Below are 72089 nucleotides of genomic sequence, written 5' to 3'. Positions count from 1 at the left end.
TATATATTTCTATTGTACTCTTCGTAGTCAAAAGTGTATTATTATTGTTGTTATACAAAAAGGTCACGCGGTGGCCTGCCAGACGCACATCGAGTCGCAGGAGCGCTTCCGCGCATGCGCAGATGAAGCCCGGGGCGGAGCATGTTAATGAATTATCAGGTTTGTTATCGAATGTTCCTCAGCTGAGGCAACCGTGACTGCAACTAGCAGAATGCGCCGACATTGTTGCTAAAACTCCAGGACTGGACGCTTTGTCTTCATAACTTGGAACCAAGTTTTGAAGACTGCTTTACAAGCTGTGAGGAGCTGCACGGCCAGGACAATTCAGTACTGCTGCTGCTGTGAGAACGACTGGTGCAGTACCTGGCACTTCCGGGTTCCTGACTCTTCTGTGCAAGCTCACCTCCCACTGGTGCGGCTCCTGACTCTTCTGTGCAAGCTCACCTCTCACTGGTGCGGCTCCTGACTCTTCTGTGCAAGCTCACCTCCCACTGGTGCGGCTCCTGACTCTTCTGTGCAAGCTCACCTCCCACTGGTGCAGCTCCTTACACTTCCGGTGTAGAAGCTCATCTGTGATTGGTGCAGCTCCTGACACTGTGTGCAAGCTTACCCGTTACTAGGGTTACCCCCCACCTTGTTCCAAGAGAAAACAAGCATTTGCAGTGCAATGTGTCTCGTGTTTGCTCGAGGTAGAGCTATTAGCATTTTAAATTCCTACTCGGACTTTTCTTGCCACATAAATTGAGAATAAAAAGTAAAACAGTTGACTTAAGCGAGCTGATTCAAAGCACAGCTGTGAGGGAGAAGAGAGAGACAAAAGGAAAAAGAAGTTTGCTCTCAAAGTTATTGGCAAAAGTGCAATTATCCATGTAACAGGGTCGATGTCCAAGGCGGTAACAAAACTGCCCTAATGAGGGACAAGCGTAAAGCATTTACCATCGAAAACAAATGATTTTTGAAAGGCAAGCCCATGAACGAGTGATTGTGATGGGCATACAGTGGGTGTGATTAAAAGCCCAGATACATACCAGCACTTCGGAAATTCAGCGCTTGCACGCTCCTATGCTCAACCTAAACAGGGTAGGATACTAAATAGGACTTTAAACAAAATCGTATATATCTTTTTGTAACATTACTTGTCTGTTTCTTTTAAATATTAGTCGGGGAACATAAATGCAACTCTAGAATATTTTTAAAAGCGCTTTCTATTTATATCTGCTGTTTAAAGTGTGCATAAAAATCATACATGCCAACATTTCAGAAGAAAAATCAGGAGAATGCATTCCCCCATTGACTTCTACTGGGGCCTGAATGGGGTTACTGTTACGTATGGGGTCTGCAAGTCTGCTGCTGCAGGATAGGATATTAGATACAAAAATGTTCTTTGTTTCTCCTTACCTGTCAGAGGTACGGATAAAGCACTATGGTGCCCTGGCCAGCAGGAGCAGGTTACAGCCAGTGCATGCTGCGAGTTAGACAAGACCAGGCCCCGTCAGCTCAAGCCCACAGAGGAAACAGGTTTTTAACATGCAGGAATTGGGAGGCGGGAGACTAGCCTTGAAATCGGTAGACTCCCATCTGAATACTAGTGGTGGCGTTAGAAAACAGGTGACTGGTGCAGCTTCCCTGACACTTCCGGTGTGCAGGTTCATTGTGCATTTGACAAGCAGCTGAAGGACCCCAGCCTGTTGGTCTCTGTTGTATACATGTGCAATTAGGGCTTATTTTATTGTTCTGGTTTACTTAATAGGTCACAAAAAAAGCTTAATTTTAAAATGTCCTATAGGTGTTAAGGCACCTGCGCCAGAAATATTTGTGTAACTAGCAATTTCCAGGGTAAAACAACAATAAGATAACACTAGTTCTTAACACTCTTGCTGGAGAGACCTGTGTGTGGTTTAGTCACAGTTTTGACTCATCATTAAAAAAAAGCATAGAAGAATATTGTGCATGTTACAAAGCATAATGTGTAGCACAAGGTCACTGACATATATTTTATAAAGGTACCTCAGTGGGTTACACAGAGATACTTGTGTTACATGCAAGTATGTTACAATCTAGTAATATAGCAAAGTGAGTTATGAACCAGAATCAAGAACCTGCCGGCAAACTGAAAAGCATAAGTGTGAAAACCTTACTGTTTTTCTCTGTCTTTCATTATTTTATTAATATTTAAAAGCTTTGTTATGCACAGTAATAAATACTCTTTAGTAAAGACATGCCAACCACTGCATTCTGCATTCACCACACAGATTTAATTTATGACTTTGTGCTTCTCCAGACCAGGTGCTCTTAACGTGTGTAGGAGGCTGGCCTGGTTTGTAGTGGGTACCAATGGTACTTACGCCTTATACCAGGTCCAGTTATCCCTTATTAGTAGAGTGTAGTAGTGTTCTAGCAGCTTAGGCTGATAGAGGCAGCTATAGCAGAGCAGCCAAGGATGAACTATGAGACATGCAAAGCTCATGCAATACCACTTATATCAAATAGGTACTATACCATAAGAAAGACAATACTCATAGTTACTAAAAATAAAGGTACTTTATTTTAGTGACAATGTGCCAAAAATATCTCAGAGGATATACTCCCTTAGGAGGTAAGTAACATACACAAAATATACACAACTAACCAAATCAGGTAAGTAAAACAGTCAGAAAGTAGTGCAAACACTGTAAAACACAATAGAATGCAATAGGCCTAGGGGAAACACAAACCATATACTAGGTGGAATGCAAACCACAAATGCACCCCTAGGCAAGTGTAGTGTGTAGAGGGTCGCTGGGAGTGTAAGAAAACACCAAGGGTGTAAAGGAGACCCCACCCCAGGACCCAGGAAAGCAGGAGTAAAGTACTACTATTTTCCCCAAAACACACTAAAGATGTGATAAAGGATTTTGCAAGGACCACAACAGACTGCAAAGCAATGAAGACGGATTCCTACAGCTGAAGCCCTGTAAAGGAAGTCCAAGAGTCGCTAAAGTGTCCGGGTGGCAGGAGCCCACTAAACCCCGGATGAAGGTGCAAAATGACTGCCTCTGGTTGGAAGAAGATGCTGGTTTTGCAACAATGAAAGGAGGTAGGAGGTTCTACTTTGTGCAGAAGATGTCCCACTGTGTGCTGGAGGATGCAGAGTTGTTTCCTTGGCAAAATACCGCAAACAAGCCTCGCTACCTGTAAGAGTCGCTGTTGAAGAAAAAGGGTGCTGCCCGGGCCCAGGAAGGACCAGGATGTTGCCACTCAGGAGGGGAGGCAGAGGGGGCCCTCAGCAACTTAGGGAACCCACTGAAAGGAGCAAAGCACCCGCAGGAGTCCTTGAACATGGTTTCAAGAAGACTGAATACAGCGCTTGTCTCAACACTGCAAAAAGAGGTCCCACGACACTGGAGGTCAACTTAGGGAGCTGAGCTGAGCAGGATGGAGTGCTGGGGACCTAGGCTCGGCTGTGCATGCAGGATTTCTTGGAAATGTGCACAGAAGCCCTTGTAGCTGCAGATCACACAGTGCACAGGATTACTGTCTGGGGGGGGAGGCAAGGACTTACCTCCTCCAAATTCAGACAGTTGAACCACTGGACAGTCGGGGTCACTTGGGTCCACCACCTGTGTTTCAGGGGCCACGCTCGTCAGGATGAGAGGGGACCCAGTGTACCATTGAGGCTGTAGTTTGTTGCCTGCTGGAGCAGGGGGAAGATTCCGTCGACCCACAGGAGATTTCTTCATGGTTTCCAGTGCAGGGTGAAGGCAGGCAGCCCCCAGAGCATGCACCACCAGGAAACAGTCAAGAAAGCCGGCAGGATTAGGCGCTACAATGTCGCTGGTAGTCTTCTGGCTACTTTGTTGCAGTTTTGCAGGCGTCCTGAAGCAGTCAGCTGTCGATCCTTGGCAGAAGTTGAAGAGAGAAGTGCAGAGGAGTCCTGGTGGATTCTTGCAAGTTGTAATCTGAAGAGAAGCCCACAGGAGAGACTCTAAATAGCCCTGAGAGGATGATTGGCTACCTAGCCAGGTATGCACCTATCAGGAGGGGTATCTGACGTCACCTGTTGGCACTGGCCACTCAGAAGCTTCCAGAGTGTCCCCACACCTCTGAAAACAAGATGTGAGAGGTCTGAGACACACTGGAGGAGCTCTGGGCACCACCCCTGGGGTGGTGATGGACAGGGGAGTGGTCACTCCCCTTTCCTCTGTCCAGTTTCGTGCCAGAGCAGGGATTAGGGTTCCCTAAACTGGCGTAGACTGGCTTATGCAAGGAGGGCACCATCTGTGCCCTTTAAAGCATTTTCAGAGGCTGCGGGAGGCTACCCCTCCCCAGCCTGTAACACCTATTTCCAAAGGGAGAGGGTGCAACACCCTGCTCTCAGAGGAAATGCTTTGTTCTGCCTTCCTGGGACTGGGCTGCCCAGACCCCAGGAGGGAAGAACCCTGTCTGTGAGGTGGCAGCAGCTGTAGCTGCAGTGCAAGCCTCAGAGAGCTGGTTTGGCAGTACTGGGGGTCCATAGTGGAGCCCCCAGGATGCATGGAATTGGCTCCCCAATACCAGATTTGGAATGGGGGGACAACTCCATGATCTTAGACATGTTACATGGCCATATTCGGAGTTACCATTGTGAAGCTACATATAGGTATTCACCTATATGTAGTGCATGCGTGTAATGGTGTCCCTGCACTCACAAAGTCTGGGGAAATGGCCCTGAACTATGTGGGGGCACCTTTGCTAGTGCCAGGGTGCCCTCACACTTAGTAACTTTGCACCTAACCTTCAGCAACTGAAGGTTAGACATATAGGTGACTTATAAGTTACTTAAGTGCAGTGAGAATGGCTGTGAAATAACTTGTGCGTTATTTCACGCAGGCTGCAGTGGCAGTCCTGTGTAGGGGTTTGTCTGAGCTCCCTATGGGTGGCAAAAGAAATGCTGCAGCCCATATGGATCTCCTGGAACCCCAATTCCCTGGGTACCTAGGTACCATATACTAGGGACTTATAAGGGCGGTCCAATATGCCGAATTGGTAAATGTAGTCACTATCCTATAGTGACAAATTTAAAGGCAGAGAGAGCATGAGCACTGAGGTTCTAATTAGCAGAGCCTCAGTGACACAGTTAGGCACTACACAGGCATACACATTTAGGCCACAAACTATGAGCACTGGGGTCCTGGCTAGCAGGATCCCAGTAAGACAGGCAAAAACATACTGACATACATGTAAAATTGGGGGTAGCATGCCAAGAAAGATGGTACTTTCCTTCAATGTGACAGAGCAATATATTAACTAGAAAAAGAGGTTTATTTAATTGGGTATATGTTAACTAATCAGCAAAATAAATTTACTAGGCCCTTGTCTTTTAAAGTTAAATGGGAAAATTTCCTACGTGTATGTTTTTCTATCTTCTATAAAATAGTCGAAAGAAGATTCATTTCATGGTGAAGCTTCTCGTACTCTAACAGAACCATGGGTCAGATGTATCATCACAGCCCTTTGCGATTCGGAAATAGCGATTTTTAAGAAATCGCTATTCCCGACTCGCAAAGTGCAATGTATCACATTTGCGAATCGGTAATAGCGATTTCTTAAAAATCGCAAATGCTATTACCGAATCGCAAATTGCGATACCGGCCCCATTCGCAGCTATGGGCCTGTTGGCCCATATCTGCGAATTTTTTGCATTTCCAAAATTGCGATTTCTGAACCAGAAATCGCAATTTTGGAAATGCAAAACCCCAGGGTGCTGAGGGGCTAAGGCCCCCTCTGCTGCACCCCAAAAGTTTTTGGGGGGACATGTAAGGTGCACACATGCCAAAAGGGCATGTGTGCTTTACATGTACAATTTAAAAATGCATCTTAAATGCATTTTTAAATTTTGCACATGGTTACCACCAAGTTCAACTTGGTGGTAATTAGCGATTCCTAAATGCCAAAATCGCATTTAGTAATTGCTTCATACATGTGCTAAGAAAACGCAAATAAGGATTCCCTATTTGCGATTTCTAATTTAGAGAGTCGCAATTTGCGACTCTCTAAACAGGGTCGCAATTTTAAGGAATCGCTATTTTTGCGTATTTCATACATTCTGAAATGGCATTTTGCATTCGCAAACGGGCATTCGCACCGTTTGAGAATGCAAGAAACCTTGATACATCTGGCCCTATATGCTTTCAGAGGAAGCAATGTGAAATATGTTGTCATAATTGTACAATAATCAAGGCTATTTCTGTCTGCAACCACAACTGTATGCCTATTAATTTTAAATAGCTTGCTGTTCAACAGTGCAATGTTATTTCCATTGTTTGTAGGATAAAGGGGATCATTATCTATTAATAATGTAGGCAGTCTCTAAAATAGTTTGTTTTATATAACACACATTTCTGTGATGTTAATTGTTTTTGTCATATAACTTTATTAGTTCAGCCCTATGGTACCACTTCACATGAATTTGAGAGCATGGTTTTCTACTCCTATAAATTGTGCCTTTTCTGGGATGTGTGCCAGACCTTTTGCTTGCTTCTATGAAGGCAAACTTCATGAAAGTCATTTATTTGACTTATGTGTCCAAGACTGTCCTTGCTTTCGTATGAAGCGGTCCCCATATGGGATTATTATTTGACTTTATATTTACACTTTTCTCTAGTCATATGAACTATTTTGTTGCTGATCTAAACTAAAAAACTATTCACTATTTTTGCTTTCTGTAATTATCCTCAATTTTTAATAAATCTTCATGATTTGACTTTGAATATTGTTCTGCTTAGATTTGTTTTTATTGGCTGTGGGGCTCTCGTCCTTTGGGACTTACGTGGTCTCGATCCTGCATACTTGCAATTTGGAATTATTGGTGCAAAACGGTGACACCTGTAATGCCTACCAACTAGAGGTGGGTGAATCAACAAATTAGCATGACAAGCCAGAGCCGGGCCAATGCTCTGGCTTGGATCTTAGAGCCCGTGCGCCAGCCGAGCCCTCAAAATATTTCCTATGTAAATCATACAACAAACATCACATACAATATAGTAAAGTCTCATCAAAATTCAAAATAGTTTATTTCTTCACATGTGGCAGCTTTGATATTTATAGGGCACTTTATAGCAGTGCACTGAGAAGTACTAATTAAAAGTGATAGTTTTGTACAATTTATAGTCTGAACTCACATGTTTGAAAGTGATTTCATACTCTATAATGAGGAAAAAAGAGTTTCAGTGAAATAAAATATTTGCCTACGATCACACAATTTAGGTGAGGATGCCGCCTCAACTTAACCAGGATTTACTTTGTACAAAGCAGTCAATAAATGGATATCTATTTGTCTTCTGTTATGCTAAGGCTTAGTTTTTACTTATTAGTGTATTTTTCAAAATGTAGCGCAAACTCGACCCAAAGGTATTGGAGCTCTTTACATGAGCACCAGTTACATTACACAAGATCACATGCATTGTTAATAGGATTCTTGTTGCATAGAAACACAGTTTGTTGATCTGATGATGAGACTTATATCTGGTCTCTCAGCTCAGGCCCTAATGCCACATCCTGAGTAGAGGGAGGAAGGCAGAAAGTAGGCATATGAAAGCTTGGCTGATTGTGGGCTTGAGGTTTCAACAGGCCCTCGAGCTGAGCCAGAACCTGGCTACAGGCTCAATTTAATCAATCAGGATTTATAAAGTGCCGCTGATCACCTGATAGGGTATCCAGACACTTGCTGGTCCTGGATGCTTATTCGAACAGCCAGGTCTTGAGGGCCATTCAGGATTCCAGAAGTGAGATGGTGGTCCGGAGGTGCGTGGGTAGACTGTTCTAGGTTTTTGCTGCGATGTGAGAGAAGGAGCGTCCTCCACTTCTGCTTCGGTAGATGGGGGAGTATGGGAAAGTGAAAGGGAGGCAGAGCATAGTCTTCTTTGCGGATGGTGGACGTTCAGGTGGTGGTTAATCTACGCAGGTCCTTGGTTGTGTAGAGCCTTGTGTGCATGGGTCAGCAGCTTGAATTGGCATTGCTTCTGTACAGGGAGCCAGTGGAGTTGCCTGAGGTGGTGTGTGATGTGGGTTAGTTGGGGAAATTAAAGGATGAGTCTGGCTGTGGTGTTCTGTATGGTCTGATGTCTCTGTAGGAGGTGTGTGGTGATTCCTTTGTAGAGGGCTTTGCTGTTGTCCAGTCAGCTGGGGACGAGGGCCTGTGTCACTGTGCGTCTCGTGTGTAGGGGTAGCCACTTAAAGATCTTATGTAGCATGCACAAAATGTGGAAGCAGGCAGAGGAGACAGTGTTGATTTATGATTTTATGGTGAGCTTGTTGTCAATGAGGATTCTGAGGTTTCTGGCATGGTCGGAAGGAGTGGGTGCGGGGCCTTGGTCTGATGGCCACCAGCAGTCGTTCTACGTGTTGCTGCTATTGCCAAAGATTGGTATTTCCGTTTTGTCTGTGTTCAACTGCAGGCAGTTGGTTTTCATGCTTGTCATGCATCTGTGGAAGTTGGTTCTGGTGGTGGAGGAGTCCTCAGGGAGTGAGAGGATGAGTTGGGTGTTCTCTGTGTAGGAAATTATGTTGAGACCGTGGGATCTGACGATGGCCAGTGGAGTCACATATGAGTTGAAGAGGATGAGGCTAAGGGATGAGCCCTGGGGGACACCACAGGAGATCTCCTTGGGTTCAGAAGTGAAAGGTGGGAAGTGGATCATCTGGGTTCTTCTGGTGAGGAAAGAGGTGATCCATCTGAGTGCATCTCCTTGGATGCTGATGTGGTGGAGTCTTTTGATCAGCATGCAGTGGGATACTCTGTCGAAGGCTGCCAAGAGGTTGAGGATCAAAGCTGCTGTTTCTCCTTGGTCGAGGAGGGTTTGGATGCCATCGGTGGCTGCAATCAGTGCTGTTTCGGTACTGTGATTGCTGCGGAAACCGGATTGGGAGGCGTCAAGTAGCTGGTTCTGCTCCAGGTATGTCATGGGTGCTTGTTGATGATCATTTCCAGTGCCTTCACTGGGAATGAGAGAAGGGGGATTGGCTGGTAGTTTTGGGGTTTGCTGGGGTCATTGGAGGGTGTTTTGAGTAGTGGTCTGACTTCAGTGTGTTTCCAGGTGTCACAAAATGTTGCAGTGGTGATAGAGGTGTTGAGCAGGGTGGTGAATTCCTGGCTGATCCTTTGGTTTCCAAGGTTGAAGATGTGGTGCAGGCATGGGTCTGTGGGAACTCCGTGTGGACGTAGTTCATGGTGGAGGTGATGTCCTGGGTGGAGGATGTTCCACATGGTCAGTGTGTGGTTCGTGTCGGTTACGTTGGTGGCATATCTATTGAGGAAGTCCGTAGGTGTGGGTTGGGGTTCAAAGTTTCTGTATATGGTTGCGATCTTGTCGTGGAAGAAGTGGGCGAGGTTGTCGCACAGCTCCTGTAAGCGTGTGATGTTGTTTTTGCTGGCAGACGGGTTGGAGAATTCCTTAACAATGTTGAAAAGCCTCGCTCAAGCTTTCAGTAGCTCGCTATCCTCTACTACCAATATGAGTGATATTGGATTCCTCTTAGCACAAGGGGAGAGGAGGGGAGAAACATTTGTGACCCCATACTGCGCAACATATGATGAGACCACCTAGTCCGTAAGGAGAAATTCCCCTTCCGACAACCAATACATACATTACACATATCAGTCCCGAATTTCCGGGAGCTTTATACGGTCCAGTACAATTTAATTCCATTTTGTACCCACATGATACCCCATACTCTTTGTGTTGATATTTGATTCCTACACCTTTCAACCCCCATTGTCTTATGTACCATTTCCTGTATATAGACTTATACAATTGTATGATTAATTTTACCTGCATCATATCTGTGACGTAAAGAAATATGACATACTACATTGGGAAGAGTAAAGTTTAAAAAGACAAACTAGTAAGTGCTATATCAACGTTTTTTCATGTACTTACTCCTACAGACTCATATAGAAAGGTTCATCTGGCTTTCTTACATTGCATGCATATCTCTTACATACAGGGGTTGGAACAGGAGAGCACCTGCCTCCAAATCTCAGTTTGTCTCTTATGCACTTGTAAAGTGACAACAAGCAGAGTGTGTCTGGTTTCCTCCATGACATCATGGTGAGAGGATGGGGCATAAAAGCCAGAGCTTCTGACTTTGGAACTGGAGAACCAGGTTAGAATATTGGCTTTGGCTTAACATCCTGTGAATCTGGGCAAAGCACTTACTCTCCCCATACCTACAAAAAACATAAATGAATATGGAGTTGTGATCACATAAAGTGCTCCAATATGTTTAGGTTGAGTTTGTGCTATATAAAACTGCAAAAACTAAATACAAAATTCAAGGTATGGTGCTCCAGCTACAATGAGACTCAAACAATGGGATTTCTGATGGCCTGTTAGGTGCAGCTTTTGCATTGGGCCCCACCGAACTGAAAATAAGAGACTGTCCTCACCCCCTGCATCATTTTGCACTGAACGCAAAGCACACACAGAGTGGGTGCCACAGAAGGTGTCCCGGTGTCAGCAAGTTACACTGGGACCCAGTCAGCAAATTTCACTGGGGCTTGCCTGGTTCTTGAATCCATCTCATTATTAGCTGGTGGATCCAGGACCAGGCTGGATCCCCCTCATTATGTGCACCGTTGAAAGGTATGCAGATGTCCACACATCTGTTCCCATTGGAGCAGTGTCAAGACTGATTTGCATATAGCTGGGTCTAAACTGAGGTGGCATGGTGTGCAAAATAACAATGGTCTGGGATGTGGCCCAAGCAATTACCAGTGCCTGAGATAAAGTCAAGCATTCCACCCATCACTGTTTTGTATACTTACATATATAAATGCAAACATGTAGACGAAATGAATAACAGCAAACACAACCTGTAGTGTTAAAATGCATATAAGCAAATGTGTAAAGTGTATGTTTGAAATTTCAAAGAACCAAAAAACACTCAGTGCATAGAGCTTCAACAGTGACTGATATGGATTTCAGGACCAGGAAGTGGAAACATTTGCCTCAAAGCAACACAGCACCTTTCCAATCACACACCTCACGGAGTGTAGCACGCTATCTGTGTGCTATAATACCATTATGGCTACTGGAATTATGTGATTTTTCAGGGTTTTCTGTATAATTATGCATTTGCCCCATTAACCACATAATCCATCATTAACTGCATAATCTGAAGATTTAAAAATATATTTATATCATGATCAAAGGTTCGTAAAAACACTGCAACATGTGTTTGCGCACAGTGGAAGGTCCTTGCTGTATGTGGGTGTCAAACTAGTACTAATAATGTGAAACCTTTGCCCAGATAGTGTTACAAAGATAAAATAAAGAAGTAATGCCATCATAAAATCTGCCACATTATGCCGCATAATTTGGCTTTTCTCAACGTAAATTTTTATGGCAAGGCCAAAGGCTCGTATTATGCTTCTCTAGTCTTGCTTTATTAGATAGCAGCCGCCAAGAATGAAAAAAAAAACTAGAACTCCCATAAGGCCAAGGGAAACAAAAGGTCAATGGGAAAACAACAATTTGAACTTATTGCAACAGTCAGTATCAAGAAACCCTCTAATATACCTAACTTGACTCTTTTTTTGCTGCTCGCAGTCAAGATAAGTATATATTTTATATTGTGTTCATAATGTTACCTTTCACATGATTAATATTTGATTAGTAGTATGATACTTTGTCTATTTGGTTTGCTTACCTTTCACGCTGCATATTAATTTTTTTTCCCCATAGTGCAGCACGCACAGGACTAACCGTTTTTCAGGCTCCCTCCACCCGCTATTGTGGCTACGACCACCACTCTGTGGTGCAGTGCATTTTTAGCTGTACCTGTTCTTTCTCTGGAACCTGCCGGCTAAGTGCTTTCAACCGCCACATTTCTTTTCAGATACATGTTTTTTCTGGTCAACCAAGTCCCTTGCTGCTTAGACTGCCCTTCCTGGACCAACTCCTCCTCTTTTATGGGTGTGGCCTTCTCCCTGACACCGCCTTCACTTCGGACCTTGTCAAGAAGTTCCCTCCTCTTACAACAAATCTCCTTCCAGGCTGGTTCTCTCTCACAAAATTAACCATCTGTGTACCAGGCACTTTTAAAGTGTATTTTTCTCCTATTTCCAAGTCATGGAGTTGGGCAATCCTTCATTCCTGGAGGACAATAATACCAATGAAGAGGATTTTAAAAATGATCTCAATTCATTTTTCCAATCCTCACTAGCCCAAGCTCTCATAAACAAAATAACAAAAAAAATTGAACATTCTGTTTTATCTATTATGTCACAATCTAACATGGCCCTATCTGCAGGAGAAGGCAGAAAGCGCAAGGCCGTGGTGGCTTTTCAGGCTCAACAATCAAGCATTTCTAAGTCAAAATCTGTGCTTATGGATGGTGAGGCTTCCTCACGGAGGACGAAGCTCCTCCTAGGCCTCCTATAAGGAGGGAAACACAACTGTTGCTAAAATCAAAAATAAATTGAAGCACTTACAAGACAGTGCACACACGATTGTGATGTCTTCTAATCAGGATACTGACGACGATATGGGCAATCATGATTCTAATAACAATCCAGATGGTTTGGATAATTCTGATCTTTGGTTTGGTCCACAACCTAAGAAACAAAAATTGTTCCATCCCTTTAATGATCCTTTTTATTCAAAAACAATGGGATGACGCAAAGGTTATCCCATGTTCAACCCCAAACTAATTCACCACCCCAATTTTATGCAGTGGCTTCCTTCGAAACATGTGGGGTAATGTATTACTGCCAGATTACGTTTCCCTCTGGATAAGAAAACAGAGCTAAACTCAATTTGAGTGCCCCAGACCCTCTCTTCATTTTCATATCACTGCTACACCTTCCATAGAGCCCACAATGTTAACTTTCTGTACTAAATTTGGCAAGAATCCTCACAAAGGTGTTGATGGAGCTCAGCCAATGTGGCCAGAGAAAATGCTGGACATTGTTGGTCCCTTATCACACATTTTTGACATTGCTGAAGAAGCCATACTGGATATTGCCTCCATCGACGCAGGAGAGCTGTCACTGTGGGTACAAAGAGTATTCTTCCTTTTGAGTAATACCAGTTCCGCAATCATGCCTGAAAGGCATAAGGGTTTCTTGCTAAAATTGGACATTATACTGTCAAATCTTGCAAAAATGGATCTTGTCTCTAAAGCCAATAGTTTACTGTTTGGAGATTCCTTTATCAAGGAACTGAGCAAGTACGTGGCAACTTTCGCTTCTTTCGACAAGGCACAAGAATCTTTAAAAAAAGGTATTTGCCAATCAGGTTTTTGCCAGGGCTGGTACAGGAAGGAGTCACTTTACCAGCCAGGCCATTAGATCTCAAGGTTATAAAGGCTCCTTCAACTCATCTCCTCAAGAATTCCAATCAATCAATCACAGTATTTATAGAGCGCACTACGTACCCGTTAGGGTTTCAAGGCGCTGAGGGGGGAGGGGGCTGCTGCGACTGGTCGAAGACCCAGGTCTTGAGGAGTCTCCTGAAGGTGAGAAGATCCTGGGTCTGTCGCAGGGCGGTAGGGAGGGTGTTCCCGGTCTTGGCGGCGAGATAGGAGAAGGATCTGCCGCCGGAGGTCTTGCGTTGGAAGCGGGGAACGATGGCGAGGGCGAGGTTGGCGGAGCCGAGTTTGCGGGAGGGGACGTAGAAGTTGAGTCTGTTGTTCAGGTAGACTGGTCCGGCGTTGTGGAGTGCCTTGTGAGCGTGGGTGAGGAGTTTGAAGGTGATCCTCTTGTCCACGGGGAGCCAGTGGAGGTCTTTCAGGTGGTGGGAGATGTGGCATCGGCGGGGTACGATTAGGACCAGTCGGGCGGAGGCGTTTTGGATGCGTTGGAGGCGTTGGATGTCTTTTGCTGGGATGCCTGTGTAGAGTGCATTGCCGTAGTCCAGTCTACTGCTGACGAGGGCCTGGGTCACCGTTTTTCTGGTTTCCGTCGGGATCCATTTGTAGATTCTACGGAGCATGCGGAGGGTGTTGTAGCAGGAGGAGGAAACTGCGTTGACCTGCTTGGACATGGTGAGGGCGGAGTCGAGGACGAAGCCCAGGTTGCGTGCGTGGTTGGTTGGTGTTGGAGGGGGTCCCAGCGCGGTGGGCCACCCGGAGTCGTCCCAGGCCGATGGGGTGTGTCCGAGGATGAGGACCTCCGTCTTGTCGGAGTTTAACTTCAGGCGGCTTTTTCTCATCCATTCGGCGATGGACTTCATTCCCTCGTGGAGGTTGGCTTTGGCGGTGTGTGGGTCTTTGGTGAGGGAGAGGATGAGTTGGGTGTCGTCAGCGTAGGAGAGAATGTTGAGGTTGTGCTGACGGGCCAGTTGTGCGAGGGGGGCCATGTAGACGTTGAACAGCGTCGGGCTTAGGGAGGAGCCTTGGGGTACGCCACAGATGATGTTGGTGGCTTCGGAGCGGAAGGGAGGGATTCGGACCCTCTGGGTTCTGCCGGAGAGGAAAGAGGAGATCCAGTTGAGGGCTTTGTCTTGTATTCCGGCTTCGTGGAGGCGTGTTAGTAGGGTGTGGTGGCAGACCGTGTCGAAGGCTGCAGAGAGGTCCAGGAGGATGAGGGCTGATGTTTCGCCGTTGTCCATTTGCTGTCTGATGTCGTCTGTGGCGACGAGGAAAGCAGTCTTGGTGCTGTGGTTGCGTCTGAAACCGGATTGGGAGGGGTCCAGGATGGGATTGTCCTCGAGGTGATGGGTGAGCTGGGCGTTGACGATCTTCTCGATGACCTTCACTGGGAAGGGGAGGAGGGAGATCGGGCGGAAGTTTTTGAGGTCGTTGGGGTCTGCCTTGGGTTTTTTGAGGAGGGCGTGGATTTCGGCTTGCTTCCAGCTTTCCGGGAAGGTTGCGGTTTCGAATGATAAGTTGATGATCTTTCGAAGTTGGGGGGGGCGATGGTGGAGTCGGCTTTGTTGTAGACGTGGTGGGGGCATGGGTCTGAGGGGGATCCTGAGTGGATGGAGTTCATGATCTTGCAAGTTTCCGAGTCATCTACGTGGGTCCAGGCGGTCAGGCGGTTGGTGTAGGTGGAGCTGTCGGAGGTGGGGTCTGTCGGAGGCGTGGGGTTGAGGCTGTCGTGGATGTCGGCGATCTTCTGATAGACCGTGCCAGAGTTCTTGGGAGGGTGGGATGTCGTTGGCGTTGGCGCTGGGGTTGGATAGCTCTTTCACAATGCAGAAGAGTTCTTTGCTGTTGTGTGCGTTGTTGTTCAGGCGTTCTGTGAAGTGGGAACGTTTGGCGAGTCGGATTAGCTGGTGATGCTTGCGGGTGGCTTCCTTGTGGGCTGCCAGGCTGTCTGGTATGCGTTCGAGGAGCCATTTTTTCTTTAGTTTCTGGCAGGTGCGTTTTGGAGGTGATGAGTTCGTCTGTGAACCAGGCGGCTTTTTTCTTTCCTTGGTTGTCGGTGGGCCTTTTGAGAGGTGCGAGGGTGTTGGCGCAGTCGTTGATCCACGGTCGTAGGTTGAGGGCGGCGGTGTCTGGGTCGGTGGGGGCGGTGGGCGGGTTCTGGGTGAGGGTGCTGGTCAGTTGGTCTTTGGTGACTTTGCTCCAGCGTCGGTGAGGTGGTAGTTGGGTGCGGTGGTGTTTGGTGTGCTTCTTGAATGAGAAGTGGACGCAGTGGTGGTCGGTCCAGTGGAGTTCGGTGGTGTGGCTGAAGGTGACGTGGTTGCTTGCGGAGAAGATCAGATCGAGCGTGTGGCTGGCGATGTGGGTGGGTGTGTTGACCAGTTGTCTGAGGCCGAGGTTGGAGAGGTTGTCGATCAGGGCTGTGGTGTTGGCGTCGTTGTTGTTCTCCAAGTGGAAATTGAGGTCTCCAAGGAGGATGTAGTCCGTGGAGGCGAGGGCGTGGGTGCTCGTGAGGTCGGCGATGGAGTCGCTGAAGGGTGCTCGTGGTCCTGGGGGACGGTAGATGAGCGTTCCCCTGAGAGTAGTGTTGGGGTCAGTGTGGATCCGGAAGTGCAGGTGTTCGGCGGTCTTGAGGGTGTCGTCCATGTGGGTGTGGATTTTGAGGGTAGATTTGTGGGCGATGGCTATTCCTCCTCCGATTCCGTTGGGGCGAGCTCTTCTGGTGATCTTGTAGCCGTCCGGGATGGCTATGGCGATGTCAGGTGCTGAGGAGTCGTTCCACCAGGTTTCGGTCAGGAAGGCTACGCCGGGGGCGGTGGTGTCGAGCAGGTCCCAGAGCTCGATGGCATGCTTTCGTGCAGAGCGTGTGTTGAGGAATATGCAGTGGAGGTAGTTTGTGCTGGTTGTTGCAGGTTTCCTTGTTCTGTTGCAGGTGAAGTTGCAGGCGCGGCAGGAGAAGGGCCCTTTGGTGTTCTTCGGTGTGGCCTGGAAGCAAGTTAAGGAGGAGCCGGGGTTGAGGGCGATGAGTTTGTTGGCTGAGTAGCGACGTCTGTTGGTGCGGGGGTCGTGCGGACCAGGGGGTCGGACGGGCGCAGACGGGCTTGCATTCAAGATGGCAGAATCAAGTGGCTGCCTGGAGGAGCTCTGGGCACCACCCCAGGGGAAGGGCGACTCCCCTTTTTCAGTGTCCAGTTTTGCACCACAGTAGGTTCAGTCCCTGAACAGGTGCAGACTGGTTTATGCACGCAGGGCACCAGATGCACCCTTCAAAGCATACCAGTGGCTTGGAGGCTACTCATCCCAAGCCAAGTAACACCTATTTCCAAAGGGAGAGGTTGTTGCCTGCCACTCCTAAAGGAAATCCTATGGTCTGCCTTCTTGGGCTTCAGCTGGTCAAGCAGCAGGAGGGCAGAAATCTAAGGACCCCCCAGAGTGCATGAAATCATACAACCAATACTGGCAACAGTATTGGGGTATGATTCTGATATGTTTGATACCAAACATGCCCAGGTTCAGAGTTACCATTATGTAGCTGGACACAGGCCTGTGTCCAGTACACGGGTAAAATGGCTTTCCCGCACTTCGGAAGTCCAGGGAATTGGAGCTGGAGTTCGTAGGGGCACCTCTGCTAATACAGGGGTGTCCTCACACACAGCTATCTGCACCCTGCCCTCTGGGCTAGGAGGGCCTACCATAGGGGTGACTTACAGTGACCTGGTGTAGTGACCTGAAGTGAAAGGGTGCATGCACCTTTTCACGCAGGCTGCAAAGGCAGACCTGCAGACACATTTTACATGGGCTCCCATAGGTGGCATAATACATCCTGCAGCCCTGGAGGATCCCCTGGTGCCCTAATGCCTTATGTACCTAAGTACCATATACTAGGGACTTACATGGGGGCACCAGTATGCCAATTGTGGGGTGTACAAAGTCAGGAACAACCAAATGTAGAGGGAGAGAGTACAGTCACTGGGGTCCTGGTTAGCAGGATCCCAGTGAACACAGTCAGAACATACTGACTGTAGGCAAAAGTGGGGGTAACCATGCCAAAAAGAGGGTACTTTCCTACAGCGGCGTCTAAAGTTCTTTCTTCACAAATGGAGAACCATCACTTCCGATCCTTGGGTTCTAAACTCAGTTATACCATAGAGCTTTACAAAACACCTTTTCAAAATGTACTTCCCCACCATTAAAGTTCTCAGCAGAAATGACATCCCTGTTTTCCCAAGAAATTATTTCTCTCTCATAAAAACACACACTCCTATCCACTTATCTGCACCCTTCAGTTTTCTTAAGTTCAGTGTTCTTAGTTCAAAAGAAAAACAAGAAAATGAGACTGGTAGTAAATCTGAAACATGTCAACCAGTTTGTAGTTTATCGTCACTTCAAAACGGAGACCATTTTACATCTCAGAGATGTTCCATTACAGAACAATTGGATGGTTCGTTTGGATTTACAAGTTGCATACCTCACTATCCCTATTCTCCAAGCTCATGTGAAATTCAGCCACTCCAACAGCAGGGAAAAACCTATCAATTTTCTTCTCTTCTTTTCAGTCTTTCATCCGCTCCATGGTGTTTCACCAAACTGGTGAAACCAGTCATGGCCCGGCTCAGGGTATCACGTTAATTATCTGTCTTGATGGTATCCTCTTGATGTGTCAAAATCATCAAACTCTTCACACAGAAATACACATCACTTTCTCTCTTCCACCAGAACTTGGTTTCCTTATAAACAAGGAGAAATTGATTCTAACTCCCTCTCAAAACATGGAGTTCCCAGACTTCTTCATAAACTCTATAGGCGCAACTCTCCACTTACCCCAATCAAAAGTAAAAGCTATAAAGTCAGAGATAAACCACTCCCTTCCCATTCCTACCATCTCCCTCAGGTCTCTTACAAGAATTGTCAGGCTGCTTTCTTCTTCAATTCAAGCCATCTTCCCAGGCCCGCTACACTATCGAGCTCTTCAAAGAATAAAAATCTGACATGTGGAGAGGACTGGCTTATTCTGATTCTGTCTCCCTCAATCACTAAGATCATCTAGATGCCTGGGATAGCAGGACCATCTTCGCTTCAGCCCCAGATCTTGTATTAGAATCCATTGCAGGTCTGGCGCGATCAAAAGATTTGTAAAGGACAGAGTGCAGTGTTCCTTTCTCCTTTGAATGGACAATCTTTCAGTGTTAAAATACATCAACCACCTCGGCGGCACCAGATAAAACCCTTAGCGGAATTAGCAAAAAGATTTTAGGAGGTTTTTTTCTCTGGCACAAAATGTCAGTTTGTGCAGAATAGTTATTACACAAACCCAATTCTGTAGCAGATTGGTATTCCCATTACCTACACGCCTCCAGTGATTGTAAGCTCCATCCATCAGTTTTGCAATATGCTATTTCACAAATGGGGACCTCTTTAGATATAGCTCTTTGCATCCCGTTGAAATTCTCATCTTCCCCAGTTCTTCAGTTGGTGACCAAATCCGTTAGCGTTAGTAACTGATGTTTTTCTTCAGGTCTGGTCACAGATGACAAACTATGCTTTTCCACCTTCCCTGATGATCAACAGGGTCCTAGCTCAGGTTATCATCAGAAGGCCATTCTAATTCTGGCGGTCCCATTCTTGCAGTTACAGGTATGGTATCCTCCCCTACTAGAACTCACAATATACTTCCCCTTTCTTATTCCTTCCTTTCCCTACCTCTTTAATCCGGAAGGACACGCACACAATCTAATTGTGAACAATATCCTACTTCTGTCAGCCTGAAAAGTAGCAGGAATTCCCAATCTTATCCAGGCAATTTGACAGAAGTTTCAGAGTACATCAGTAAATTTTGGGTATCAGGCACTACCAAAGCTTACAAATCAGCCTGGTCGCTTTGGGCTAGCTGGTGTATGGGACGATCTTGTGATACCTTTTCAGCATATATCACCCTGTTTGCCAATTTCTTAGCTTCCCAAGCTAGCTCAGGTAAATCTTATCGTACTGCTAAATGTTACCATTCTGCAATATCAATCAACCATCCACACATACATGAGAAACCTGTTGGTCAACATCAACTCATCTGTTGAAGGGAGTAAAATTCTCTAATCCTCTATACTAATTATAGTGAGTTATGGGAGGTAAAAGTGGTTTTGCAATTGTTTTGTCTTGGCCTGACAACGTTTCCCTATGGCTTAAAATGCTTTCAGCTAAATTAACGCTGTTGTGTTTAATATCCATTAAACACGTGTTATATGTAAAAGCTCTAGACATTTCTGCATGTCATTTTACTCCCACAGGTATTCTCTTCAATGTCAGGAGATGTACTAAGACTAATCTATTTACTGTTTTCTATCCTTATTCTCCAGTCAACCAGAATTATGCATTGGCAATTGTCTAAACATTTACGAACAAAAAACAATCCATTTCAGAACATCCTCTGATACACCATTGCTCATTTCTTTCAGAAAACCTCACAAACCAGTTTCCTCCCCCACATTGGCATGATGAGTTAAATGGGTTATGAGACTTGCGGGTATTGATACCTCCATTTCTGGGGTGCATTTCTCATGGGGTGCCATGATTTCCAAAACCTTTTGGGGGGGGGGTCATGCCTAGAGGACATTCTGAGATCAGCTAATTGGTCCAATGATGTCACTTTTCACACTTTCTTTCTGTAAACCAGTTAATACAGCATCTTCTGTGGTAATTGACAAGCTTTAGAGAAGGATAATAAAAGTGTGTGGTCTTGCCATTGAACATAGATTTTCCTAGCAATTTATGAAGGGAAGTTTTAATTTGATTAAAGACACGGAGGAAGGCGAGTATTATCCAGCCACAAAACTGTATTAATTATGCATTTCCCACCCTAACAGTTTCATCCACTCCAACAATGCCAGCTACCTAAAAAGCTTCAAGATTACCATGATACACCGTACATGGATCTCTAGGGGGTGTCACCTTTGTCCGGGATCCTTACAGTATTGACTCCTTCACATCCTGGATTTCTTTGGGTGGACTTTGTTCAATATATTTTTTTCCTTTGTTTTAGCTATTTCTATTGTTTTTTTGCATTTTCCCAATATTAATACTTATTTATGTTTGGTTCTCACACAAGAGGGCTGCTTGTAGTCAAGTTAGATATATCAGAGGAATCCTTAATACAAATTGTTGCAATATGTTAATACTGTTGTTTTCCCATTGGCCTTTTGTTTCCCTTGGCCTCATAGGATTTGTAGTTTTTTTTCTTTCTTGACTGCTGCTGATAAAGCAAGATTGGAGAAGCATAATACTGGCCTTTAATGGAATTAAGACTTTACTTCATAAGTTACTAGGAAAAGTTAATTTTTTTAACCCTACTGCATAAGTTGGTCCTCATGATGCCTAGTGGCCCTGAATGCAATGTAGGTTGGGTGAGCAAAGCTTTACTTTCTTGTTTGGCACTTCACTTACAATTACACCATGATCAGATCATAAATGCATTACTATCTGGACTTAAAATGACACTTTTTAACAGAACATTCATAGTTTTGACATAAAATGAGTATTTTTCAGATTTTTAAAGATAAAATAAATAGTTGGTCCTCTCGTATTAGAACTGTCCCTCACTGACCACTGTTACAACAAGTGTTTGTCTCATTGCTCTCTTTTTAATCCTAAAATACCTTGCATTTGTCTGAACCAGTGGTTTCCAACCTGTGGTCCAGGGAGCACTGGAGGTCTGCAAAGCCTCATCAGGGGGTCCGCGACTGCTTAGAAAACAAAATAATATTAACAGATTACGTCCCCAGCTTTCAGTACTCACTCAGTGGGGGGGTCCCCAGATTCCAATAATGATTCAGTGGGAATCCCCTGGGTTCCAGTAATCATAAAGTAGGGGTGCACAGAAGTCAAAAGGTTGGGAACCACTGGTCTGGACAATGACTGTTACCTGCCAAGCACAGAGAAAACAGAACTTAATTTTATGGCAAGACCGGAGGCTCATATTATGCATTTTATTTTCTTGTTTATTAAATAGCATTAGTCAAGAACAAACAACAACTCCCAGAAGGCCAAACGAGAACAGGCCACAAGTCCAAGGGAGAAAGCGAATTTGCAGGAACTGTGCACATTCATCTTATCAGGGCTGAGATCATGGACTTCTTCCATGAACATATCAGGTACATGACTGCTCCTTCTTGGCACACAAAAGTGTTCCCTGGATAAATGCAGTCTCACGCCAGGGGCCGGGTCCTGGATGCTCATCTCACTCACCACTTATGAGAGGAGATTTCCAATGAACTTCCATTTTAGTCACTGTCAATTTCTACTGAAAGAGGTCAAGTGATAACACCAAACATCTTATCTGTGAATTTGTGGATGTCCCACAGAAAGAAAAAAAAACATTAAATAATAGGTCTGTTTGCTATTGAACCCACTTCTTCAGACAGAAGCCATCAGCTTTTTGCTGGCATTCTCCAACACATTCCCTTGAGCCATTCCATGGAAGCTCAAACTGAGACAGCATTTCTGGGTCTGAGGACCCTCCCTACATCCTTGATGGATACAGACTTGCACGTGAGCAACATTTGGGAACATCAGAAAGGCAGAGTGCAAGCAGCTTGAAAGGAGAGGATGTCACCGGGAGTGGAAACTTATGCATGTCCACTCACTTGCATTTGAGTTAGCGATGTTTTAGCCTAAGACTCCAGAAAAATCAAAAAGGCACCTTCAAACTAGCACATGCATTCTCTGTTCTAAATGGCCTGTTTGAGTGGTTATCACCTAGCACCGTCAGGTGTGACACCTTCCCCGGCCCTGCCTTTCCAGATAACCGCCCTTTGCATTCTGGGACTTGCAGTTGTATTTTAACTTTTCAGCTATGGAGTTTAAAAAAACCATCATGCAAACGGCCACAGGCTGAAAGGCGAAGATTCTTTTAAACGGGCGGGTCCTCCGAGGTAAAGTTTCCACTACTTATAATTGGAAAGTATTATTCTGCTGCAGGAAGCTTTGTTACGTTCAAAAATCAAATGAACCAAATATGTTTTTTAATTGAGGGATCCACTTCGGTGCTCTTTGTCAGTCCTGCTTTACAGCAATAGGAGAGGGGGGTTTACTCCTTGTAGTGGCAGAAAGCGTGAAACGAGGTAACTGGGCCGGTTGCTAACTTTCTAATACAAAGAAAGCCACTGATTAACCACATTTCAAAAACAGCTCTAAAACACCTCAAACCAATGCACACCAAAGAGGCAGACATCACTCTCTAGGGATACACTGTTTCAGTAACACTTCCGCTCAGCAGCCCCCGCTGCACAGACATTCACGTGAAAAACATCACCTATTTGTAGCAAAACACAAACACCCTCCCCAGCTCTAAACCCAGTCTTCTTCGTTTGTTTTTATAAAAATGCAGGTAGAAATGCACAATTAAATGGGAAGTGGAAAATGTATTTATTTAATTGATTAAATGTACTTCATCATTCCAAAATGTCTACATTTCGTTACGCTCTTCTGCAGTTCAGAGAGTTTTGTTACCCTGTTTGCATATAGTCCTATTTCTATAACTTATTGCAGAAACTTCGGCGCGGGTGACGTACATTTTATTACAAGACAGGAGGCTCATATTATGCTTTTCTTTTCATGCTTTATTTTAACAGCAGCCAAGAACTACAAATCCCAGAGTCCCTGGGAAAAACAAACTACTAAACTGCATCACAATGGGGTCCTCCAATCACACGAGGAGCCCTATAATAACTATCTTGACTGAGAGCAACAAGCCCTCTTTTCTTGCTGCTCGCAGTCAAGATAAGTACACTGCTCGCCTTTTTATGTATTCTGTATATGGTATGATAGTGTATTTGGTGTATTTATACATATATTAACTTTATTGGGTTTCCGTTCCTGTGGGCATTTGTTTGGTATTGTATTCCGTTTTTCCTTCGTGTTTAACTTTAACGCGCTCGCGCGCTCCTGTGCGCATTTTCGCGCTGACAGGCCGTCTGTCAGAACGTTCGGCAAACGTTCTGACAGCCGCGCCTGAAGCAACGGCATTCCTATCATTCCGGCCTCTCACGCGGCAGCTTGAAGTGAGCTTCCTTCACGCTCGGTTAGGTTTACGAGCGTTTAGTTTCAATTCCTTTCGCCTCACTGAGCAGTTACAGCGTGTTTACTTTCAGCACGCTTGACTGCCGGCTCATTATTGATTTTCTTCAGAACTGGCTCGGCCCTCACACGCTGTTGCTATTTTAAACGCGTTTTTGTTCTCTTGAGGTTAGTGATACATTTTCTCATATTCCCGGTCAGCCCCCCTTGTCCAGTTAACCCTTCCCAGGTATTTCTTCCCAACATGTCAGAAGACGATCAAACCCAGTCCATTAAGGACAATTTCTAAAGGCGTTTCTCAAAAATTTGGGCCTCCAACCCGAGAGGCGAAAACTTCGGGTCTCCCCTCTTCCCCACTTAATATCCTTAATTTACGGGACACGGATAGTGATGGGGATGATGATGTCTTGCAAGACAATATAGATGATGACTATTTTGATGGGCCCTAGGAGAAAAGGCGAAAAATTTCTCCTCATGAGTACTCCCCTCATTTAGTGCCCGAGGACCTGGTGGACCCGGTTGGCGAACCTCTGTTCGACCCTAATACCATCCATCATCCCAACTCCTCTGAATGGTTCCCCTCTGATCACGTTTCCGATTACGTCTCTTTTTATCTCCGACACCCCCTGGATAAATCATCCAGAAATAAATTAAAATCCGAATGTCCCAGACCTTCCCTTCCCTGTAAAGTCACTGACACCCCTGCCATTGATCCCAATATGCTCCTTTTTTTCACGAAATTTGGCAAGGACCCCAAGAAGGGAGTGGACCGCGCCTGGTCAAATTGCCAGGATAGGCTCCTAGATTTGGTGGGTTCCCTCACCAGAATATTTGACCTTGCCGAGGACGCCAAGTTGGAGGGCTCTCATGTGGATCCTGATACCCTCTCCAATTGGGCTCAACGAGCAATCTGTATGTTGGGCAATGCCAACTCCTACATTTCCCAGGAACGTCGGAAAAGCCTCCTCCTCAGGATTGATCCAAAACTCAGCACTTTGGCTTCTAAGGAGGAAGGCCTTAATGCTGATGGTCTTCTCTTTGGAGACTCTTTCATTAAGGAATTGGGCAAGTACGTTGCTACTTTTAACTCTTTGGACAAAGCACATTATTCTATGAAGAGAATTTTTTCCAGTCGGGTTTTTGGAAGGGCCGGCAAAGGAAGGAGCCGTTTTGCCGGCCGCTTCTCTGCAAGAGGTCAATCCCTCAACAGAGGCTCCTACACCCAGTCTAACCAACTTGAAGTGTATCAAGGATACAAACCCCAATTCTACCCCCGCAGATTCCGCGGCGGCCGCAACAGGGGTTACAGAGCCAAAGGAGAACAACTTGCAGGTAAGAACTTTCAGTTCTGGCCTTCCTCCAGTAGGAGGCAGACTAGCTTTGTGTTTAAACGCTTGGTTGTTAATAACTTCCGATCCTTGGGTAATCCAAACCGTCCAAGGCTATTGAATAGAACTTTACCAGACTCCCTTTCAACCCTTCCTTCCTCATCCTCTTCGTTTTTCTCAAGACCAATCCCGTCTCATTCAAGTCGAGATACAAGATTTACTATCAAAGCAAGCGATCGAAGAAGTGCCATTCGATGCTTCGGGGTTTCTCAGCAATATCTTTTTGGTTCAAAAGAAAAACAAAAAACACCGCCCGGTCATAAATTTGAAAGAATTCAACAACTTTGTGGTGTATCATCACTTCAAGATGGAAACTATTCTCCATCTAAGGGATATTCTTCTTCAGAACGACTGGTTGGTTCGCATAGATCTACAGGATGCCTACCTTTCGGTACCGGTGCATCCTTCATTCAGAAAATTTCTTCAATTCCGGTGGGAGCATTCTTTCTTCCGTTTCAAAACTCTTCCCTTCGGTCTGTCTTCTGCCCCTTGGTGCTTCACCAAGATACTCAAACCAGTGGTAGCCTCTCTCAGGGCTCAAGGGATACGCCTTATTGTCTACCTCGACGATTTCCTATTGATGGCCCAAGACCAGTCTTCCCTAATAACCCATCAAAAAATTTGTCTGGATCTCCTCTCGCAGTTGGGATTCCTTATAAACTTCCAAAAGTCATCCCTTGTTCCTTCTCAAACTCTCGAATTCTTGGGATTCCTCGTCAACACCGCCGAGTCAATTCTCCAACTTCCCCAGGACAAAGTTTCTTTGATAAAGAAAGAAATTCGTCATGCTCTGTCGCTTCCTTGTACTTTCCTCAGGGCTCTGGCTCGTCTTGTAGGTCTTCTTTCCTCTTCCATCCAGGCCATATTTCCAGGCCCTCTTCATTACAGAGCTCTTCAAAGGCTCAAAATCCGACACCTTCAACAGGGTCTGTCATATTCAGATCAGGTGGTTCTCGATGCGGACTCCAGGGAAGAACTCACATGGTGGATGAGTCATTTAGACGCCTGGAACGGGAGAACGATTTTCTCTGCCGCCCCAGATCTTGTCTTAGAGTCAGATGCAAGTCTGACAGGATGGGGCGCAAGATGTGGTCCACACTCGACTGGAGGACCATGGTCCGTTCAGGAGTCGTCAATGCACATAAACTGTTTAGAGATGCTTGCAGGTTCCTTTGCCATCCAATCCTTTACCAAAGACAAAGTAAAATGTTCCATTCTTCTCAGAATGGACAATTTATCAGCAGTAACTTACATAAACCGTCTGGGCGGAACTCGCTCCAAACCGTTAGCCCTCTTGGCCAAGAGTCTGTGGGAGTTTTGTCTACACAAAAATATTTCAGTAAGGGCAGAATATCTCCCAGGCAATCTCAATGTGGTGGCCGATTGGTTCTCAAGGCACTCCCACGATTCAAGCGATTGGCGTCTTCACCCTTCTATATTCAAGCGTCTTTCTTCTATATTCGGCACCATGTTCATAGACCTCTTTGCCTCAAGACTCAACTCTCAGCTTCCCAAATTCTTCAGTTGGAGACCAGATCCCTTAGCATTGGCTACCAACGCTTTTCTCCAACCGTGGCCTTCTTCCCTCCTGTACGCCTTTCCACCCTTCCTTTTTATTGCTCGGGTACTAGCACATGTCCGACGTCAGGGCTCCTCCCTAGTATTAATTACCCCATTTTGGCAGGCCCAACCTTGGTTTCCGACCCTTTTGGAACTCTCGTTGGATCTTCCAGTTCTCATCCTCCCTTTCCCAGACCTTCTCCTGGATCCCCAGGGACATCCTCACAACCTCATAATACAGGGTTCCCTATCCCTCATAGCTTGGAGAGTTTCGGGGCTTCCTGGAGAACCCCAGGAATTTCGCAACAGGCTGTCCAATTCATCCAGCAATCTTGGGCTCCGGGCACCTCGAAGGTTTATCGAGCAGCCTGGGCAGTATGGTGCAGCTGGTGTGTGGACAGGGATTCCAATCCCGTTTCAGCTGATGTTACCTTAATCGTAAATTTCCTAGCTTCCTTAGCCTCTCAGGGCAAGGCATATCGTACCGTCAATACATATAGGTCAGCAATTTCTTCAGAACACATCAGGGTGGACGGTAGACCGGTGGGAGAGCATCCCTTAGTTTGCCGCCTATTAAAAGGAATACGTTTTTCCAAACCTCCAAACCCCAAATATAAGTCTATGTGGGATGTAAATTCGGTCCTTCATCTTCTTCTTTCTTGGCCTGATAATTCAGAACTTTCATTAAAATATTTATCTGCAAAAATTACTATGCTCCTCTGTTTGGTCTCTATCAAATGAGTTTCGGATGTTAAAGCTTTGGATGTTTCCTCCTTTCATTTTTCTGCCTTCGGTGTGTGTTTCAATGTGGCTAGACGTACTAAGACTAATTTGTCTTCTGTGTTTTATCCCTTTTTTCCCTCCCAACCTAAGTTGTGCGTGGCTAATTGCTTAAAAACGTACGTTTCACGAACTGCAGATCTCAGGACATCCTCTTCTTCTCAACTGCTGATTTCGTATCAAAAACCCCATAAACCTGTCTCTTCTCCCACTTTAGCCCGCTGGCTCAAGTGGCTGATGAATTTGGCTGGCGTCCCTATTGATATTTATGGTGCCCATTCTGTTACAGGAGCTACGCCTTCTAAGGCCTTTTTTGCCGGGGCCAGCTTACAGGATATCCTTAGATCTGCAGACTGGTCTAACGTCAATACATTTAGAACGTTCTATTGCAAACCAGTCGATCATCCTATACAAAATGTTGTTTCATTGCTTTGAACAAGCATAATATGAGCCTCCTGTCTTGTAATAAAATTGAGATTTTCCTAGCCTTGGTGTCAGAAAGGCTAGATTTTATTAAAGACAAGGAGGCGAGTATTATCCCGCCTCTTCTAACCCTCCCTGTTCTTTTATTCTAGTTGCCTCAACCGCAACCAGCAACAACGCTACTGTCTGACCAGCTTTCTCCAACTGACCCTTCTGGATCTCCTCTTCAACCAACAGGATCTACACAAGATCATCCTTCCCTCAAGATTTTCGTTTGGGACATACTTTCCGCCTTTTTGACTCTTTATGGTCTACTGTTCTTATTTTCGCATCGTTATATTGACTGACTTTCGCAAGAAAAGAGGGCTTGTTGCTCTCAGTCAAGATAGTTATTATAGGGCTCCTCGTGTGATTGGAGGACCCCATTGTGATGCAGTTTAGTAGTTTGTTTTTCCCAGGGACTCTGGGATTTGTAGTTCTTGGCTGCTGTTAAAATAAAGCATGAAAAGAAAAGCATAATACTCGCCTCCTTGTCTTTAATAAAATCTAGCCTTTCTGACACCAAGGCTAGGAAAATCTCAATTCATAAGGCATTTTGGAAAGCTGTGTGTCAGAGCTCCTCGTTAGTATAGTGGTCAGTATCCCCGCCTGTCACGCGGGAGACCGGGGTTCAATTCCCCGACGGGGAGATCGGACTTTTTTTTTTTCCTTTGTTTTAGTGGTTGTTAAATTTTAAACAATCTGCTTCCAAACACCACATAATATTTGCTGCGAAATCTTTAAGAAGCATTTTAATGTAAAAAAAAAATACAGTGAAGATATATTGCAGGATGCGTCTGTGTGTGTGTGTGTGTGTGTTTTTTTAACAAGAAAGGTAAGTAGATACTCATGTGATAAACTATGTTTTAGACACGCACTTAGGTCACGTTGAAAAACGAATTTTGAGGGAGAAAATAGTGTTTCCCAATGTAGTTCTGTGTCCCTATTAGCGTTAAAATGTAATCTTTTTTTCCTTTGTTTTAGCTATTTCTATTGTTTTTTGCATTTTCCCAATATTAATACTTATTTATGTTTGTTTCTCGCACAAGAGGGCTGCTTGCAGTCAAGTTAGATATATCAGAGGGACCCTTAATACCAATTGGTGCAATATGTTAATACTGTTGTTTTCCCATTGGCCTTTTGTTTCCCTTGGCCTCATAGGATTTGTAGTTTTTTTTCTTTCTTGGCTGCTGCTGATAAAGCAAGATTGGAGAAGCATAATACTGGCCTTTAATGGAATTAAGACTTTACTTCATAAGTTACTAGGAAAAGTTACATTTTTTAACCCTACTGCATACGTTGGTCCTCATGATGCCAGTGGCCCTGAATGCAATGTAGGTTGGGTGAGCGAAGCTTTACTTTCTTGTTTGGCACTTCACTTACAATTTTATGACAAGACCGGAGGCGAGTATTATGCTTTCTTTTCCTGCTTTATTTCAACAGCAGCCAAGAAAGAACACCAGTCCCAGAGATTTGTGAAACAGGCAACCAATGGGAGGACTAGAATAACAAGTTAGCCAATCACAACACTATGCACTATAAAGATATACCAATCCTGACTGCAAGCAGCCCTCTTTTCTTGCTGCTCGCAGTCAAGATAAGTATATCTTTTAGTGCTTGGTAAAACTTTCTGCGTATTGTTGGTTATTTTCACTGTTTTAATATTAATTTTCAAGCGTTATTCGTAGCTGTACCAATATCGGCGTTCGTGCCTGTGTTTTTCACTAAAGGTCTAATTCATTTTCAGTGTCGCGCGCGAAGCGTTCCTCAAGCATTTTCCCCGACTCGCGTATCCGTGCTAACGTTCCATTGTGAACGCCGGCTGACGCGAGTCTCATCTTACCGGCATTCTCCTTTCGCTCCGTCCCTGAGCGCACTGCTTCCAAAACACGCTTCAATATTTTAAACCTTTTATCCCTTCGCCGCTTCTGACGGGCAGGCCAACACTTCTAGCTCTGCCGGCTCATTCAGGTTTATTATTTATTGACTTGGCCACTTCCTATTAAGGCGTGGCCTTCGCGTTTTCTGCCTCTCGGTTGGCAGCTTCTGGGTGAATCATAGTTTTTTCTCTTCTCAAGCCCTCCCTCAGGTTTTAACCCCTTATTTACCTGTTTTTCCTCTTTCCCACAGCAAAATGGATTTTTCAAACTTTTTCTCCACAAATGAAGACTCTGAAGAGGTTTTTTCTTCTAATTTAAAATTTGTATACAGTTTTCAGTTAAAAAAGCAGTTTCTGTTTCTAGGGTTAAAATTTCGAAACAAATTCAAAATACTGTGTCTTTCGGTCTCTCCCAATCACATTTGGCCCATTCTGCGGGGGAAAGCAGAAAGCGCAAAGCCGCGGAGGCTTCTACTTCTTTACAGGCACACGCCTCGTCTGCGCTGACGGACAGTGAGTCAAACTCACTCAGAATTGAGGGCGAAGCTCCTCACAGGCCTCCTATGTCGGAGGGGAATAAGTCTATGGGTACAAAAAGTAAAGCAAAAACAAAAAACTTATCTAAAACCCATAAAATTGTGATTGAGGATATCAAAGACACAGACGATGATGGGGATGACATTGACTCTAATACAGACAATGAGGACACTAACACCTCAGATTTCTGGATCGGGCCTCCGCCCAAAAAGACCAAATCAGTACCAGCTGATCAAGCTCACTCTCCCCTGATAGATTCTGATGGCAATCCCATGTTCGATCCTAGTCTAATCCACCAACCTAATTCTACTGAATGGCTTCCTTCTGAACATGTTTCTAACTATATTCTAGCCAAATTACGTCTTCCCCTAGATAAGCAAGTACAGGCCAAATTACGTTCCGAGTGTCCCAGACCCTCCCCTCCCCTACACATCACCGCCACTCCCTCTATAGAACCCTCTTTACTAACCTTTTTCTCTAAATTTGGGAAAGATCCCCGCAAAGGAGTAGATAGAGCCTGGGCCTTATGCCAGGATAAAGTTCTTGATTTGGTCGGTCCCTTGGCCTGCATTTTTGATTTAGCAGAATCTGCCCGAATCAATGAAGAATCCATAGATCCTGAGGAATTGTCCCTCTGGATTCAGAGAGCCTTTTGTTTACTGGGTAACGCAACCTCGGCTATGACGCATGAACGTCGAGAAGGACTCTTACTTAAGCTAGATCCTAAGCTAGCAAATCTGGCAGCTATGGACCCTGGTTCCAAGGCCGACGGCTTGCTCTTTGGGGACTCGTTTATCAAAGAGTTAAGTAAATATGTTACCACCTTTGCCTCAATAGGCAAAGCACAACAGTCCCTTAAAAAGGTTTTCAACTCACGGGTTTTTGCCAGGGCCGGTAGAGGAAGAGGCCGCTCCACTGGCCGGTCCTTTAGAAATCAAGACTTCATAGGCTCTTACACTTACCAACAACAAGAGTTTCGACCGCAATTCTACCCCCAACGTTCCAGAGGGTTCAGATGCAGGAACCAACGCAAGTCCTATAATAACTCAGGTAAGCCAATTTTCTGGCCATCTTACTGTAGGGGGTCGCCTAAAGTTTTTTCTTCACAAATGGACAGAGATTACCTCAGATCCTTGGGTGCTCAATACAGTCAAAGGCTATTTAATAGAGTTTTACGAGACTCCTTACCAACCTTCTCCCCTTCCTCCTCTCATTTTTGCAAAAGAAATGACAAATCTCATCACTTCCGAGATGCAAGATCTACTTCGAAAACGAGCTATCCAACCAGTTCATCCTCTTCCATCCAGTTTTATAAGCCCCTTGTTTTTAGTAATCAAGAAAAACAAAAAGGTCAGACCAGTCATCAACCTCAGACAATTCAATCAATTTGTTGTTTTTCGACACTTCAAGATGGAAACAATTCTTCATCTAAGGGACTCGCTTCTTCTGAACGACTGGATGGTCCGCCTGGACCTTCAGGACGCCTACCTAACAGTACCCATTCACTATTCTCACAGAAAATAACTTCAGTTTCAATGGCAACATCAATTCTATCAATTCACTTGCCTACCATTCAGCCTTTCTTCGGCTCCTTGGTGTTTCACCAAGTTAATAAAACCTATTGTAGCCCTGCTCCGGTTGCAAGGTTTCAGGTTGATAATCTACCTAGACGATATCCTTCTTATGCATCAAGACATCTCCATTCTCCAGTCTCAACTGTCCTTCACCATATCCCTCCTTTCAGATGTAGGCTTTATAATCAACAACGCAAAGTCGATCTTTGCTCCGTCTCAAACCATAGAGTTCCTAGGCTTTCTAGTCAACTCCTTTCAAGGCCTGTTCCAACTCCTGGATTCAAAAATAAAAAGCATCAAAGCAGAGATAACCCTATCTTTACAGCAGACTTCTCTCTCCCTAAGGTCTCTTGCAAGGATTGTCATCTTTCTTCTTCGATACAAGCAATATTTCCAGGCCCTCTCCACTATCGGGCTCTGCAGAGACTAAAGATCTGGCATCTGCGCAATGGTCTTGCTTATTCAGATTTCATCCCCCTCGATCTAGAATCCCGTACAGAACTTCAATGGTGGCTAGACCACTTAGAAGCCTGGAACGGCAGGACCATCTTTGCCTCAGCCCCAGATCTTGTCTTAGAATCCAAACTACTAGCAGAACTAGCCAAAAACTTCTGGGAATTCTGCCTACACCGAAAAATTTCGGTTCGAGCAGAATACTTACCAGGTGCGCTCAATTCAGTAGCAGATTGGTATTCGCGTCATCTCTCCGACTCCAGCGACTGGAAACTTCACTCTTCAGTCTTCAATTCTCTTCATCACAAATGGGGTCCTTTCCTCATAGATCTCTTCGCATCCCACATAAATACTCAGCGTCTGCACTTTTTCAGCTGGAGACCAGATCCTCAAGCTTTAGTGACCGATGCCTTTCTTCAACAGTGGCCCCATTCAATAAGCTATGCCTTTCCCCCCTTCATCATGATAAACAAAGTACTCGCTCATATCAGACGTCAAAAAGTCACTGTGGTTCTAGTAGTTCCGTTCTGGCAATCTCAAGTATGGTACCCTCCCCTTCTCGAACTATCAATCGACTTCCCGGTAATCCTACCCTCCTTTCCTTCTCTCCTTCTCAATCCGCAAGGTCTCCCCCACGACCTCATAATCAACAAATCCCTTCTTCTATCTGCCTGGAAAGTTTCAGGCCTTCCTCATCTTATCCAGGAATTTCACTCGAGGCTTCAACCTACATCAACAATTCCTGGGCTCCAGGTACTGCCAAGGCTTACAAATCAGCCTGGTCCATCTGGTCTAGCTGGTGTCTGGGAAAAGCGGGTGATCCCTTTTCAGCAGATCTCAGCTTGATAGCAAATTTCCTTGCCTCACAGGCTAGTATAGGCAAATCTTACAGAACCATTAACCTATATAGGTCAGCTATCTCCCTCCATCATCCTTTCATAAACGGCAAACCTGTTGGGGAACACCCTATCATTTGCCGTCTTTTGAAAGGGGTAACATTTTCTAACCCTCCCCTTCCTAAATATACTGCTCTATGGGATGTAAACCTTGTTTTACAAATGTTCCTCTCCTGGCAGGATAATAACCTATTGTCTTCAAAAATGCTTTCAGCTAAACTAACAAAGCTACTTTGATTGGTTTCTATTAAACGTTTGTCAGATGTTAAAGCTTTGGATATTTCAGCTCGTCATTTTACTCCTACGGGTGTCTTATTCAATGTGTCTCGGCGTACTAAAACCAATATTACTTCAGTTTTCTATCCGTTCTTCCCTTATTATCCAAAATTATGTGTAGGAAACTGTTTGAAAACTTATGAACAAAAGACTGCTGACCTTAGAACATCTTCTTCCTCCCAACTATTAATCTCCTTCAGAAAACCTTACAAACCCGTATCTTCTCCCACCTTGGCCCGCTGGGTCAAATGGGTAATGTCATTAGCTGGCATTGATACCTCTAAATTTGGTGCCTATTCGGCTAGAGGAGCTATGGCGTCAAAAGCCTTTTGGGCCGGTTCTCGTTTGGAGGATATTCTAAGATCGGCAGATTGGTCAAATTATTTTATTTTTTGTACATTTTATTGTAAACCTGTGGATGCAGCAACTTCTGTAGTAATTAACATGCTTTGAACAAGCATAATAGGAGCCTCCGGTCTTGTCATAAAATTTTAGAATTTCCAAGTAATGGTGGAAAGACACGGAGGCGAGTATTATCCCACCTCTTACACTACTAACGTTGTTTTATTTTTCCCACCCTTTTAGTTACTACCAACGTTCCAACGTCCACTCCGAACTAAATCATCGGAGGACATTTCTACTCAGAATGTTCCTTCACTCCAACCAGTTCCGCATCTGGATCCAGCTACCAACCATCCTTCCAAGTGTTACTCCTCATCTACTATGGACACAATACAAGACTTTTTCGCATTTGTTCTTGCAATATGTTTAGTTTGTTGTATTTTACCTTTATTTAAATCATTCTCTTGACCGTCTCGCAGTCGAAAAGAGGGCTGCTTGCAGTCAGGATTGGTATATCTTTATAGTGCATAGTGTTGTGATTGGCTAACTTGTTATTCTAGTCCTCCCATTGGTTGCCTGTTTCGCAAACCTCTGGGATTGTTGTTCTTTCTTGGCTGCTGTTGAAATAAAGCAGGAAAAGAAAGCATAGTACTCGCCTCCGTGACTTTAATAAAATGAAGACTTTCCATCATAAACTACTTGGAAAATCTACATTTTATGGCAAGACCGGAGACTCCTATTATGCAACACTCTTTTCTTTATTTTTAATAGCAGCTCCAGTCAAGAATAAACTACAAGTCCCATAAGGCTAACAAATAACAACCAATAGGAAAGCAAAAGTAGTTTCCAGAAATGCACCAATCACTAACAATCCACTGTAATAATACCTATCTTGACTGAGAACAGCCCTCTTTTCTTGCTGCTCTTCAGTCAAAATAAGTATTATTTTTCCTTTATTATAATACGGCTTGAGCGCGTTTTATGTAAGCGCTGTGTTTCAGTGTTTTTCTAAGGTTGACTGTTCACAAATTGCAGTCGGCTTGTCAGACGCATTTAGATTTTCTATCTCGAGTCGCGTGCTCGTGTTTAACGGCCACTTCTGATCGTTTTCTCTTCAGCGCACTTCAGCATTTCTGACATCGCGCGTTGAATAGAAGGCATCGCTTTCTTCAGTTCCTGCTCGGCGGGAGTCCTGTGGGCCTTTTAGCTCCCGGTATCTAATTTATTCAGATTCAACCAGCTGAGGTCGGTTTCCTCCTTTTCTCTGGTGCCTGGTGGGCTTAGAGCCTTCTGCTTCGACTGAAGCTTTCCTGTCCCGCCCATAGGCGGAGTCGGGCAGCACTTTTTTTCTCTCCCTGTGAGAGAAGGTTAACCCTTTCCTACCTCAGTGTAGGTACTGCTTTGCTGTGTTGTTACCATGGACAGTTCTCTGTCCCATTTATCTCAAGAAGAGGAGGAAGACGTCCTGAAGGAAAATCTTAATGATTTTATACAACTCTCTGTGGTAAATCTGGTGTCCAAGACCATGCTGGCCCATTCTGCGGGGGAAAGCAGAAAGCGTCCTGCCATTTCAAAAAATGTTAAAACAACGCTATCACGAAGTGACAAAGCTTCACATATGGCAGAGGACATGGTTCCTCAAGGGCCTCCTAGTAAGGAGGGGTTAATATCTAAGTCCGCAAGGAAATGCATGGTCAAATATAAACACCTATCTTCCCCTATTAAAATAAAAAAAAAATTGGACACTGATGATGAGATGCACGACCCTGATTCGGATGCGGATAACTCCGACAAGGACGTTGGAGAGCTTCTCTCCCCTCCGCCACACAAAAAATGCAAAACTGCGTTCCATGAATCTTCAGGGTCCAACACGGTCTTTGATTCGCAAGGGGTACCAATGTTTGACCCATGTGATATTCAGCATCCAAATTCCACAGAGTGGGTCCCCTCCGAACATGTGGCAGACTACGTAACAGCCAGATTACGTACTCCACTGGACAAACAGGTCCAGGCAAAACTCAAGTCGGAGTGTCCCCGCCCCGCCCTATCATCCAAAATTACGGCGACCCCTACGATTGACACCTCATTGATTACGTTCTTCACTAAATACGGCAAGGATCCCCATAAGGGGGTAGATAAAGCTTGGTCTACATGCCAAGATAAACTCTTGGACATTGTGGGTCCCCTGACCCGCATATTTGATATGGCGGAAACTGCCCGGCTGGAACATGTGGCTATTGACCCAGAGGAGCTCTCTTTATGGGCGAAACGTGCGGTTTGCTTGTTGGGGAACGCAAATTCCTCCATTACTCATGAACGGAGAAAAGGACTCCTGCTTAAGCTTGATCTGAAACTGGTCAACTTAGCAGGTTCAGATCCAGGTGTGAAAGCGGAAGGCTTGCTGTTCGGAGACTTTTTCATAAAAGAGCTGAGCAAGTACGTGGCAACCTTCTCTTCCCTGGACAAAGCGCAGCAATCTTTAAAAAAGATGTTTTCATCTCTGGTTTTTACCAGGGCCGGCAGAGGTAGGAACCGCTTTGCCGGCAGTTTCTATGCCAATCAAGATTCCTGCGGTCCCTACTCTAACAACACGTTTCAAGACTACAGACCGCAGTTCTACCCACAAAGAAGCAGGGGCTTCAGATCTAAAGGAAACCGCAACACCAGATACGCTGCGCAAGCCGGTAAGTCAGCATGCCTGTGCTCCAGCGGTGGGGGGTCGTATTTCTCAATACCGGTCAAAACGGAAGGATCTTACAAGAGATCCTTGGGTCCTAAATACCATTCAGGGTTATGTTATAGAACTCTTTTCAGAACCTTTTCAAGTAAGTTTCCCTCCTCCCCCTCAGTTTTCTCTTCAAATGACAGAATTAATTTATTTAGAAATTCAATCTCTGCTACAAAAGCAGGCAATTGTTCCTTGCTTGCTAGAGTCTTCAGGCTTTCTCAGCTCGGTTTTTCTGGTCCAGAAAAAGAACAAGAAGATGCGCCCAGTCATCAACCTGAAACAATTCAATCAGTTCGTTACATATCAACATTTCAAGATGGAGACCATTCTTCATCTCAGAGATAATCTACTCCAAGGAGATTGGTTGGTAAGGTTGGATCTTCAAGATGCATATCTTTCGGTTCCCATCCATCCCGTCTCCCAAAAATGTCTTCAAATCCAATGGGCCGGTCAGTATTTCTGTTTTACGTCCCTTCCTTTCGGCCTATCTTCCACTCCGTGGTGCTTCACGAAACTAATGAAGCCAGTAGTGGCCTTTCTCAGAGCTCGAGGCATCCGTCTGGTTATTTACTTGGACGACATTCTGATTATAAGTCAGAGTCGCACTTCCCTGCTGGCTCAGGTTCACCTTACCTGCACTCTGTTAGAGGATCTAGGTTTTATCATAAATTACAAAAAATCTTCCTTGTATCCGATCCAAAAGATCGAGTTTCTAGGTTTTCTAGTAGATTCTGTCTCAGCTACGCTTCTTCTGCCGTCATCAAAAACCAAATCCATGAAGTCTGAAATTCTCCTGATCTTACGCAGTTCTCAGTTATCCCTCAGATCTTTGGCAAGGGTTGTAGGTCTGCTCTCTTCTTCAATCCAAGCGATCTTCCCGGGTCCACTACATTACTGCGCTTTGCAGAGACTAAAAATTTGTCACCTCCAAAAAGGACTGGCTCAGCGGATCTTATTGCTCTAGACCAAGATTCACGTGCAGAACTCCAGTGGTGGATAGACCATTTAGATGCCTGCAACGGCAGGACTATCTTAGCATCAGCCCCAGATCTTGTATTAGAGTCAGATGCAAGTCTGTCGGGTTGGGGAGCCCGGTGTGGTACAATTTTGACTGGAGGCTCATGGTCTCTAGAGGAGTCAAAACAGCACATAAACTGTTTAGAGATGCTTGCCAGCTCCTTTGCAATCAGGAGCCTCGCAAGAGACAACATTTCTTGTTCAGTTCTGCTCAGAATGGACAACATTTCAGCGGTATGCTACATCAATTGGATGGGAGGCACAAAATCCAAACCTTTAGCGGAATTAGCAAAAGGGTTTGGGGAGTTCTGTCTTCAAAACAGAATATCAGTTCAAGCGGAGTATCTTCCGGGCAACCTCAATGTTGTAGCGGATTGGTATTCCCGTTACTTCCGGGATTCCAGCGACTGGATGCTCAACTCGCAGGTGTTCAACAACCTTCTTCACAAGTGGGGTCCCTTCCATATAGATCTTTTTGCATCCCGTCTCAACGCTCAACTTCCACGATTCTTCAGTTGCCATCTCGATCCTCTAGCTCTTGCCTTCGATGCGTTTTCTCAGGATTGGTCATCCTCCCTCAATTATGCCTTTCCTCCCTTTATTTTGATCTCCAGGGTACTGGCACAAGTCAGATGTCAACAAGCTTCCATAGTCCTCATAGTCCCCTTTTGGCACTCCCAGGTGTGGTTTCCGTCCCTCCTGGAACTGTCAATCGAACCTCCGCTACTGATTTTCTCCTTTCCGGATCTCCTGTCCAACCCCCAAGGCCTCCGTCACAGTCTCGTTCTTCAAGAGACCCTGATTTTATCGGCTTGGAAAATTTCAGGGAAACCCGACCTAGCGTTCCTATTTTGGCAGAAGCTGCAACCTTCATCGACTGGGCAACAGCTCCTGGAACAAAGAAAGCATGTAGATCAGCTTGGTCTCTCTGGCATAGCTGGTGTATGGGAAGACAGGTTGATCCCTTTACAGCGGATGTGTCTATGATTGTTAACTTTCTGGCGGCAGAAGCCAGTGAGGGTAAGTCCTTCCGTACCATTAATTTATATAGGTCAGCTATTTCTTCTGCTCATTATTACATTCAAGGAAAGCCAGTTGGAGAACACCCTTTAGTCTGCCGTCTTTTAAAGGGAGTAAAGTTTTCCAATCCTCCGAAACCTAAATACAGTTCTTTATGGGATGTTAATGCTGTGCTAAAACTGTTTATTTCTTGGCCTGACAATTCTTTATTATCATTGAAACAGTTGTCAGCTAAGTTGGCCATGCTTTTATGTTTAGTGTCTTTCAAACGTCTATCCGATGTTAGAGCCCTAGACGTTACTGCTCGCCATTTTACTTCCTCTGGAGTTATGTTTAATGTGTTAAGACATACAAAAACTAACCTCTCTTCAGTTTTGTATCCCTTTTTTCCTGATCACCCCAAACTCTGTGTGGGCCAATGTTTAAAAGTTTACGAACAACAGACAGCCGGTCTGAGAAAGTCCTCCTCTGCTGTATTACTGATTTCCTTCAGAAAACCTTTCAATCCTGTGTCCTCTCCTACCTTAGCTCGATGGGTCCGTTGGGTTATGTCCTTGGCTGCTATTGATACCTCTGCCTTCGGTGCTCATTCAGCTAGAGGAGCCATGGCGTCCAAAGCTTTTTGGGCCGGTTCTCGTTTGGAGGATATTCTCAGGTCGGCTGACTGGTCTAATGATAATGTTTTTAAAGTTTTTTATTGTAAACCGATTCAACATGCCTCTCTAAGTGTAATTGATATGCTTTAAAATAGCATAATAGGAGCCTCTGGTCTAGCCATAAAATGTAGGTTTTCCTAGTAATTTATGAAGGAAAGTCTTAATTTGATTAAAGACACGAGTATTATCCCGCCTCTACAAATTCTAATGCTGTTATTTTGTTACCCTCCCTTTCAGCTTCTACATCGACTCAGCAGACCTCTTCCTAGAGACCCTTCATGTATGGTATCATCTATGGCATTGCCTTTCAAGGACTTTCAAGGGATGGATCATCACAACCTACCGGTCTTCCTCCAGAGACTTTTGTTCTACCTACAAGAAATTTTATCGCTTTGTTTGGCATTCTGTATTTGCGGTTCTATTATTCCGTTGTTTACTTCTCATTGAGTTTCGCACAAGAAAAGAGGGCGGTTCTCAGTCAAGATAGGTATTAATACAGGGGATTGTTAGTGATTGGTGCATTTCTGGAAACTACTTTTGCTTTCCCATTGGCTGTTCTTTGTTTGCCTTATGGGATTTGTAGTTTATTCTTGACTGTAGCTGCTATTCAAAATAAAGAAAAGACTGTTGCATAATACTCGCCTCCCTGTCTTTAATAAAATTAAGACTTTCCTTCATGAATTACTAGGAAAATCTACATTACACCATGATCAGATCATAAATGCATTACTATCTGGACTTAAAATGACACTTTTTAACACAACATTCATAGTTTTGACATAAAATGATTATTTTTCAGATTTTTAAGGATAAAATAAATAGTTGGTCCTCTCGTATTAGAACTGTCCCTCACTGACCACAGTTACAACAACTGTTTGTCTCATTGCTCTCTTTTTAATCCTAAAATATCTTGCATTTGTCTGAACCAGTGGTTTCCAACCTGTGGTCCAGGGAGCCCTGGAGGTCCGGAAAGCCTCATCAGGGGGTCCGCAACTGCTTAGAAAACAAAATAATATTAACAGATTAGGTCCCCAGCTTTCACTACTTACTCAGTGGGGGTCCCCAGATTCCAATAATGGTTCAGTGGGGGGTCCCCTGGGTTCCAGTAATCATAAAGTAAGGGTCCACAGAAGTCAAAAGGTTGGGAACCACTGGTCTAGACAATGACTGTTACCTACCAAGCACAGAGAAAACAGAACTTAATTTTATGGCAAGACCGGAAGCTCATATTATGCATTTTCTTTCTTTGTTTATTAAATAGCATTAGTCATGAAAAAACAACAACTCCCAGAAGGCCAAACGAGAACAGGCCAATGGGAGACAAACAGTAGTTCAAAGAGTCCACCAATCACAGGGCATTAAACCCCTAAATACGTATCTTGACTGTGAACAGCCCTCTTTTCTTGCTGCTCGCAGTCAAGATAAGTATTTCACATTTCTGCTCGTTTTTTCTTTTTCATATATTTCACTGTTAATGTGTCTCTTTATTATATTGCATGTTTCCCCAGCGCGCAACGTTGCTCTTGCTGCCTATTTATATCTAGTCGGTTTGTAGCCGCATATTTTCACTTTAGCGTGTCTCCTCACACGCGTGCGTTATCTACTTCCTCACCGGCATTCTAAACTGCCGTTTCTCTCAGCGCGACTTCATTTTGTGTCGGCGCTTGACAGAAACAGCAGGTTTGTGCCTATGCTTCGTGTTTTGGGACGTTTTCACCTTACCTGCTTGCTTCCTCATCCCGTTTTTGTGTCTCTCTACTGGCTTCTGCCTTTTTTCTCCGCGCATAGGCGGAGCCAAGTTAGTTTCTGCTACAAGTAAAGGGACATTAACCCTTTCTAGTATTTCCTTTTATTAATACCTGTTTAGTTCATTTTTTAATGGAAATGGAGGGCTCTTTGAGTAAGAAGGGCTTGGAGGAGGATGAACAGATTAATGAACAACAGTGATTTTATTCAATGTTCTGTTGAGCAAGCTGTGTCAACTTCTATTAATAAGTTATTGAAAAAATTGCAAAATTCTATATTAAGCTTGGTTTCCAAGACGATTTTGGCCCAATCTGCGGGGGAAAGCAGCAAACGCCCTATTTCAAAATGTGTTTTTAAAAAGGCGTTGGTTAGTGAGATTACCTCACAAAAAGCAGAGGACGCGGCTCCTCACAAGGCTCCTTCTAAGAAGGGTTCTAATATTTTACATTCTGAATCGTCTCTCAAGTGCGCAAAAAAATCCAAGCATATTACTGCGCCTATTGTGATTTCCAGTATCTTAGATACTGATGATGATGGTACAGATTCCGTCTCTGATGTAAACAATTCAGATGATGACAACTCTGTATTTTCTCCTCCTCCAAAGAAAGCAAAGATGACGGCTCAAGAGGCTAGCCAACCTCCAGTAATATCGGATGCGGAAGGGGTTCCTATGTTCAACCCAAATGATATTCATCACCCTAATTCTACAGAATGGTTCCCTGTGGATCATGTGGGTGATTATGTGGCATCTAGACTACGCACATCTTTGGACAAACAAACTAGAGCCAAACTCCGTTCTGAATGCCCTCTCCCTTCTTTATCATCCAAAATTACATCCACCCCAGCTATTGACCCTTCCCTCATTACCTTTTTTACCAAGTTTGGTAAAGATCCACGTAAAGGTGTGGACAAAGCCTGGTCCACATGCCAGGACAAGCTTTTGGATGTAGTGGGTCCTCGCACCCGCATTTTTGATTTGGCTGAAGCTGCCCGTTTGGACAATTGTCCCATTGATCCAGTGGATTTATCTCTATGGGTTCAGAGATCCTTTTGTCTACTAGGCAATGGCAATGCTGCAATTACACATGAACGAAGGAAAGTCCTCCTTCTTAAATTGGATTCAAAGTTGGTCAATCTGGCTGTGTCAGACCCAGGCATCAAGGCGGAAGGGCTCCTTTTTGGGGATTCCTTCATCAAGGAATTGAGCAAATATGTTTCAACCTTTGCCTCCTTGGACAAGGCCCAGCAGTTGCTCAAGAAGATGTTTCACAGTCGGGTTTTTGCCAGGGCCGGCAGAGGCAGGAACCGCTTTGCCGGACGCTCATACAATCACCAAGGTTCCTGTGGTGCCTTCAATGCCTCCTACCAGGAGTACAGACCGCAATTTTATCCACAAGGAGGACGCGGTTTCCGCAACAAAGGCAGCCGAGCTTCCAGACTCGCAGCCCAAACCGGTAAGTCTTTCTTCTGGCCCTCCTATTATAGGGGGTCGTCTTTTGTTGTTCCTTCCAAAATGGCAGTCGATAACATCAGATCCATGGGTTATAAACACTGTTCAAGGTTACAATATCGAGCTCTACTTGGAGCCTATTCAGACTCGTTTTCCTCAGCCTCCCAAGTTTTCCCAGGAGATGATGTTGGCGATATCAAAGGAAATCCAGGCCTTACTTCAGAAACATGCCATCGTCCCATGTCAGCCAGACCCCTCAGGCTTCATCAGTTCTATATTTCTGGTCCAGAAAAAGAACAAAAAGATGCAGCCAGTCATCAATCTAAAACATTTTAACCAATTTGTGGTTTACCGTCACTTCAAAATGGAGACTATTCTCCATCTCAGAGACTTTCTTCTTCAGGGCGATTTGATGGTTCGTTTGGATCTCCAGGACGCCTACCTGTCAGTTCCTATGCATCCAGATTCCAGAAAATTCCTACAATTCGAATGGATAAATCAATTTTATCATTTTTCTTCCCTACCTTTCAGCCTCTCTTCAGCTCCCTGGTGTTTCACAAAACTCATGAGGCCGGTCGTGGCTTTCCTCAGGGCACAGGGTATCAGACTGATCATTTATCTAGATGATATCCTTATTATGAACTAAAATCGTACTTTCCTTCAATCTCATCTTCACTTGACCTCCACCCTATTCACCGATCTAGGTTTCCTCATAAACAAAGAAAAGTCTTCTCTTGTTCCAGTCCAACGTATAGAGTTTTTAGGGTTCCTCATAGATTCCGTGTCAGCTACTCTTCTTCTTCCCCCGCAAAGGTAAAGTCTATAAAGTCCGAAATTATTCACACCCTACGCAAATCCCTTATATCCCTCAGATCTTTGGCAAGGATTGTAGGCCTTCTTTCCTCTTCCATTCAGGCCATTTTTCTGGGTCTTCTTCATTACAGAACCCTTCAAAGACTCAAAATACGTCATCTTCAAAGGGGTCTCGCTTATACAGACAACCTGGTTTTAGATCACGATTCACGCACAGAACTCCAATGTTGGATAAACCATTTAGACGCCTGGAACGGCAGGACCATATTTGCGTCAGCCCCAGATCTAGTATTAGAATCCGATGCAAGCATCTCCGGTTGAGGAGCCCGGTGTGGTACAATCTCGACTGGGGGCACATGGTCTCTTCAGGAGTCACGGTAACACATCAACTGTTTAGAGATGCTTGCCGGCTCCTTTGCGGTCAAAAGTCTGGCAAGAGATCGAGTTTGTTGTTCAGTTCTTCTCAGAATGGACAACATTTTAGCAGTCAGATATATCAACCCTATGGGAGGCACAAGATCCAAACCTTTAGCGGAATTAGCGAAAGGGTTTTGGGAGTTTTGTCTTTAAAGAAAAATCTCAGTCCAAGCGGAATACAACCCAGGCACTCTCAATACCATAGCGGACTGGCATTCTCGTTTTCTCCAGGACTCCAGCGACTGGAAACTTCATCCCAAAATTTTCCAGGCTATTTCTCGCAAATGGGGTCCATTCCAAATAGACCTTTTTGCGTCACATCTCAACACTCAGTTACCCCAATTCTTCCGTTGGAGCCCAGATCCGTTAGCTCTAGTCTTCGATGCTTTCTCTCAGGATTGGTCAGCATCTCCGAACTACGCCTTTCCCCCTTTCATTATGATAAACAGGCTCTTGACGCACATCAGACGTCAACAAGCAGTAGTAGTCCTCATAGCTCCTGTCTGGCAATCCCAAGTGTGGTTCCCTTCTCTTCTAGAGTTGGCAATAGATTCCCCTTTTCTCCTTCCCTCCTTTCCGGACCTTCTCACCAACCCCCTCGGTCTTTCTCACAATTTGATTCCAAACAACCTTCCCTCCCTTTCAGCATGGAAATTGTCGGGGATTCCCAGCCAGTCCCTGCGATTTCGGCAGAAGCTTCAAGCTTAATTGGACATTCCTGGGCATCAGGCACAAAAAAGGCCTATAGCTCAGCTTTATCCTTATGGCATAGCTGGTGCATGTGAAAAAGTATCAATTCCCTTTCAGCAGGTATAGCTTTAATAGTTAATTTCCTTGCAGCTGAAGCTAGCAAAGGTAAGTCATACCGTACTATTAATCTGTACAGATCGGCGATTTTATTACAAGACCGGAGGCTCATATTATGCAGTCTTTTCTTGCTTTAATTTCTAATAGCAGCCAAGTAAAAACTACAGTTCCCAGTAAAAACAAACTACAACAATTACATCATAGATGAACAACCAATAGGATATCGAACACCAGTATTAATATCTTAACTGCGAGCAACAAGCCCTCTTTTCTTGCTGCTTGCAGTCAAGATAAGTAACTCCATTTTCTTCACTTCATATATTGTACTAAATGCATTATTGTGCTTTTATTTTATTGAATAGCAATGTTTAATTTCAAACATATGTGTATGCCGCTTTATACGCGCGTCTTGTTTGTTTTAGGCAGCGCGTCTTTCAACTGTAATTTTCGGCGTTGTAGACGCGCGCATGCACGCGCGCGCACATTCCTCGCATTCTCTTCATTCCTGATGAACCTGTATTGTCGGAACTCGCGATGGGACCCGCATTTCGAGTGTATTTTCGCTTGTTTTCCTTGGTCGGGCTTCGCATTTTGGCCACTGCTGCACCGGACGCTTCCCCACACGTTTTCCTTTCAGGACTGTTGTTTCCAGTAACTGCCCCTAATTCTTGCTCCCCCCCCCCTTTTAGCCACTCCCTCTCTCTTCTCCTCACAGTTAACCCCTTTTTGACCAGTTTCTCTCCAATTCAAGTTTAAATATTTTTACAAAACCTTTAATACACTTATTTTCTAACATTAATATATTTATTATTGCCTTTTGTGGGCACAATGGCTGAGAAAGAAGATTCCCAAGTTTTTCAGGAGAATTTGAAATCTTTTATCAAAGATTCAGTTCAGCAGGCGGTGGCTGTTTCTATGTCTGATATAACCAAAAATTTTGAAGCCTCTTTTTCTAAAATTATGTCTACTTCTAAAGTGCCTTCTAACAAAGGCAAGAAACATGCGGCTACCCTCCCGGTGCCTTCAAAAAGCATTTCTTCTGGTCCTTCCACCCGAGAGGTGTTTAAATCGGGTTCCTCTCTCTCTCCAGTTCATATTACACAGTTGAGAGACACTGATGATGACGATGATGACTCTCCTAGTCATACTGATGATATGGACGGATCTTCTGATCCATTTTCGTGTGGGCCTCTGGAGAAAAGGCGTAAAATTTCTCCTGGTGACGGTGGTGACGTTCACCCTTTGTCTCATATTTTGGTGGACCATGCTGGCGAACCCTTGTTTGATCCTTCCCTCATGGTTCATCCAAATTCAAAAGAGTGGTACCCATCTGATCACATTGCTGACTATGTCTCATTATTTTTACGCCACCCTCTAGATAAAGCTACCCGCAATAAGCTTAAATCTGAATGTCCTCGCCCCTCGTTACCAGATAACATTACTTCTACCCCGGTTATTGACCCCAATATGCTCATGTTTTTTACCAAATTTGGCAAGGATCCCAAGAAAGGTGTCGATAGAGCTTGGTCAGGTTGTCAGGACAAGCTCCTAGATTTGGTGGGCCCTCTCACCAGAATTTTTGATTTGGCAGAGGAGGCCAAAATGGATAACAGTCCAATAGACCCTGAAGTTCTCTCGAACTGTGTGCAATGCGCTATTTGCATGTTGGGCAAAGCCAATACTCAACTATCCATTGAAAGGAGGAAAAGTCTCCTGTTGAAAATTTATCCCAAACTGGCTTCTTTGGCCTCCAAAGATGATGGTCCGTCAGCTAAGGGCCAATTATTTGGGGATTCTTTTATCAAAGAACTTGGCAAATATGTGTCCACCTTTGCCTCCCTGGACAAGGCCCAACTTTCTATGAAAAAGATTTTCTCATCTCGGGTTTTTGCCAGGGCCGGCAAAGGCAGGAGTCACTTTGCCGGCCGCTCCATCAGAGGCCAATATACCAACAGAGACTCCTACAATCAGCAATCCCAGCTTGAGACCTACACAGGATACAAGCCAAGGTTCTACCCCCGTCGCTCAAGAGGCTATCGTCACATAGGCTACGCCAACAAGGGAGACCAAACCTCCGGTAAGTGTTTCCAGTTCTGGCCTTCCTCCGGTAGGAGGCAGACTGGCTCTGTTTCTAAATTCATGGCTTTCTCTCACTTCAGATCCCTGGATAATTCAATCCATTCAAGGTTACCTATTAGAGTTTTACCAAACCCCAATTCAATCCCGTTTTCCTCTTCCCCTTGTTTTTTCCCAAGATCAAACCGAGCTTCTGCACGACGAAATCCAGTCTCTCCTTACCAAGCATGCTATAGAACCCGTCCAGTTCGACCCTTCGGGTTTCCTCAGCACCATCTTTCTCATCCAGAAGAAAAATCAGAAATTTCGTTTAGTTTTAAACCTAAAGGCTTTCAACAATTTCGTCATTTACCGGCACTTCAAGATGGAAACTATTCTCCATCTCAGAGACATTCTGCTTCAGAACGATTGATTGGTCAGATTAGACCTTCAGGATGCTTACCTCACAGTGCCTATTCATCACTCACACAGGAAATTCCTTCAATTCCAGTGGCAAGACTCCTTTTATCAATTCAGAGTTCTTCCTTTCGGTCTTTCTTCCGCTCCTTGGTGCTTCACCAAAATTCTCAAACCCGTCGTGGCCTTTCTCCGTTCTCACGGTGTTCGTCTAATCCTTTATTTAGACAACTTTCTTTTGATGGCACAAGACGAATGTCTTCTTCTAGACCATCTTCAGCTTTGTCAGAACCTTCTTCTCAGCTTGGGCTTCCTCATCAACTTTCAGAAGTCGGTTCTAATTCCAACTCAGAAGTTGGAATTTCTCGGATTTCTCATAGACACTACTCAGTCGGTGTTTCAGCTTCCTCAACACAAGGTATCCTTAATCAAAAAGGAGATTCGTCAATCCTTATCCCGTCCTCACATCTCCCTCAGAACTCTGGCGCGTCTGGTAGGACTTCTGGCTTTCTCTATCCAAGCCATCTTCCCAGGTACTTTACATTATCGCGCCCTTCAACGGCTCAAGATCCGACCATCTTCACAAGGGCCTCGCTTATTCGGATCCCTTGGTCCTAGATGCCGAATCCAAGGAAGAACTTCTATGGTGGTTGACGCATCTAGACGCCTGGAATGGCAGAACTAACTTCTCTGCCGCCCCAGATCTTGTATTAGAATACGATGAAAGTCGGACCGGTTGGGGCGCAAGATGTGGTCAGTTCCCGACTGGAGGCGCATGGTCTCTGAAGGAGTCCTTCTTGCACATAAACAGTTTAGAGATGCTTGCAGGTTCCTTTGCCATCTGCACTTTTGCAAAAGACAGAGTAAGTTGCACCATCCTTCTCAGGATGGACAATTTGTCCGCGGTCAGGTATATCAACCACCTAGGCGGTACCAAATCCAAGATTCTCTCCACTCTGGCGAAACATCTTTGGGAGTATTGTCTTCCTCGTCGAATCTCAGTCAAGGCAGTGTATCTGCCAGGCAGGCTGAATACGGTAGCAGACTGGTATTCCAGACATCTTCACGATTCCAGCGATTGGCAATTGCACTCTTCAGTATTCAATCATCTTACTTCTATCTTTGGCGAAATGTCCATAGATCTTTTCGCTTCTCACCTCAACTCTCATCTTCCTTCCTATTTCAGTTGGAGGCCAGATCCACAGGCTCTTGCCACAGATGCTTTCCTTGAGTCTTGGCCGTCATCCCTTCTTTACGCTTTTCCTCCCTTCCTGCTCATTCCTCGAGTCCTTGCACAAGCACGCAGACAACGGTCCACTCTAGTTCTCATAATTCCTTTCTGGCAGGCTCAACCTTGGTATCCAACTCTATTGGAGTTGGCAATCGATCAACCCGTTTGGCTTCCTCACTTTCCCGACCTCCTCTTAGATCCCCAAGGCCAACAACATCATTTGATTCTCAGCAATTCCTTGTTCCTCATAGCCTGGAGGATTTCGTGTCGTCCTGGAGAACCCCAGGAATTTCGGAAGATGCTGCTAAACTCATCCAGCAGGCCAGGGCCCCTGGTACCTCCAAAGCCTACAAGTCCGCATGGGCCCTTTGGAGCAGCTGGTGTATGGACAGGAATTCAGATCCCTTTTCAGCCGATGTAGTGTTAGTTGTAAATTTCCTTGCTTCCTTAGCCTCCCAAGGTAAGGCCTATCGCACTATTAATATTTACAGATCTGCCATCTCTGCTGAACATCAAAGAATCAATGGCAGACCAATTGGTGAACATCCTCTCATCTGCCAATTATTAAAGGGAGTAAGATATGTTTTTCCGCCATCTCCTAAGTATAATGTCATGTGGGACGTTAATTTGGTATTACGATTTCTTACCACTTGGCCAGATAATGATTTACTCTCGCTCAAACAGCTTTCTGCTAAGTTGACCATGCTTTTGTGTCTAGTCTCTATCAAACGTGTTTCAGATGTTAAGGCATTAGATGTTACTTCCTTTTTCTTCTCCCCCCTTGGTGTTTCTTTTCAGATCAAGAGACGTACTAAAACTAATTTAGCTTGTGTTAATTACCCATTTTTTCCCTCTCAACCCAAGTTGTGTGTTGGAAATTGTTTGAAAAGTTATGTGATTTGTACTGCAGATTTGAGATCCTCTTCTGCCTCCCAATTACTTATTTCCTTTCAAAAGCCCCATAACCCTGTTTCTTCCCCTACTCTAGCTCGTTGGGTTAAATGGATCATGTCCCTAGCTGGCATTGATGCAGGATCTTTCGGTGCCCACTCTGCTAGAGGGGCTATGGCCTCCCGCGCTTTCTGGGCAGGATCCTCTCTACAGGATATTCTCAAGTCTGCAGATTGGTCTAATTAAAGTACTTTCAGAACTTTTTATTGTAAGCCAATTTCTCATGTTTCAGATTCAGTGATTGCTATGTTTTGAACATGCATAATATGAGCCTCCGGTCTTGTAATAAAATTGAGATTTTCCTAGCCTTGGTGTCTGAAAGGCTAGATTTTATTAAAGACACTGAGGCGAGTATTATCCTGCCACTGTTTCTAACCCGCCCTGTATTTTTATTTCAGTGCCAACTCCCTCTTCCAGCGTTGGCTCGTCATGATTCTCATGGGCAACTCCTACCGACATTGGATTCGACCATCAGCGTCCACTCTTCCCAGGTTTCACTCCGCACTCGTCATTTTCGGGATTGTTTCATGGACATTGTGACATTGGTTTCTATTTTTTATGTCATTTTGTTTGTTACTTCTTCTCTTTAGTTTCGCATCAAGAAAAGAGGGCTTGTTGCTCGCAGTTAAGATATTAATACTGGTGTTCGATATCCTATTGGTTGTTCATCTATGATGTCATTGTTGTAGTTTGTTTTTACTGGGAACTGTAGTTTTTACTTGGCTGCTATTAGAAATTAAAGCAAGAAAAGACTGCATAATACTCGCCTCCGTGTCTTTAATAAAATCTAGCCTTTCAGACACCAAGCCTAGGAAAATCTAAATTTCTTCCTGTTACCCTTACATCAATGGTAAGCCTGTTGGGGAACATCCTCTGGTTTCTCGACTATTTAAAAGAGTAAAGTTTTCTAATCCTCCTTCACCCAAATACAGTTCATTATGGGATGTCAATGTTGTGTTTAATCTGTTTTTATCTTGGCCTGACAACAATATGCTTTCATTGAAAAAATTGTTTGCAAAGTTGGCTATGTTACTATGTTTAGTGTCATTTAAGCGTCTTTCAGATGTTAGAGCTCTTGATATCCCTGCTTGTCATTTTACCCCTTCTGGGGTTTTATTTAATATTCACAGACGTATGAAAACTAATTTGTCATCAGTATTTTATCCTTATTTTCCTGACCATCCTAAACTTTGTGTAGGTCAATGTTTAAAAATATATGAACAACAAACAGCCGGTTTGAGATCTTCTTCTGCTTCCAAACTCCTTATTTCCTTCAGAAAACCTTTCAAACGAGTTTCTTCTCTAACCCTAACCCGTTGGGTTAAATGGATTATGTCCTTAGCTGGTATTGACACTTCCGCTTTTGCCGGCCATTCTGCTAGAGGTGCGATGGCCTCCAAAGCTTTTTGGGCTGGTTCCCGTTTGGAAGACATTCTCAAATCGGCTGATTGGTCTAACGACAGTGTGTTTAAAGTGTTTTATTGCAAACCTGTACATCATGCTGCATTATATTTTATTAATTTGCTTTAAACTTTCATAATATGAGCCTCCGGTCTGGCCATAAAATGTAGATTTTCCTAGTAATTTTTGATGGAAAGTCTTAATTTTATTTAAGACACGGAGGCTAGTATTATCCCGCCTCAACAATTAATGCTATGATTGTTTTTTCCCTCCCTTCCAGCTTCAACTACTCCTTCACAACCTTCATCATGATCACCATCCTTCAGCGGATCATCTTTGCTCATCTTCATTGGTTTCACTTCTTCAACTACACCGTCTCCATTCGGATGCCATCCTTTCTTCTTCCGAGATACGGTTATTGAACTTTGTCAGGACTTTCTGGCTTTTGTTATGGCTTTCTGCATCATTTGTTCTATCCTACTTTGTTTCATACTGTTTGACCCTTGCACAAGAAAAGAGGGCTGTTCATAGACAAGATGCGTATTTAGGGGTTTAATGCACTGTGATTGGTGGACTCTTCGAACTACAGTTTGTCTCCCATTGGCCTGTTTTCATTTGGCCTTCTGGGAGTTGTTTTTTCTTGACTGCTGCTATTTAATAAGCAAGAAAAGAAAATGCATAATACTCGCCTCTGTGTCTTTAAGAAAATTAAGACTTTCCGTCATAAATTACTAGGAAAATCTACATTTTCCCGCTAATAGGGACACGAAACTACATTGAGTACAAAATTCGTTTTTCAACGTGACCTAAGTGCGTGTCTAAAAAGATCCAAAACATATTTTATCACAGTTAGGAATATTTACTTACCTTTCTTGTTAAAAAAAAAAAAAAAAAACACACACACACAGAAGCATCCTGCTATATATCTTCACTATATTTTTTTTAACATTAAAATGCTTCTTAAAGATTTCGCAGCAAATATTCTGTGGTGTGTGGAAGCAGATTGTTTAAAATTTAACAACCACTAAAACAAAGGGGAAAAAAAATTGATCTCCCCGTCGGGGAATTGAACCCCGGTCTCCCGCGTGACAGGCGGGGATACTGACCACTATACTAACGAGGAGCTCTGAAACAGAGCTTTCCAAAATGGCTTATGAATGTACGTCACCCGTGCCGAAGTTTCTGCAATACGTTATAGAAATAGGACTAAATGCAAACAGGGTAACAAAACTCTCTGAACTGCAGAAGAGGGTAACGAAATGTAAACATTTTGGAATGATGAAGTACATTTAATCAATTAAATAAATACATTTTCCACTTCCCATTTAATTGTGCATTTCTACCTGCATTTTTATAAAAACAAACGAAGAAGACTGGGTTTAGAGCTGGGGAGGGTGTTTGTGTTTTGCTACAAATAGGTGATGTTTTTCACGTGAATGTCTGTGCAGCGGGGGCTGCTGAGCGGAAGTGTTACTGAAACAGTGTATCCCTAGAGAGTGATGTCTGCCTCTTTGGTGTGCATTGGTTTGAGGTGTTTTAGAGCTGTTTTTGAAATGTGGTTAATCAGTGGCTTTCTTTGTATTAGAAAGTTAGCAACCGGCCCAGTTACCTCGTTTCACGCTTTCTGCCACTGCAAGGTGTAAACCCCCCTCTCCTATTGCTGTAAAGCAGGACTGACAAAGAGCACCGAAGTGGATCCCTCAATTAAAAAACATATTAGGTTCATTTGATTTTTGAACGTAACAAAGCTTCCTGCAGCAGAATAATACTTTCCAATTATAAGTAGTGGAAACTTTACCTCGGAGGACCCGCCCGTGTAAATCCTCGCCTTTCAGCTTGTGGCCGTTTGCATGATGGTTTTTTAAAACTCCATAGCTGAAAAGTTAAAATACAACTGCAAGTCCCAGAATGCAAAGGGCGGTTATCTGGAAAGGCAGGGCCGGGGAAGGTGTCACACCTGACGGTGCTAGGTGATGACCACACAAACAGGCCATTTCGAACAGAGAATGCATATGCTAGTTTGAAGGTGCCTTTTAGATTTTTCTGGAGTCAGGCTGAAACATCGCTAACTCAAATGCAAGTGAGTGGACATGCATAAGTTTCCACTCCCGGGGACATCCTCTCCTTTCAAGCTGCTTGCACTCTGCCTTTCTGATGTTCCCAAATGTTGCTCACGTGCAGGTCTGGAACCATCAAGGATGTAGGGGGGTCCTCAGACCCAGAAATGCTGTCTCAGTTTGAGCTTCCATGGAATGGCTCAAGGGAATGTGTTGGAGAATGCCAGCAAAAAGCTGATGGCTTCTGTCTGAAGAAGTGGGTTCAGTAGTGAACAGACCTATTATTAATATTTTTTTTCTTCTGTGGGACATCCACAAATTCACAGATAAGATGTTTCATGATATCACTTTACCTCTTTCAGTAGAAATTGACAGTGACTAAAATGGAAGTTCATTGGAAATCTCCTCTCATAGGTGGTGAGTGAGACGAGCATCCAGGACCCGGCCCCTGGCGTGAGACTGCATTTATCCAGGGAACACTTTTGTGTGCCAAGAAGGAGCAGTCATGTACCTGATATGTTCATGGAAGAAGTCCAGGATCTCAGCCCTGATAAGATGAATGTGCACAGTTCCTGCAAATTCGCTTTCTCCTCTTTCACACACTTTTGTCCAACAAAGTGAAGTGTGTGTGGTAGTGACATTCTGGTCTCTTGAAAAGAAGTGCCTGTTTTGGGGACGTGTCATCAAAGGTCCAGATCAGTAGGTCTGTGTCAGGGAAGGAATTTAGAAGTCCTCAGATGGCCAGGTGAGCTACACGATGCTCCAGGAGCCATGCTCTCAGTTATGGTGTGTCAGTTCATCGCCCATGCTCCTTGTCGACTTTTAATTTTAGCTCCTGGAGTCCAGTGATGCTGGATTTTTTTTTCTCGAATGCATACAAGTTTGAGATTATCTCTATGATTTATAGAAATGCTCTAATCTGTGTTTTTTCAGTGTCTCACGTAGGCCTGCTATTCTGGAGCCACGAGTTGGCTGAAAGTAGCAGCTCAAAGGCTGCAGTTGTCCAGACATTGATATGTCGAGTCTGCGTGCTTGTGAGTATCTGCCCGTTAAAACACTAAAGCGTTCTGTTTATTAAATTGGCATGTGCATAGGTGAAGCCCTCATTCCAAGCTTTACTATTTGTATTTTCTTCAATAATTATGTGTGATATGCGTGTCCTACTCGTTGTATCAAAACATTTATTAAATTTACTAAAGAAGTACTGAAGAATGTATTTATATCTGCCAAAATAATTATTAAAATTAAACATCCTAATGTATGCAAAATAATTAAGGTATAAATACAACTAACATGAACACACAGGAGCGTTTGTTATTTACATATAAGAAGCAGAGCAGACTGTTTATAAGCGGCGCTGTGGCTTAGTTGGTTAAAGCGCCTGTCTAGTAAACAGGAGATCCTGAGTTCGAATCTCAGCAGTGCCTTGTTATTTTTGTTTCCCTTTCTTTCTTATTACAGGTAAACACTTATGAATATGCAGCGTATTTTAAATTTAAAGTTGTCGTCATGCAGAGCAGCAAAAACACTTTAAAAAGCAGAAACAAAAATATTGGGCCACCGACATAAAAATGTGCTAATTTCATTTTCTTGCCACCGAATCTTCACTTCTTTTAGACAAGCAAAAACATATGCAACCGCCTTCCACTAAAATAATATTTACCCTGGTGCTTGTGTGTTTTTTATTAGCTACATTCTGCTGCATAATGATGTTGCAAAATAACTGTGGCGATTTAATTCTCCCATCGACACAGAAGACGGACGTACATAGCTAGAGGTACAATGCAATTCTCACATCGATACAGAAGACGGACTTTCATGCAGTGCCAGGGTCCAGGTGGACTGAACCTAACAGCCGTATGGAAACGGTGCACGTCTAATCTAAACCATAGTTAGCAACAGAGAAACACACATAACCAGTGTTCTTTTTCCAAAATATTTTTGCTACAAAAACACACCTTACAGTAAATATATATCAAAGGGCGATACATAGTGACAGATAAAACGTATTTTTTTCCATCTCTTCAATTATGTAATAATATTTGATATCCGTCTAAAAAAAAAATAAGAATGTTTTGCTTTTTTGTGATACTGTCTTGAAGATCCTCCACTTACAACCGTCACTAATAACGTTCTAAGATGGATGCTTACCTGAACTTACGCGTTAGCCCGTCTTCTCTTTCTTGCTTGTCTCAAAGATTCCGTAGTTACTGTTGCTTTGGGGTGGGCAAACCAGCAAATTGAGAGGGAGATCCCAGCCTGAAGGAGTAAAGGTCCTGACGTGGCTCTAAGATCCTGAGCACAAGCAGAACCCAAAAAATATTAGTCATGTTAATCATGCTAGAAAAGTGACTTTCACATAGCATTAAAACTTAAAAATGTAGATTTTCCTAGTAATGTAGATTTCCCTAGTATTTATGAAGGAAATTCTTAATTTTATTAAAGACACGGAGGCGAGTATTAGGCTTCTCTAACTTGCTTTATTTAAGTAGCAGCAGTCAAGAAACTACAATTCCCATGAGGCTTAGGGGAACAGAAAGTCAATGGGAAGAGAAATCGTATTGGAACATACACCAATCAGAGTGTAGGGAATAGTATAATCACCATACTTGACTGCGACCAGCCCTCTTTCTTATGCGAGAAGGCTAGTCAGTGCGAGAAAACAAAGGAAAAATAGCTAGAACAATGGCAACTGGCAACAACAAAGAACAAAGTTCTTGAAAAAAATTAATCCAAGACTGGTAGGGTGGAGGAATCCAAAAAGCAGGAAGAGAATTTCGATGGCAGCGAGACGGATCTCTTGAAGATGCTGTTGAAGATGGAAATCCCATCTGACGTTCAAGAAGAAGTTTGAGGTTGAGTAACTGGTGCTGTTAGGGAGGGAGAAAAAACGAAAAAACAACAGTTATAGAGAATTTGTAGTGGGATAATACTCGCCTCCGTGTCTTTAATAAAATTAAGACTTTCCGTCATAAATTACTAGGAAAATCTACATTTTATGACAAGACCAGAGGCTCATATTATGCTTTTTTATAGCATGTTAATTACTACAGAAGTTGCTGTATGAACTGGTTTACAGTAAAAAGTTCTGAAGACATTATCATTAGACCAATCAGCCAATCTCAGAATGTCTTCTAATCTGGAACCCACCCAGAAGGCTTTCGAAGCCATAGCTCCTCTAGAAGAGTGAGCCCCAAAAACTGAGGTGTCAATACCTGCCCGGGGCATAACCCAACAAACCTATCTGGCTAGAGTAGCAGAAGCTACAGGTTTGTGAGGTTTACGAAACGAAATAAGGAGTTGGGAAAGGGAGGACGTTCTGAGATTGGCTGTGCGATCTTCATGATTCTTGAGACATTGTCCTACACACAATTTAGGTTGTTTAGGGAAATACGGATAAAGCACAGTACGTAATTTAGGTTTGGTACGTTTGTTAATAGAGAACAACACACCTGTAGGGGAGAATTTACGAGAAGAAATATCTAAGGCCTTAAAATCTGATAAACGTTTAATGGAAACTAGGCAGAGTAACATAGTCAGTTTGGCTGAAAGCATTTTTAATGATAAATCAGGATTATCTTGCCAGGATAAAAACAAATTTAAAACAACATAAACGTCCCATAATTTTGAGTATTTGAGTAAAGGAAGAATAGAAAACTTTACTCCCTTTAAAAGAAGATAGAGAAGGGGATGTTCTCTCACACGTTGATGTAAGAGTGATGCATGGAAATAGCCTATCTATATAAATTGATTGTTCTGTAAGACTTACCTTCACTGGCCTGGGCAGCTAGGAAATTAATTACATAAATTATATCAGCTGAAATGGGATCGAGATCCCTTCCCACACACCAGCTTGTCTAAAGAGACAAGGCATAACTGTAAGCTTTCCTGGTGCCAGGAGCCCAGGCCTTGTTAATAAATTCTGAAGCTTCTGCCGAAATAGGAATGGAAGGTCGGGAAGACCTGATACCTTCCAAGCCGAAAGTGTGAGAGTGTTGTTGAGTATCAAAGGGTGTGGATAACCTAGAGAATCCCGAAGAAGGGAAGGAAAAGTGGAAGGTGGACCGGGTGGTCGATCGCCAGTTCCAAGAGAGGGGGAAACCATACTTGAGATTGCCAAAAGGGAACTACAATTATCAACGTCGCTTTTTGACGTCTGACTTGGGCGAGGACTCTGGTAATCATCATAAAAGGAGGGAAAGCGTAATTGACTGAAGGGGACCAATCCTGCAGAAAAGCATCTGAGGCTAAGGCCGAAGGATCCGGTCACCAGCTGAAAAACAGAGGTAACTGTGTGTTTAGGCGAGAAGCAAAAAGGTCTATCTTGAAAGGCCCTGCATTCTCCATTCTAGCCGACTCTGCCATATCCAAAATACGGACCAACGGACCCACCAAGTCTAAAAGTTTGTCCTGGCAGTTAGACCAGGCTTTGTCAACCACCTTACAGGGGTCCTTACCGAATTTTGAAAAGAAGGTAAGTAAAGGTTGGTCGATAGAAGGAGTAGAAGTAATGTTGGAACAAAGGGATGATCTAGGGCATTCTGATCTCAATTTGGCCCTTGGCTGTTTGTCCTAAGGAAGTCTCAATCTAGAAGCGATGTAATCTCCTACATGAGAAGAGGGAAACCATTCCATGGAGTTGGGGTGGTGAAGGAGAGGGGGATCAAACATAGGATTACCATCAGAATCTAAAAATCTAAAATCAATTTGGCTGCAAAGGGATTAGAAGGGGAATGGCCTAATTTAGGCTTTTTAGGAGGAGGGGAGGGCTGAGATTGGGAACCCCAGATGTCTGAACTGTCATCCATATCATCTATGTCACCCATGTCATCATCAGTATTGAAAATGTGAGAAATCACAATCTCTTTTGGCACATTCGATGTATGTTTCGTCTTAGATTTACATTTCTCATGAGAGACCTTCGAATGCCCCTCCTTAGAAGGAGGCCTGGGAGGAGACTCGTCCTCAACTTGGGGTGAAGAAGCTTCACCAGTCAAAGAGGCGCCATCTGGGGTGACCTTAAGGAGGACTTTTTGAGATGACAAATCCTTAAATTTATGTTTTCTGCTATCCCTCGCAGAATGAGCCATTAAGGATTTGGAACCCATAATCTTTACAGAGGATTCAAGGTTTTTTGTCATTTTATCCATAGTAACTGAAATAGCTTTAGCCACAGCATCATTAATAAATGTGCCAAAGTCTTGACCAAAAGTGTCCTCGTTATTTATGAGATGCCCAGGGGAGTTATTTCTATCCATTGTATCTGAAAGAGGAGGAAAAACTACAGGTAATAGAGCCAATAGAGGAAAGGGTTAACTCCATGACAGAATAGAACTGAAGGGAAAATGTACACGCCCATCGGGGTGTGACTGAACCTGAAGCGACGTTGAGAAGAGGAGGCGGAGACTCAAGTCGTTCTGGAGTGAAGGGAAGACCGAGACGGTTGGAGGGCACTCCCCGAGTAAAGCGGAGTCACAGGTGAGAAGAGCGGTTAAAAACGGGTCGACAGCAGATGACTGACTAAATGACCGCTTTAACCGTTATGAGGAGAAAGAAGCGCGCAAGCACTCGAGGAGGTATGAGGGGTGTTGCTCGTGCATAAATAAGTAAAGCAACGGGCGCGAAGCAACGGGCGCAGCAGTACAGTACAATACAGAAAAGATAAAAATATTGTTATCACAAATATTGAATGGAGGAATAAATGAGCACCTATCTTGACTGTGAGCAGCAAGAAAGAGGGCTGGTCACAGTCAAGTATGGTGACTATTCCCTACACTCTGATTGGTGTATGTTCCGATACGTTTTTTCTTCCCATTGGCTTTCTGTTCCCCTAAGCCTCATGGGAATTGTAGATTCTTGACTGCTGCAACTTAAATAAAGCAAGTTAGAGAAGCATAATATGAACCTCGGGTCTTGTCATAAAATTAAAAACATATGTATTTCTTGTACCTTCAATTATAACACTGGGTTGGTAGCCATTTTTAGAAGTGCTAGCTTCTAAATATGAATTTAGAAAATTAATCCCCCCTTATGATGCTATTAGTGAACCCAGCAGCAAGTTGGGTGTCATGTCCTCTGTGTGGCTCAGGGTGTTCTTATAGATAGAACATTGTTATGGTCAGGGACACTGGAATTATGCCATTGTGCAGCAACAATGCTTTTTGCAGCATATTCTGCACATTCTAACAAAAAAAAATGTCTCTAAGGCAAACAGTTAAAAATATATTATAATGGCAGTGGCACGTATCGCAGCGCAATGACCCCTTTCTGTTGCTTATTGGTATGTTTGGGTATTAAAACTGTTAATAATGAAGTGCTACCTATGTACAGGCAGAGTTACCCAGTTTAAAAATAACAAAGTAATACTTTTACAAAATGTACTGCATTATGCTGCATAATTTGCATTTTCCGCATAATTCTGCATAATTTACTCATCCCTGTCGCATAACGTGGTCCTCTTCTGCGGCTTAATTCCAGTGGCTCTGGTTATAGCAAATTACCTCCTGTACAAGAGAAGATTTTGCAAACTTTGAAAACGTTTGGCTTCACTGATGAGGAATTCAATTCACTGATAGGCCACGCTTCTAACATAGATAAAGGAGCATTAATATAAAATGTAGATAACACCTGATGGACGAAATTACTAAATTCAAAGAAAAAGACAAAAAGAACAGAGCTGCATGCATAGTTCCTGCTGAAGTACCTTTGAGCGGGGGTGATACCCTCAGGTCTAAGAGTTAGGAATGTGGCAGAGTTATTTGTAGAAATGCGTAAATTCCTAGAAAAATGGACACATATAGCGAACAGATGAGCATGAGACTGGATGATACTGATTGTGGAAATGGCAAGGAAATTGATGGTAATCCTCAATCAGGAAATATTGGAGTTAGAAGAAAAACTGAAAAGTATGATTGCAGTAGAAGAGGCAAAAAACAAAATGAATAGCATTAATGAAGAACTCCATGATTTTGAGGAATCTCTGATTAGGAAAAAGACAGGCAAGTTAAGAAAATATATCAGTTGGTATACAAAGGAGAAGGTGTATTCCTATCTAACAGTACATTTTATGTCAGGACTGGAGGCTCCTATTATGCATTCTTTTCATGCTTTAATAAAATAGCAGCAGTCAAGAACTACACACCCCAAGAGGCTTAGCAACAGGCTAGCCAATTGGAAACAAGAACATAGGAATAGACTGCATGTAAGGAAATGCCTCCTTGGCATGGTTACCCCCTGACTTTTTGCCTTTGTTGATGCTAAGTTTTGATTTGAAAGTGTGCTGAGGCCTGCTAACCAGGCCCCAGTACCAGTGTTCTTTCACTAACCTGTACTTTTGTTTCCCCAATTGGCACACCCTGGCATCCAGGTAAGTCCCTTCTAACTGGTACCCCTGGTACCAAGGGCCCTGATGCCAGGGAAGGTCTCTAAGGGCTGCAGCATGTCTTATGCCACCCTGGGGACCCCTCACTCAGCACAGACACACTGCTTGCCAGCTTGTGTGTGCTAGTGGGGATAAAAAGACTGAGTCGACATGGCACTCCCCTCAGGGTGCCATGCCAAACTCACACTGCCTATGAAGTATAGATAAGTCACTCCTCTAGCAGGCCTTACAGCCCTAAGGCAGGGTGCACTATACCATAGGTGAGGGCATAAGTGCATGAACACTATGCCCCTACAGTGTCTAAGCAAAACCTTAGACATTGTAAGTGCAGGGTAGCCATAAGAGTATATGGTCTGGGAGTCTGTCATGCACGAACTCCACAGCACCATAATGGCTACACTGAAAACTGTGAAGTTTGGTATCAAACTTCTCAGCACAATAAATGCACACTGATGCCAGTGTACATTTTATTGTAACATACACCCCAGAGGGCACCATAGAGGTGCCCCCTGAAACCTTAACCGACTATCCGTGTAGGCTGACTAGTTTTAGCAGCCTGCCACACACCAGACATGTTGCTGGCCACGTGGAGAGAGTGCCTTTGTCACTCTGTGGCTAGTCACAAAGCCTGTACTGGGTAGAGATGCTTATCACCTCCCCCTGCAGGAACTGTAACACCTGGCGGTGAGCCTCAAAGGCTCACCCCCTTTGTTACAGCACCCCAGGGCACTCCAGCTAGTGGAGTTGCCCGCCCCCTCCGGCCACGGCCCCACTTTTGGCGGCAAGGCCGGAGGAGATAATGAGAAAAACAAGGAGGAGTCACTGGCCAGTCAGGACAGCCCCTAAGGTGTCCTGAGCTGAGGTGACTCTAACTTTTAGAAATCCTCCATCTTGCAGATGGAGGATTCCCCCAATAGGATTAGGGATGTGCCCCCCTCCCCTCAGGGAGGAGGCACCGAGAGGGTGTAGCCACCCTCAGAGTTAGTAGCCAATGGCTACTAACCCCCCAGACCTAAACACACCCCTAAATTCAATATTTAGGGGCTCCCCAGAACCTAGGAACTCAGATTCCTGCAACCGAAGAAGAAGAGGACAGCTAGGCTGAAAAACCCTGCAGAGAAGACGGAGACACCAACTGCTTTGGCCCCAGCTCTGCCAGCCTGTCTCCCCACTTCTAAAGACACTGCTCCAGCGACGCTTTCCACAGGGACCAGCGACCTCTGAAGCCTCAGAGGACTGCCCTGCATCTAGAAGGACCAAGAACTCCCGAGGACAGCGGCTCTGTTCACCAAAGACTGCAACTTTGCAACAAAGAAGCAACTTTGAAACAACACGCGTTTCCCGCCGGAAGCGTGAGACTTGGCACTCTGCACCCGACGCCCCCGGCTCGACTTGTGGAGAACAATCATTTCAGGGAGGACTCCCCGGCGACTGCGAGACCATGAGTAGCCAGAGTTGACCCCCCTGAGCCCCCACAGCAATGCCTGCAGAGGGAATCCCGAGGCTCCCCCTGACCGCGACTGCCTGCTTCAAAGACCCGACACCTGCTAAAGGCACTGCATCCGCAGCCCCCAGGATCTGAAGGATCCAACCTCCAGTGCAGGAGCGACCCCCAGGTGGCCCTCTCCCTTTCCCAGGTGGTGGCTACCCCGAGGAGCCCCCCCCTTGCCTGCCTGCAACGCTGAAGAGACCCCTTGGTCTCCTATTGCTTTCTATTGAAAACCCAACGCTTGTTTGCACACTGCACCCGGCCGCCCCGTGCCACTGAGGGTGTACTTTCTGTGTGGACTTGTGTCCCCCCCGGTGCCCTACAAAACCCCCCTGGTGTGCCCTCCGAAGACGCGGGTAGCTACCTGCTGGCAGACTGGAACCGGGGCACCCCTTCTCCATTGAAGCCTATGTGTTTTGGGCAACACTTTGACCTCTGCACCTGACCGGCCCTGAGCTGCGGGTGTGGTAACTTTGGGGGTGCTCTGAACCCCCAACGGTGGGCTACCTTGGACCCAAACTTGAACCCCGTAGGTGGTTTGCTTACCTGCAAAAACTAAAAAACACTTACCTCCCCCAGGAACTGTTGAAAAGTGCAGTGTCTAGTTTTAAAATAGCTATATGTCATTTATGTGAAAACTGTATATGCTATTTTGCTAATTCAAAGTTCCTAAAGTACCTACCTGAAATACCTTTCATTTGAAGTATTCCTTGTAAATCTTGAACCTGTGGTTCTTAAAATAAACTAAGAAAATATATTTTCCTATACAAAAACCTATTGGCCTGGAATTGTCTCTGAGTGTGTGTTCCTTCCTCATTTATTGCCTGTGTGTGTACAACAAATGCTTAACACTACCCTCTGATAAGCCTACTGCTCGACCACACTACCACAAAATAGAGCATTAGAATTATCTATTTTTGCCACTATCTTACCTCTAAGGGGAACCCTTGGACTCTGTGCATACTATTCCTTACTTTGAAATAGTGCATACAGAGCCAACTTCCTACACAGCACCAATGTGATAACAACAAGGACCATAGAGTACCCACTTGACTGCAAGCAGCCCTCTTTTCTTGTGTGAGCAGGTCAAAGAGAGTCATGAAACAAAGGTAAAATTGAAACAATAATAGCAATCGCCAGAATGAAGCATAAATGTTCTTGGCAACAGGAGACAATACCGGCGTAACTTTGAGAAATCTGAGAGTCTTGAAGGAAAGAGATCCGAGAAGTCCACAGTCCAGAAGCAGAAGAAGCAAGCATAGAACATCTGGCATCATCCCGATGAAGGAGGCAATGCCGGATTCGCTGAGAAGGAAAGAGAGAAAACATGTTAGTAACATAGTAACAGCGGTGGGATAATACTCGCCTCCATGTCTTTAATAAAATTAAGACTTTCCTTCATAGTTTACTAGGAAAATCTACATTTTATGTCAAGACCGGAGGCTCCGATTATGCTAGTTTAAAGCATATCAACCACCAAAGAAGTTGCAGTTTTAACAGGTTTACAATAGAAAGTTCTAAAAACATTGTAATTAGACCAATCAGCTGACCTCAGAATGTCCTCTAAGGTAGAGCCTACTGAAAAGGCTTTAGAGGCCATGGCACCCCTGGAAGAATGGGCCCCGAAGATGGAGATGTAAGTCCCAGCTAAAGACATGACCCACTTAACCCAATGACCTAAAGTAGCAGAGGAAACTGGTTTGTGGGGTTTGCGGAAAGAAATCAGGAGCTGGTGGAGGGAATACATTCTGAGGTTGAGAGTACGTTTCTCGTATTCCTTTAACCACAGTCCCACACAGAGTTTAGGTTTGTTAGGAAAGAAAGGATAAAATACTGTATAAAGATTGGATTGGGTTTTGTGCGCTTAGTAATGTGGAATAAAACTCCTGTAGGCATGAATTGACGAGAAGAAACCTCTGGGGATTTGACATCAGACACACGTTTAATGGATATAAGGCACAATAACATGATCAACTTTGCTGACACCATTTTTAAGGAAAGATTTGTGTTCTCGGGCCATGAGAGGAACAAATTTAAAACTAGCGATACATCACATAGATATGTGTATTTAGAAGAAGGCGGCTTGGAAAGTTTTACTCCCTTCAATAGTCGGCAGACTAGGGGATGTTCTCCAATGGGTTTGCCGTCGATATGTTGATGATGCATGGAAATAGCTGACCTATAGAGATTTATGGTTCTGTAAGACTTACCTGAACTGGCTTCAGCAGCTAAGAAGTTAATGATAAGATTTATATCTGTTGAAAAGGGATTAATACATTTTCCCACACACCAGCTTGTCCAAAGAGTCCAAGCTGATTTGTAGGCTTTCGTTCTGAAGCTTCTGCCAAACTAAGAGTGGTTTGTTGGGACATCCCGAGACCCTCCCGGCTGAAAGAGTTAAGGACTTGTTAAGTATTAGGTTGTGGGGAGATCCAGAAGGATGTAGAAGGAGAGAAGGGAAAGAAGCAAGAAGAAGTGGAAAGTCTACTGATAACTCGAGGAGAGGGGGAACCCAAACTTGAGACTGCCATCAGTTGCCATCGCTAAAGGATCTGGAGGCCAACTGAAAAAGAGTGGTAATTGAGAATTGAGATGGGAAGTGAAGAGATTTATATGGAAAGGTCCCCATTTGTTCAGAAGAATTTGAAAAACGGAGGGATGGAGATTCCAATCGCTGGTATCCTTGAGATGGATGGAGTGCCAATCTGCTATGGAATTTTGGGAGCCTGGAAGATACTCCGATAGAAGAGAAAACTTGTGGGACAGGCAGAATTCCCAAAGACTTTTTGCTAAAAGAGCGAAAGGTTTTGATTTGGTTCCTGCAAGATGATTTATGTATGGGACTGCTAAAATGTTGTCCATGCGAAGAAGAAAAGAACAATGTACTTTTTGTTTTGCGAAGCTTTTGATCGCAAAGGAGCCTGCAAGCATCTCTAAACAGTTTATGTGCAATCTGGACTCCTGTGCGGACCATGTACAGCCAGTCGATATCGGTCCACAACGGGCGCCCCAGCCCGTGAGACTTGCATCTGATTCTAGTACAAGATCGGGCGCAGAAGAGAAGATAGTCCTGCCGTTCCAGGCGTCTAAATGGTATATTCACCATTGAATTTCTAGCTGAGATTCTGAATCTAGAGTGATAAAATCGGAAAAGGTGAGACCTTTGCGAAGATGGAGAAACTTTAGGCGTTGTACAGCTCGGAAGTGAAGAGGTCCTGGGAAGATGGCCTGAATGGAGGAAGAGAGAAGCCCTACAACTCTTGCAAGGGACCTGAGGGAGATCTGATCTTTGTGAAGAGTGTGAATGAGTTCTTTTTTGATCGAAGACACCTTTGAAGGGGCAAGATGGAGAGTAGCTGTGGTGGAATCTATCAGGAAACCGAAGAATTCTCTTTGTTGAGTAGACATCACAATAGACTTTTCTGAGTTTACGATAAAGCCCAGATCCAAAAGGAGTGAGCTTGTGAACTAAAGATGGGATTAAAGAGATTGTACCTTGTGGTGCATAAGAAGGATATCGTCTAGATAAATTATCAGTCTGATACTTAGCGATCTGAGATGGACCACAATCGGTTTCATTACCTTTGTAAAGCACCATGGGGCTGAAGAAAGCCTGAAAGGAAGGGAAGAAGACTGATAGGTTTTTGAATGCCATTGAAATTGTAAAAATGTTCTGTGAGATGGGTGAATAGGAATCGTAAGATAGACATCCTGAAGATCCAGTCGCACCTGCCAGTCATTCTGAAGTAAAATGTCTCTGAGATGAATTATAATTTCCATTTTGAAATGGCGATAAGTTACGAATTGATTGAACAATTTGAGATTGATTACTGGGCTTAACTTTTTGTTTTTCTTTTGAACAAGGTACAGAGAACTCATGAACCCCAAGGGATCGGGAAGAGAAGGCTGGATATCATATTTCTCCAGAAGTGACTGAACTTCTGTTGTAACAAGAGAGGACATTTCTATAGAAAATTTTGGAGAAGGTGGAAAAACATTTTGGAAAGGAGGGGAGTATAGCTCTATGCGATAACCCTGCACTGTATTTAAGACCAAAGGGTATGATGTAATTGAACGCCATTTTGGAAGAAAATATTGTCATGTCTCCTGAGTCTCGAACGTAAGAGGCATAGCTCTTCGTCATGGGGCAAAGGAAGGTATTCACATGTTTGGACAATGGTTCTGTAATTGAATTAATAGATTAAATAATAGGGTGGAGCGAAGGATGCAATATTTTTATGAGTTTCTTGCACTCCATACAGTGCTGGGTTGACTGGGTTCTCCTTGTTAGGGAATTCAAACTCCTTCTTACACATGTTCCCTCCCAGTAAGGCTTTTAAGGTGATTTTTTTGGACATGATCTTACAAGATTTCAATTTCTCTTAAGTTAGTTATTCTGTAGTGCTCTGGAACAGCTACCTTGTCTTGAATTATATTGATGTATTTACTGCTACCCATGATGACAATGCCACCTCCCTTATCACAGAGTTTAATTGTGACATTAGGTTTTCGCTGTAAGCTCTTAAAGGCTTTCATCTCCCCTCTTGTCAGATTTCATGGAACACCGGAATGTATTTTGTGATGTTCTCAAGGTCCTAAAACACAGATGTCTCAAACACTGCTACTGTAGGGCCAACCATATCAAGGGTAGGTGAGGATTTGGGTTTGCACCCAGAGCAATTATTCGCAAGATTATCTAGTACATTATGAATGAAAAATTGTATTAACCTGATTTCCTAAAAAAGGAAAAAACATCTTGACGGAGCTTACAAGTATTATTTTTGGTACCAGGTACATAAGAGAGTCCTCGGGTGAGCAAAGCACTCTCTTCTTTATCAATGTTTTCAGATGACAAGTTAAAGATCGGGATGTTCCCATCCACGATTTCTTCTGATCTATTCAAAGTCGCCAGTACTGTTGCTTCCTGATCTTCAGATAATGATGGTCTGGAGGGTCTTGCTGGTAGTGTCCATGGGGGTCCTGTTGGTAGTATCTCCCCTTGTCTTGTCTTTGGTAGTATCTCCCCCTGTCTTGTCTTTTACAACCTCTGGATAAAAAGGAGATGCAGAGGGCTACTGGTAACTTTCCATCTGTGGGGCTCTGGCTACATTCTGATCCGTGCCTGATGTCCCTGAGCTACCTCCTTCTGTGTCTGTTGAGTATGTATCTGAAAATTTGGTTTCTGTTCTCTTCTTCCTTGTTGTTCGATCCTGGTATCCTCTGTCTTGGCTTCATTCTTGGCAGTAATGTAGATTTCCCTAGTAAACTATGAAGGAAACTTAATATCAGGAGACATGATCGCTCATTGTGAGCTGAAAGATGATACAGGCTTTTCTTACCTTTAGCACGCATATACAGTGGGCAGAATATAAACAGCAAAATAAAGGGACCTGGGACAGGGGATTCAGTCAATCAATCAGAGTTCTTCTAGAGCACAGCTAATCACCTGTTTGGATCTCAAGGCACTTGGGGGGTGGGTCTGCGGCTCATTTGAATGCTGGATGGCCGGTTCAGTAAAAGAGCCAGGTCTTGAGGTCCTTCCTGAATTGAGGCAGAGAGGGAGATTGCCTGAGATGAAGAGGAAGAGAGTTCCAGGTTTTCTCAGCACGTTTAACTTAACATTCAATAAAAGACTTTGGAAGGCATGCAGTTTTTACGTAACTCTTCTGGGCGTTTTGGTCTTTCAGTGAGATGTTATTGGCTGTTGTACCGTTACAAAGTTTGATAATACTTAAATATATGACATGCTGACAGGGAATTTGGTGTTACTAAAACTGGCTCGACGCATTAAGATACACTCACACTCAGGTCGTCAGAGGCGAGTATGCCACAAGTTAATTGCATGGTATTTTCTGTGTTTGCAGCAAAACTAAGATGTTTGTTCCTGGGGATAATTCTGCTAGGTGGAGATACCTTAATTAATAAAATATGACAGTGCACGCTGTAATTTCAAGTATCTCCTGCCATCCCTCCCTCACTTTCCTATTGCACGAGGCTGTTTATCCAATTAATTAACTCAGTGTTTACATTTAGGGCACGATTTAGATTTCAGTGGATGGGTTACTCCATCACAACAGTGACGGATATCCCATCCGCCAAAATATAATTATATATATAATAATCATTATATCCTATGGTATTTATGTTTCAGCGGACGGAATAGCCGTCACAGTTGTGACGAAGTAAGCGTCCCGCAGAAATCTAAATCAGGCTCTTAGTGACATGAGACTGGAGGTTATCAGGTGATTTTAAAGAAAAAGAAATACCCAGCTAGGAAAGAACTCAGATTGTAAAATGGGACCTCTCAGCTTGTGGGGAGCAGCAACAACGGAGTGCTAAGTAAAATGAGGTAGTTGCGTGGGAGAAAGGAAGTGGGGTGCAAGGGTGCTATCAACCATGCGAGAGGAGCACCTGGGAAGAGAGAAAACTACTACAATGAAATCCAAACTAAAACGATTTCAGCGCACTAGTTGAGTGCCTCTAAAGCATTCACTTCTTGGTTAATATACAACACAGCAATCAATTAGTGGAGGCACAAGGGGAAATCAGTGACTAGTTATAGTATTGCTCAACAAAGCACTCTGCACAGCTATGAACAAACAGCATTTGTTAGACCTGGCAACATTGTTGTGGTTTCACCCAACCCTTCTGATCTGTTTTATTTGCTGGCTTTTTGGATTCTGTGTACTTTACCACTGCTGACTAATGCTAAAGTGCATGTGTGCTGAACTCTAAAACTTAGTGACATTGGCTTATCCACAATTGCCATATTTAATGTACGTATAAGTCCCTATTAAAGTGCACAAAATGTGTGCAGGGCCTGTAAATGAAATGCTTGTAGTGGGCCTGCAGCACTGTTTGGGCCACTCACTACAGTAGCCTTCAAACGTGTCTCAGGCCTGCCACTGCAGAGCTGGTGACGGCAGTTTAAACTGCCTTTTTCACCTGGAAAATGTACACACCTACCAGGTTCAAACCTTCCTTTTTTATTACATATAAGCCACCCCTAAGGTAGGCCCTGGATAGCCCCAAGGGCAGGGTGCAATCCATTTAAAATGTTGGACAAGTACATTTTAGTTTAACATGTCTAGGTAGTGAAACACTCTTCAATTCATTTTTTACTGCTGCAAGGCCTGCCACTCCCAAAGGTTAACATGTGGATTGTCTTAAAATATATAAAGTGTAATTTCCACTTGGGAAGAGATAGAAATATGATGTTTGGTGTCTCTGGTCTCACAATTTAGGATCATAATTTATGGTCAGGTTGGATTTTAAATTGTAAGTCTGAAAATGCCACTTTTAGAAAGTTGCTATTTTCTTATTTTGACCAGTCTGTGCCTTAGCCTGATTAAATGTCTGGGCTGGACTGAGTGATAGCTACACTTTGTGAATTCCCTCTAGACAGCCACAAACACAGGACACTCAGCTGGATCTGCATTCATCTGCATACTGATGGGTCTTCCCTGGCAGCGGGAAGGGGAGGGATTGACACCTACACATAAATAGGTGGTGTCCTGTCTCCACGCAGAAGTCTGATTACCCCCCGCTGGTAGCCTGGCATCCAGGGCTAGAATGAAAGGGACCCTTGTGCACTTCAGAGGACTCATTTGAAGTGTCCCCACATCAAAGGACTTTTTGGGTATAAGGACTGGACTCTAAACCCCACCAAACGAGTACACTTTGGAGTCCTTAGGAGACTCTGCAACACAGAGGAGCTGTGCTGCCGCGAGGGACCTCCACTTTGCAACTTGCTCTGCTGTTTTCACCTGCTGCCTGCTACCTCTGCAGTGAGGGGAAAATAAGAGTACCCTCTACAACCTCTTTGGCCAAGGAAACTCCAAAAGCTTGTTGGCTTGCCCCCTGTTCCACGAAGTCTTAGAGATATCAAAGAGTTTGCCTACTAGCCCCTGCTCTGGGACTTGCATTCAGCAGTGGGCTCTTGATGACAACCTGATTGAGCGCTTTGTGTTCCCTTCTCATACACTCCACCGAGCGAGTACTGCACCTGGCCGCCGATCGGAAGAGATCGAACGCTTTTAAGTCTTCCCATTTTCAAGCCTTTTACTCTGGGAAGGAGCATGCCATTGGGTCCCGCTTGTATCAGGGACCACAGCCGAGCACTGCAGTCCGTGCTGCCTGAGTGCTCCATTCAGACAACAGATGGGGCAACTCTCCGAGCGAACGCTCCAACTTGCCTCAGAAACCGCATTGCCCTGACAACCTCAGGACACGAGTGCTTCCTGGATCTGAGTGTGCTTGACAATGCCGTGCCCTGCCTCCAGTCGCAAAGGGAACTGCATGGCACGGCCAACTTACTTGACTACAAAGGTACTGTGAACCATGGGGGCCCAAGAGGTCTCTCCAGCCAGTGTTTGAGATATCGCGGGTGGCTGAGGGCGAATTATCCACATGGTGGTCTCAAGGGACCATGGAGAGGCTTTTCTCTACGAGTGCCTTTCTTGCTAGTATTTCTCTCACATAGCTCACAAGGGCAGAGCTCATTATCGCACTGGTTGATCCTTTTAAACCTGCATATTTTGAATGCACGTATCCTGATAGGTATTGACTGCATTTACATAATTTTATTCTTGATTTCTTGGCAATACAGAGAGGTATTTTAAAAATCTGGGTGAAGTCTTCTTTTTTGTGGTGTCTTCATTGTGTTGCTGTGTGAGTATGTTACACAAATACTTTACACATGGCCTCTTAAGTTAAGTCTGATTGCTCTGCGCCAAGCTACCAGAGGGAGAACAGAGGTTAATTTAGGGAGTTTAACTGACTTGTCCCTACTTGGACAGGATACATATCTCTGCCAACTAGGGACCCACTTTCTAACATTCGTGATCAGCTGTGAGGATAGGAATTGTATTTGTGCAGTACCATACAGTAACTTGGTGTACACTACTGTAGAAGGCTGGCCTGGCTTGTAGTGGGTACCAAGGGGTACTTACACTCTGTACCAGGTCCAGTTATCCCTTATTAGTGTAGAAGAGGTGTTTCTAGCAGCTTAGGCTGATGGAAGGTAGCTATAGCAGAGCAGCTTAGGCTGAACTAGGAGACATGCAAAGCTCCTACTATACCACTGGTGTCACATGCACAATATCATAAGAAAACACAATACACAGATATACTAAAAATAAAGGTACTTTATTTTTATGACAATATGCCAAAAGTATCTCAGTGAGTACCCTCAGTATGAGGATCACAAATATACACAAGATATATGTACACAATACCAAAAATATGCAGTAATAGCAAAAGGAAGTAATGCAAGCAGTGTAAAGTTACAATGTATTGCAATAGGAGCACATAGGTATAGGGGCAACACAAACCATATACTCCAAAAGTGGAATGCGAATAACGTATGGACCCCAAACCTATGTGAGCTTGTAGAGGGTTGCTGGGACTGTAAGAAAACAGTGAGGGTTAGAAAAATAACCCACCCCAAGACCCTGAAAAGTAGGTGTAAAGTGCACTTATATTCCCCAGAGAGCACAGAAGTCGTGATAGGGGAATTCTGCAAGGAAGACCAACACCAGCAATGCAACCAAAGTGGATTTCCAGACGAGAGTACCGGTGGAACAAGGGGACCAAGTCCAAGAGTTGCGACAAAGTCGAGATTGGGCAGATGCCCAGGAAATGCTAGCTGAGGGTGCAAAGAAGCTGCCACTGGATAGTAGAAGCTGTGGATTCTGCAAGAACGAAGAGGGCTAGAAACTTCCCCTTTGGAGGATGGATGTCCCACATCGTGAAGAAGCTTGCAGAGGTGTTCCCACGCAGAAAGACTGCAAACAAGCCTTGCTAGCTGCAAGGGTTGTGGTTAGGGTTTTTGGATGCTGCTGTGGGCCGGGAGGGACCAGGATATCGCCACTTGCGTGAGGAGACAGAGGGGGCGTTCAGCAAGATAGGGAGCCCTCTCAGAAGCAGGCAGCACCCGCAGAAGTGCCGGAACAGGCACTACGAAGAAGAGTGAACTGGAGCTCACCCGAAGTCACAAAAGGAGATCCCACGACGCCGGAGGACAACTCAGGAGGTTGTGCACTGCAGGTTGGAGTGTCGGGGACACAGGCTTGGCTGTGCACAAAGGAAATCCTGGAAGAGTACACAGGAGCCGGAGCAGCTGCAAATCACACGGTACCCAGCAATGCAGTCTAGCGTGGGGAGGCAAGGACTTACCTCCACCAAACTTGGACTGAAGAGTCACTGGACTGTGGGAGTCACTTGAACAGAGTTGCTGAGTTCCAGGGACCACACTCGTCGTGCTGAGAGGGGACCCAGAGGACCGGTGATGCAGTCTTTTGTTGCCTGCGGTTGCAGGGGGAAGATTCCATCGACCCACGGGAGATTTCTTCGGAGCTTCTAGTGCAGAGAGGAGGCAGGCTACCCCCACAGCATGCACCACCAGGAAAACCGTTGAGAAGGCGGCAGGATCAGCGATACAAGGTTGCAGTAGTCGTCTTTGTTACTTTGTTGCGGTTTTGCAGGAGTCCTGAGCAGTCAGCTGTCGATTCCTTGGCAGAAGGTGAAGAGAGAGATGCAGGGGAACTCTGATGAGCTCTTGCATTCGTTATCTGAAGAATTCCCCAAAGCAGAGACCCTAAATAGCCAGAAAAGGAGGTTTGGCTACTCAGGAAGGAGGATAGTCTAGCAACACAGGTAAGAGCCTATCAGGAGGAGTCTCTGACGTCACCTGCTGGCACTGGCCACTCAGAGCAGTCCAGTGTGCCAGCAGCACCTCTGTTTCCAAGATGGCAGAGGTCTGGAGCACACTGGAGGAGCTCTGGGCACCTCCCCTGGGAGGTGCAGGTCAGGGGAGTGGTCACTCCCCTTTCCTTTGTCCAGTTTCGCGCCAGAGCAGGGCTGGGGGATCCCTGAACCGGTGTAGACTGGCTTATGCAGAGATGGGCACCATCTG

The 72089-nt window shown here is 44.3% G+C and overlaps 3 non-coding genes across 3 annotated transcripts; 2 read left to right on the top strand and 1 right to left on the bottom strand.

Moving 5' to 3' along the window:
- Window positions 1-28159: 28159 nt before the first annotated feature.
- TRNAD-GUC (transfer RNA aspartic acid (anticodon GUC)) lies at window positions 28160-28231 on the top strand. The gene has a single exon. It is a non-coding gene; the product is annotated as a tRNA-Asp (tRNA).
- Window positions 28232-51298: 23067 nt separating this feature from the next.
- TRNAD-GUC (transfer RNA aspartic acid (anticodon GUC)) lies at window positions 51299-51370 on the bottom strand. The gene has a single exon. It is a non-coding gene; the product is annotated as a tRNA-Asp (tRNA).
- Window positions 51371-53657: 2287 nt separating this feature from the next.
- TRNAT-AGU (transfer RNA threonine (anticodon AGU)) lies at window positions 53658-53731 on the top strand. The gene has a single exon. It is a non-coding gene; the product is annotated as a tRNA-Thr (tRNA).
- The last annotated feature ends 18358 nt before the right edge of the window (window positions 53732-72089 follow it).

This window comes from Pleurodeles waltl, chromosome 4_2 (assembly GCF_031143425.1).
Source record: "Pleurodeles waltl isolate 20211129_DDA chromosome 4_2, aPleWal1.hap1.20221129, whole genome shotgun sequence".
In the NCBI taxonomy this organism is placed as follows: domain Eukaryota; kingdom Metazoa; phylum Chordata; class Amphibia; order Caudata; family Salamandridae; genus Pleurodeles; species Pleurodeles waltl.
This window is presented reverse-complemented; position numbering and strand designations above follow the sequence as displayed.